The following is a 52,624-nucleotide window of genomic DNA, read 5'->3' on the forward strand; positions in this document are numbered from 1 at the left end:
CCACCACGCCCAATACTAAAAGTGAAGTTATTAAATCTAGAGATTGGCAAAACCATGGGAATGTAAGAAATAAGTTCACATTAAGATGACCAACATTTTCTAGAAGTAAATGTAAACAGATTCGCAGGGTAAACTGGTCCCTGAAAACTAACTGCACATTCGATAGAACCAACTAAATTTAATTTTTTTATCACCATGAAAAACAAACCGGCTGGGCGTTCTGGCGGTGGTGGCACACGCCTTTAATCCCAGCACTCGGGAGGCAGAGACAGGTGGATCTCAGTGAGTTCGAGACCAGCCTGGTCTAAAAGAGGTAGTTCCAGGACAGCCTCCAAAGCCACAGAGAAAACCTGTCTCGAAAAACAAAAAAAAAGCAAAAACAAAAACAAAACCCGAAGTCCACTTCCTATGCTGAATGTATATAATTTTTCTTAAAGTAATTCAAGAGCCGGGAGAAGGGCCACGCCTTTAATCCCAGGACTCAGGAGGCAAGGGCAGGCTGATTTTTCTGAGTTCGAGGCCAGCCTGGTCCACGAGTGAGTTCCAGGACAGCCAGGGCTACACACTGTGTCCCTGTCTCTGAAAGCAAAACAAATAAAACAGCTCCAGGTCTGTAGCGAATCTGCTGCTGCCAATAACGAGTTCCGGTAGAGGTCGGCGTAAGCGATCCCGAGTCGTTGCTGGCAGACGGGCCTTGGGAGCGGCCGGTCTCGTGTCGGCGTGGAAAGAGCCTGGGACTTGCTGAGGTGAGTACAAAAAGCTCGGAGGGAACAGGGTCAACGCGAGGAGGCGGAGAGATTAGGCCAGCGGTCCGTGCGGGGCGCCACGCCCGCGACGCCATGTTGAAGCCTGGCAGAGGAGGAGGCCCGGAGGTGGGAGCGGGACTGAGGGTTGGTGGGAGGTCGGGCCTCGGGGGAGCGGCGGGCGAGCCAGCCTCCGGGGCTCGTCAGGGCCTAGCCGGAGCCTGGGGATCACGGTACCAGATTCCTGCCGGCACTTCCGCCCTGGCTTCTTCAGAGCCACTGCGCATGCCTGGGATGGGTTGATTGACGCCACTGTTGGTTTCGCTTTTCCGCGGGTTTTCTGTGCGGAGCCTTTGCTGGTCCTGAGACCTACCCACCTCCGGTGAGGACACACTTTTTCTTTTTAAAGGTGGAGAGCTCACGTATCCCAGGCTGGTCTCCAACTCAGTAAGTGATAAAGGATGAGCCTGAACCCCAGACGAGTCTCTCTAGGACAGGAATCACTGGCGGGCGCCACCACGCCCCGCCTGCCCGGGCTGCTTTAGCCCTAAACACCAACAAAACCCGCCTTTAATTCCAGTGTTTGAGAGGCAGAGGCAGGCGGGTTTCTCGGAATTCGAGGCCACCCTACTGTATATAGAGATTTCCAGGACACCAGGACTACATAGTGAGACCCTGTCTCAGAAAACAAAACAACATAAAATAACCCCCGAAACTATAATTGGTGTGCTATAACTAATTATAAATAAGAGACTCCGCCCCACAGTTAAGTGAAGGGCTGGGATGTGGCTCCTTTGGTTATCTCACGTGCAAGAAGCCTTGGGTTCTGTCTCCAGCACCCATTAAACTTGATGTGTCTGCAGGAAGATCAGGAGTTGAGGATCCTTAATTATATAGGAATGTCAAAGTTAGCCTGGGCTGTGTGAGGTATTGTCTCCCTTTCGTTTTAAATTCCAGGGTAGTTTTGTTTGAGTTAAATAAGTAAATAAACAAACAAACAGAGCATAAAGCTGAAATTACTGGCAGCTCCTTAAGTAGGAAGAGAAAAAGTGCTGCCTGGTGTAACAAGGCATGCCTTTAACCCCAGCACTTGGGAGGCAGAGGCAGGTGTATCTCTTGAGTTCGAGGCCAGCCTGCATGTTTTCTTTTTGAGATAGTGACTCAGTAGGTAGACCAGGATGACTTGGGTCTCCCTCTGAAACCCAAGGCCGGCCTCATGATCTGAGTGCTGGGACTATATAGATGTGCAGCACCCCACCTCAATACAGCCTTGTATTTTATGAGAGCAACCGAGGGAGCGGTGAAGAGTAGACTCGCAGTCCCTGGTTTGACTTCCCTTCTGGTGTACTTCTTAGTTTTAGGATCAGAGAACCTTTTGGTGTCTGACCCTCCTCATCAGAAGTGACTGTAGTGGCCCTCCATCTCCACTCTGTATTGCTGCCAGGTGAGAGCTAGGAGCTCAGCACAACACATAGTGGTAAAACCGGAGTGCTGGGTACAAGCTTCTGGGTCTCCCACAGTGAGTGCTCTACTAGCTACCCTACAATGGAAGGAGAGCTCAATTCTACCAAGAATTCATGGCTCAGCACAAAGGAATCTCCATAGACTACCAGAGCAGGGAGAGATGGTGGTAACAACATGCTTCTGGTTTTCACCTGAAGAAACTCCCCAAATTAGGGAGGAAAAGATCACAAATGGAAAGAAAGCCAGAACCAGGGAAGCCTAACTGTCACTGTGGTCCTTCTGTTGTCTGGCTGTGTGCCATCCTTTTACTGATAAGGACACCAGGGAGGCAGCTTTGTTGCTTGTGACTGACAAGTTGGTATCATCCTGGTTTTTATAACTCAGTAGAAGGCTGTGCAATGTTCAGCTTTGAACTAGCCCAGGATGGCCTTCATATTTTCTCCTCTGCTCCCTAGGTGTTGGGGATGACAAGTGTGGGCTACCATGCCCAATTTATTATTATTATTATTGTGTGTGGGTATTTTGCCTGCATGTATGTTTATGCATGCCTGGTGTTCAGAGGTCAGAAGAGGGGTTCAGATCCCCTGGAACTGGAATTACAGACAGCTGTGAGCCATCATGTGGGTACTGGGAACCAAACCTGGGTCCTCTGCAAGAGCAGCCAGCCCTTTTAACTGCTGAGCCATCTCTCCAGTCCCTAGCTCTTTGTTTTTTGAGACAGGTAGCCCAGACTGGCCTCCAACTCGTGGTAATCCTCCTGCCTCAGCCTCCTGAGTGCTAGGACTACATGTGCACATTATCATGGCCAGGTATGAATACTGTTTTTTAGGGATGTGGAAAGATGCTGTTAGGAGTTGCCTTCAGTGTTTCTCAGGCTCCCAGTTGTAAGCAGAAGTTTTCAGCTTTGTGTTCAAAGAATTAGTGGGCAGTCACAAACTTTCTAGAGTGTGAGTTAATTTCATGTGTCAGCACAAATGAGCTACAGTGAGGCTCAGTACAGTTATTCTCATGCCCAGCCTGAATAGATCATCAGGTTGGGAGCTGAGAAGAAAGCCCCTAGTCCTGAGCCCACTGTTCTCATGGGCAGTGGAGTTGGTGGCGTGTGCCTGCAATCCCATCACTCAGGAGGGTGAGGCAGGAGGATTACCACGAGTTTAGGGCCAGCTTGGGGCTATAAATAAGCCCCTATATAGTGAAACTCATGCTTCATCAAAGGGGTAGATGACACTGCTTTCCACAGCTGTGGTGAAGGTGGAGAAGATAGCGCTTCACACTGGTTTGCTGTTACTGTTCTAGAACATGAGTGACTGGATGCCCATTGCCAAGGAATATGACCCGCTTAAGGCCGGCAGCATTGATGGGACAGATGAGGATCCACATGACCGGGCTGTGTGGAGGGCCATGTTGGCCCGCTACGTACCCAACAAAGGCGTTACTGGAGACCCCCTCCTTACCCTGTTTGTGGCACGACTGAACTTGCAGACCAAAGAGGAAAAGTTAAAGGAGGTCTTCTCCCGCTATGGTGACATCCGGAGGCTACGGCTGGTTCGGGACCTGGTGACTGGCTTCTCCAAGGGCTACGCCTTCATTGAGTACAAGGAAGAGCGGGCCCTGCTGAAGGCCTACCGTGATGCTGATGGACTGGTCATTGACCAGCATGAGATATTCGTGGACTATGAGCTGGAGCGCACCCTACGTGGCTGGATCCCTCGGCGGCTAGGTGGTGGGCTGGGTGGGAAAAAGGAATCTGGACAACTGAGGTTCGGGGGCCGGGATCGGCCTTTCCGAAAGCCCATCAATTTGCCAGTTGTCAAGAATGAGCCGCACAGAGAAGGGAAAAGAGAGAGGAGGGAGCGCTCTCGATCCCGGGACAGACACTGGGACCCCAGGCCCAGGGAGCGGAACCATGACAGGGGCCTAGAGAAACGCTGGCAAGAGAGGGAGATGGCCAGGGTGTGGCCTGAGAACGATCGGGAAAGAGAGAGGGAGTTCAGGGAGGACAGGGCCAAAGGCAGGGACAAGAGGGACAGAAGTAAGTAAAGCCAAAGGCAGCCAGCTGAGGCTTACCCAGAGGCCCTTGGACGGGCCATCATCAGCCTGGGGCAGTTCCCTTTCCAGTGCAGACCTCAGACAGGTCATCCTTTTGCAGTATTGAGGCTTGAGCTGGAGAGCACAAGAAAGCATGCTAGGCAAGGGCTCCCCTGCAAGATGATGGGAGGGAGAAACAACTGCATAAGAAGTCACCCGGCTCATATGGACATAGAAAATGTTTGTCATCCCAGCGCTTTGGGAGACAGAGGCAGGAGTATCAACAAGAGGGGATAATAAAGAATTTGTCTTTACTTTCTCATACCCTTTGATGTAAGGTTCATTGTGGCAGAGGGGATAGTGGTTTAAAGCCCTTCAATAGCCTGGTGTGGTGGCATACACCCTCATCCCAGCACTGGGGAGGCTGAGGCAGGAGGACTCAGAGTTTGAAGTTTGCCTAGGTTACAAAATAAGACCCTGTTTCAATAACCTACAAAAATTAGACGTAACACTGACATTGACTCGTGGGATGCGTTGTCTTTTCCATCTTCATGTTTGCTGAATTGACATAAAAACAGGCTAGAAAAGTCAAGGCCAAGGAGAATTGTCCAGTCTGTGATAACCAGACAGCAGGTCAAGCATCTGGGTCAGCAGGCAGCTGCTCAAGTCCTGCTCCCTGTAAAAATGCTGACTGCCTGCTTTCCCTTGACTGGCATTTACAATGAAATTAGTATTGCAGGGCTGTGATCTGCGATTTGCAGCCCTTTGGGAGGAAACAGAAGGTGAGATGAAAGAATGGGAGGGATGCGATCCCTGATGACCTGCAGCTGGGCCAAAGGGTTGGCGTTCTCTTTTTCTGATTATCTGGATTCTGGTTTGCTGGGCATCTGGGGTTCAGCGAACCAGTGTTTAGCCGGAAGGCAGGTGCAGGCAGTTTGGTCTGTTTGAAATCCTGTGCACTGTTTTAATCAATAAACATTGCTACTGGGGAGCTAGCAGACAGCTCAGAGCACAGTACATGCTACATGAACTGGAGAGATAGATGGTCAGCATCCAAGATCACTTGCTGTTCTTGCAATGACCTGGGCTTGGTTCCCAGCACCACATATAAATGTCTGTCATTCCAGTTCTAGGGCATCTGATACTCTCTTCTGGCTTTAGGCCTCACATATACACATGGAGGCATTCATATAAACACATAATAAAACAATAAAGTCAACCCCCCCCCTTTTGACAGGGTTTCTCTGTGTAGCTTTGTAGATCATGCTGGCCTCAAACTCACAGAGATGCACCTGCCTCTGCCTCCGGAGTGCAGTGGTGGTGTACGCCTTTAGTTTCAGCACTAGGGGGTAGATAGAGGCAGGTGGATCTCTGTGAGTTTCAGGCCAGCCTAGTCTACAGAGCGAGTTCCTGGATAGGCTCCAAAGCTGCACAGAGAAAGCCTGTCTTAAAAAAAAAAAAAAAGTCTGAGGCCACTTAGGGCCATATAACAAGTCCTAGCTCCCACACTCCCACCCACAAAAAAAAAGTTGCCACTGAATTTTCCATCTCCTTACTGTCAGAAAGTGGCTAGAACTTCTGATGTCACTTACATGGGAGCCACAGTGTGACTATAGGCATGCACCCCCATGCTCAGCTTCACTCAGTTTCTTTCTTTCTTTCTTTTTTTTTTTTTTTTTTTTTCTCAAGACAGGGTTTCTCTGGCTTTAGAGGCTGTCCTGGAACTAGCTCTTGTAGACCAGGCTGGTCTTGAACTCACAGAGATCCACCTGCCTCTGCCTCCCGAGTGCTGGGATTAAAGGTGTGCGCCACCAACGCCCAACTTTCACTCAGTTTCTTAGCAAAAATAAGTACAATACACGATGGTCCAATCCATCATATGATCTTAGGAACTGCTGCCCTCTGAAGCCCTGAATCCCCAGTGCTCTGCATCAACAGCAGTCCATGGGCCAGCCTCCAGTGGCCATGGCAACCATGGGTCAGCTAAGCATGTGGTGCCCAAGGCCCTGCTTACCCGATGCCCTTCCACCCATACATCTGTCTTCCTCATCAGCCATATCACATCACCCAGGCTCCTTTAAGGCATTGTCTTCTTTGCATAGGACCCAGAATTTCACACAAGGAACAAAGATGACAGGAAAAACGCACACAGGAAACACATCGATGTCTCCTAGACAACTTTGTTTGGTTAGTACTGTGTAGCTCACAGCAGAATCAAGGCACACCACCTTGGACAGGCTGTTTGGGCCTCTAGCCTTACCGGGAGCAGCAAGTGACAACCCCAAGGTTGTTTCCATCCTGTGGCTGGAAGGACTGTGATGACTTTCTGTTGTGTACTGTCCAAGTCGGGTGGCTCTTCCTATGACTAGAGGCTCCGCCTGGCTGATCCATACATCTTCTACAACCTGCTACCTCCAGGGCAACTGCATAATATAAAATTCCCATTCCACTGCCTCTCACTAACATGACAAAGGCCATGAGCAAACAAAACAACAACAAAAAACTAAACCTAGGAGTCAAACAGCCATGATAGTGGTAAGTGATGTATTCAGCTTAGGAGGCTTGTTATTAAAATCAACAAGGTCTGGCTTCAGATCCTTGTCTTATTAAATATAGGTCCTAAGGGGTCAGAGGCCTTGAATATAAACTGGATAGCCCTGCAGATAAATAGACACTTCTTTAGATTTTGGCATCAGGTTTTCATCACCCTCAAAGCAGACAGTTCGTTTGAGGGGTCAATGTTGAGGCAGCCACCCAGAGTAGGTGGTAGGCGGTCCAGGAGGGGGGCACAGTCACAGGTGCTGTAGGGCTTCCTGTCCTTGTTCTGTGTACCCATCATCTCGGTGAGTATTTGCCCACTGGCCAAAGGACTCATGGATGTGCGTGGGTCTCTGTGTGTTGGTCAGGCGCTTCTTGTCCCGGGAAAAAAAGCTAAACCTTTTGGAAGGGGAAAAGAAAAACAAAGATGGAAGTAAGTGGTTATCCTCTGCCGCTCCACCTAGTTCAAGGCTAGGACACACAGGCACAAACACCGAGGGAAGCAGATCCACTCTCAGTATGGGAGATGCAGTCAGCAGAATTCTACAAAGCACCGGGGCTTCGGTCAAATCCTGGGCCTTGTGCATGCTAGGCAAGCACTCTACCTATTGAGCCCAGCTCCAGCCTAGAAATTTCTCTAATGAATCTAATGATGCTTTGAAAGAACCTGAAAGTTGTGAGGAAGAGGATTCTGAGACAAACCCACTCTTAATATTCATTCATTCATTCATTCATTCATTCATTCATTCATGTGTATGTATGAGAGTGTGGGCAGTCAAGTGACATGGCTCCTATATAGACGCCAGAGGACAAATAGTAGGAGTTCTCTTCCTACACTATGTGGGTCCCAGAGGTTGAACTCAGGTTCTCAGTCTTGGTGGCAAGTGCCTTAATCTACTGAGCCATCTTGCCAGCCCTCGTAGTCACACATGCTAGGTGTGACTAGTGTTCAACCACGGAACCAACCACAATTACTGTGTGTGTGTGTAGGTCTAAAGTCAACTTGAGGAAAGCAATTCTCTCTCCATCCACTCTATCTTAGGTCCCAGTTATTGAACCTAGGTCCACAGACTTCATTGCATGCATGCTTACTCCATAAGCCATCTCACCAACCCTCAGCCCATTGATATTAATCTTACAAGACTTTGCCAAATTGCCCAGGCTGACTTTTAATTTGTGATCCTCCTATGCCAACCTCAGTGGTCATGCTGGGCAGGAAGCACTTTTGCCTGCAGAGCCATCCTGCAAGCCCCCTAAACTTTGAGACTGGTCTCTTGTTTACCCCCACTCTTGCCATCACCTCTCTCCTCCTGTCCCTCACTAGGAGAGCTGGGGTTCTAGGAACATGCTCTGGGATCTGACTTTACATGGGTCCAGGAGATTTGAACTCAGGTCCTCACATCTGCTGAATCCCCAGTCCCAGGGGTTTTGTTATGATCAAGTCTAATGAAGAGGATGTTGCCCTTCCAGGGCTACTGGAGCTACACTCCCTTTCTAGCAGGGATAGAATGCTCTTTCATCCTCAAGCCAAGTTCACCTGGGGAAATTCTCTAGGGCTTTAAAGGGCAAGTGTGAGCAAGTGGAGGCAGAGGCCTCACATTCATCAGGGGAGGGCTCGTTCTCACACAGCAGGCATTGAGTTAGCTCAACCACCACTGCAGACTCAGCCTGACTCAGGGAAGCCACCTGCAGATACCAGCTCCCTCCCTTCCCCCACTTTTCTGCACCAAACCAAACAGCTGCCAAGACAAAGCTATTTAGAAAGCTGGAGACAGAGAAGCAGTTAGTGTCACACTCGGATCCCCAGGGGGCACTGGTTACTGACCCGTCACCTAAAGGATCTTCTTTACTGGATCATGAACAAGGTGGTTTTTAGAGTGAAAACAGAAGAGACAAAAAGAATTATCGGTGACATTCCTGGCTGCACTTGTGGAGGTCAAGGGCAACAGTGGCAATCACACTCCATACCCACTTGAGATGCCAACAAGCAGGTGACGGCCATGCAACTGAAGTGGTCAGAAGGGACAGGCTGGCAGCAGCCACCACAGCCATTCTAAAGGCACAGCAAAAAAAGAAAAACAAAAAACCCCAAACACAGACAGTGCCTACAAGGGACACGAGTCTTCGCACAGGCTGCAACGTGGGGTCGTCAAGGATCAATCCGGCTGCCACCATGGGCATGACAGCTGTAAAGAGCCTGCTTCCAGAAGCAGATAGACAGAGGAGATAAAAAGAGGGCAGTGATCAAGAAACCCGCCACTCCAGAAGATCCCACTGAGGGCTGCATCTGCTGTCTGTGTGATAGGCAGAGACATGCCCCCCTCACCATGCTCCTCAGCATGTGACCCATGAAGACTCAGAGCCCTATCTTTTGTTTGTTTGTTTTTCGAGACAAGGTTTCTCTGTGTAGCTTTGGAGCCTATCCTGGCACTCGCTCTGGAGACCAGGCTGGCCTCAAACTCACAGATACCCACCTGCCTCTGCCTCCTGAGGGCTGGGATTAAAGGCGTGCACCACCAACGCCTGGCATCAGGGCCCTATCTTAAAAGGACTGGTGACCTTGTATATGGGGAGAAGTGTGGACACAGACTTGTGTACAGTGGCAGAGATGGATGATGTTCCTATAGATAAAAGAAGCACACAGGTCATTAGCCCCCAGAGGACAGGCGACCTGGGACAGTCTCTCCCAAGGAACCAGTCATGCTGTAAATCACCCATCTTACTATTATATATACTGGGGGTGAAATCCAGTGCCCTATGGATTCTGGCTAAACACTCCAACACAGAGATATGGAGATATGTTATTCCTGGCTTTCAATTCCCCATGGGCGGAGACAACACATAGTCAGTCTCATGTATCTTAGGCTGGCTTCAATCTCAATACGTAACCTAAGAATGACTTTGAACTTCTGATATCTGGACTTCCACCTCTCAAGGATTGGGTTTACAGGTTCATGTACTAACTGAACTCAAGGCTTCATGCACACTAGGCAAGCACTCTACCAACTGAACTACAGTCTCAGCCCTTTACAAAATTATTATTATTATTTTGATTTTTCAGAACTGAGTTTCTCTGTGTAGCATCTCTGGCTGTCCTGGAGCTTACTCTATAGACTAGCCTAGCCTCAAACTCAGAGATCCCCCTGCCTCTGCCTCCAGCATGCTGGGATTAAAGGTGTGTGCCACCACTGCACATAGAGATGGCCTCTTTATCCTAAACTGTCCTCAAACTTCCTATGCAACTAAGGTTAGCTTGAACTCCTAATCCTTGTGCCTCTACACCTCTCTGGATGTTGGGTTTACAGGCATAACCATAACCACCACACCAGATCTTATTCGTGATGGGATCCAGGACATTATTCATAAGTGAAACCAACTGTCATCACCAACATACTTTCTCATGGGCTCCACGGAAGTCTTTGAAGTTCCTCCCTGTGTTTACACCATCTTAGAGTCCATCACAGAGGAGCTGGGAGCTGCAGTCCACCCAGAGGGCCACTCATACCAACAATGAGAAGGAAGGCCACTTTTTCTTCCTGATAGCTTCAGGGCACGAGAGGCTTGGGGAACTCCAAGCCACACTACTTTGCACCCACTTTTTCCAGGACACCCATTCAGAGCCCCTGCCCCTCAAACACTGTCATTTCAAAGCAGGAAGCCTCAGACTCCATGTACGCACTCTGTTTGGAGAGGGGTCTGCCCACCTACAAATACAGGGGCCACACTGACGGCAAGAGTCATCTGGAGCATCCAAGACAGATGGTCCCTTTAATTGTTCCTGGGTCACCTGGACACCACACCCTCTAGAGGTGTAACAGGAATGAAGCTATTCTTTTTTTTAATGAGGTGTGATAGAATAGACTTTCATACATATACATACATACATATACATACATACATACATACATACATACATACATACATACATACATACATATATGTTGTTTTTCAAGACAGGGTTTCTCTGTATTGCTTTGGAGGTTGTCCTGGCACTCGCTCTGTAGATCAGGCTGGCCTCAAACTCACAGAGATCCACCTGCCTCTGCCTCCCGAGTGCTAGAACAATTTTTAAAAAGTTTCGACTACATATTTGTCTGCATGAGGGTGTTGGATACCCTGGGACTGGAGTTACAGACAGCTGTGAGCTGCCATGTGGAGGCTGGGAATTGAACCCAGGTCCTCTGGAAGAGCAGTCAGTGCTCTTAACTGCTGATCCATCTCTCCAGCCCCATAATGAAGATATTTTAAAGAGACACTTGTCTTTCTTTTTTCTTTGCTTTGTTTTTTGAGACAGGGGTTTCCTCTGTAGCTTTGGAGGCTGTCCTGGAACTCACTCTGTAGACCAGGCTGGCCTCACATTCACAGAGATCTGCCTGCCTCTGCCTTCTTAGTTCTGGGATTGTAGGGAGCCGTCCCTGCATTCTCCATTACAATGATGGTGCCTGCAGGCACTGAATGTAAATTATTTCGCAGGCGCTGGGTAATTCTCCATTTCTTTGATCTCTGCCTATCCCGTGGCTCATATGGTCTGAGGAGCTGAAGCCATTCATAGGGTGACACGTCCCAGGTGGCCGCTGCCAGCCTTTATTAGGGGATGGGATTCTTGGCTCGGGGTCTCCGCTCTGGTAAGCTTATGCTCTCCCACTCTCAAGATGCATTAAAGCTTTCCTGCAGAAGGATCCGAGTGTCCTGCGTGATTCTTGCCGGCGAGAACATAGCGCGCGGGACATCTGGTGCCGAAACCCGGGAAATTTGTTAACATCACCGGCATGGGACATGGGATTAAAGGCTTATGCCACCACTGCCCAAGAAGACACTTGTCTTTTACTCTGACCATCAGACTCTTAAAACAGGGAATGGGAATTTCCCCAGGAAGCGAATACTTATCTCCAGAGATTTACAAAGTTGACCACCTTACAGTGTGAAACTGAAGTGCAGGATGGGCCAGTACGGGAGGGTCACACCACGGCTAGGACTGCTCAGGTGTGCCTGTCTGTTACCTCCTTTTTTTTTTTTTTAAATTTAAATTAGAAACAAGCTTGTTTTACATGTCAATCCCAGTTCCCTCTTCCTCCCCTCCTCTCCTGCCCCACACCAACCCCCTATCCCATCTCCTTTCTGCTCCCCCTATCTGTCACCTTCTAACCTTCTATTTAAACCTTACCCTGAAGATGTATGTGTGTGTGTATCTGTGGTGTGTGTCTATGTCTATGTCTATGTCTGTGTATGTAATCTCAATATTGCCACAATGAACAAATCTTCCTTTTTCTGCTTTTCTTCTTTTTTTTAAAGATTTATTTATTTATTATGTGAATAGTGTTCTGCCTGTACACCAGAAGAAGGCACCAGATCTTATTATAGATGGTTGTGAGCCACCATGTGGTTCCTGGGAATTGAACTCAGGACCTCTGGAAGAGCAGCCAGTGCTCTTAACCTCTGAGCCATCTCTTCAGCCCCCTTTCCTGCTTTTCATTATTAATTTGGCTCTTGTAAGTGGTTTAGTGGCAGACAGGTGGCTGAACCTAGCTTGTTGGGGCACAGACTATGAACCCCCCCAAGTTTGATAAGAAAGGGCCAAAACTGCGTCTTAAATTATGGTCATGGTTTTAATGCCTCCATCCCTGCTGGGTGTTTTTGGAAGGTTCAAACCAAACGAAGTGCTAACTCGTGGCATTTCATGGGTAGCTTCATAGAAACTATTCTTGGCTAAGGAGGGGTGTAGGGGTAGAAGGCCAGGCACAGAGGTGGAGCATACTCTAAGGTCAGCCTTTCCGGTCCCTAAGGCCAGCTGCTGCTTCCCGTCCCTCTCCAGATACCCCCTTGAGGCTCTGGCCAGCGGAAAGCCATCCTCTGCATGTGTGGGATTGACTCTGAAGTGGGGACCACACAAAAGGGACAATGGTGTTTAGGGTTTGCTGGGGACAAGACTGAAGTCACTTGAGGCTCCCTGTGACCTCCATGGGCTGTGCCAACCTGTCCTCTCAGGCCAGTGGCCTCACAGTCACAAGCTATTCTTGGACCATCTTCAGACTCACTGTTTTGACTGGCAGTGGGAGGTTCTGGTTCCCTTGTTGTGCCCAGCCCAGAAATGTCTGACGTCTTGGACTCGGTGCATTTGAGAGATAAGGGGACCTGGGCAGCCAGCCACTAGCTGGGACATGAGGGTGTGAGAGAGGAAGGGAGAGGTAGGGAAGGGGGTTGTATGGACAAAAGGCCGAGTTCAGAAGCCCAGCTTTGAGTCCTCCCAATTGTACAGATTTGAATGAAGTAGGTGGTATCCTTGGGCCTCAGTTCCTCATCTGAGAAAGGGGGATAAGTGTCCCAGCTCCGAGACTCTTACCACACTCAAGTGTGGATTCCCTTCAACTATACCCAGAGGTTCTCTATCACCTGTTGGGTGACAGAGGTGGGCTGGGATCAAGGGCCCACAGCTGCAGGTCAAACACAGGCCAATGGAGAGGATGAAAGGACAGAAGCAGAAATAATAAGAAGGGCTCTACCAGGGCCTCCCAATGAAAACTGTCACAGGCCACAGATCCTGGTCAGCAGTCGAGGAGGACAAAGATACCAGTGTTGTCCCTGTGCTGGTCAAAAGCCCTTTGTGCTCGATGGCTGCTCCTGTCACCACCCCCAGAAAGCTGGCTGCCATAGAACTGGCCACCTGTGTAGCACAGACAGGAAGTGTGGCCTCCCTCTGTCTTCATTCTTTTTTTTTTTTTCCTGAGACAGGGTTTCTCTGTGTAGCTTTGGAGCCTATCCTGGCACTCGCTCTGGAGACCAGGCTGGCCTCGAACTCACAGAGATCCTCCTGCCTCTGCCTCCCGAGTGCTGGGATTAAAGGTGTGCGCCACCAACGCCTGGCTCTGTCTTCATTCTTATCTTTTGGAGATGATAACACTGTGAGACTCAGAACACCAGGTGTTGCCAAGCAACTGGAGGCAAAGCAAAAGTGGAAGGGGCTTTGGGAATGGGGCCACCTGGGAGAGAGCTGCAGATGCTGTGGCCAGGTTACGTGCTGAAGCAGCATCATTATATTCTGGATTTTACCCAATTTGAGACTGGAAAAGAGTAACTTCACTTATTTGTGCTGGGCAGTGGTGGTGCACACCTTTAATCCCAGCAATCAGGTGGCAGAGGCAGATCTGAGTTTGAGGCCAGCCTGGTCTACAGAGCAAGTTCTAGGGTTACACAGAGAAACCCTGTCTTGGGAGGAAAAAAATTGTGTGTGTGTGTGTGTGTGTGTGTGTGTGTGTGTGTGTGTGTGTGTGATGTGAGCAGTGTGTCTAGAGGTCAGAAAACTGATTTGGAGGAGTCAGTTCTTCTGTCCACTTTTATGTGGGTTCTGGGGAATTGAACTTAGGTCCTTAGGCTTTTTATTTCCTAAACCATCTCTCTGGCATCTGTTTCTTTTCTTTTTCTTTCTTCTTCTTCTTTTTTTTTTTTTTTTTTTTTTTTTTTGAGACAGGGTTTCTCTGTGTAGCTTTGGAGCCTATCCTGGCACTCTCTCTGGAGACCAGGCTGGCGTGGAACTCACAGAGATCCGCCTGCCTCTACTTCCTGAGTGCTGGGATTAAAGGCATGCGCCACCAATATCCGGCTCTTTTTTTTTTTTTTTTTTTTAACACCAAGTTTTACTGGACTCAAATTCACAATGGTCCCACCTTTACCTTGTGAGTGGTCTACCAGCACAACAGGCTCAAAAGTCACCTGCTTTTTCATTTTTTCTAGAGCTACAGAGAGAAGAAAAAGGAATCCTGTTTTGCTGTTTTTTTTGTTTTGTTTTGTTCAAAGACATGGTCCAAATCTGTAATCTAGGTGTCTCTCAAACTAGTGGCAGTCCTGCCTCAGCCTCCCAAATGCTGGAGTTACAGATGTGAGCTACCACACCTAGGGAAAACAGAATCCAAGGCTGATGTGGCTACCCCATCCACACTCAGGGTCTGAGTTTGCAGGAGCATGGTTTGGGACAGAGTCAGGAGACAGTCAAGCCCAATGCTGGACCAGGCTGGAGAGCCTGGACTTAAGACAGTGTCTTCTCTCCACTAAGTGGAGTTTTGATGGCAGATGGAAACAAACCCACGGTCAAAACAGTGCTGAGACTTCAGGGGAAGCTTTTCGGAATCAGAGCCTCAGAAGTATTTATATCTCTCTTAGAAGAACTCCAAAACTCAGCAGGGAGGTAGCGCCAGGTTGGCCAGCTCACAGGGGCACTGCAGTATACAACAGCACTCCAGGGAGCTTCCTCAACGTTGGAGCGCCCAGGGCCCAGTGTGAGTGGGATGCCACCTGCTGAGGGAGTGGGTCCCACCACACAAACCAGCCCACATTCCATCTGCTATGAACTAGCCAACAATTTCCCAGCATGGTCACTGGCGTTTAAAGGACAGAATGTATGGGTAGCACCCACTTCCACCCCCATCCCTATGCTGCCTGCTCTTTCAAAGCTTTCTGGTGGGTCTGGGGAGAGGCCCCAGGCCTCTTCTGTAGGAATATCCAAAAGGTCCAGCTCCAGGGAGCCCCTTTCAGGCTGTGACATCCCAGACACCTGAGGTGGGTCTATAGAAGATTTGAATACAGTACTCTGGGTGGGCTCTGCCTCTTATAGGGGCATGGCCACAGTCAGGTGTCTCAGTTGCCTCAAAGGTTCCATAAAAATGACAGTCTTCCACCTGGTGGTGGTGGCACACACCTTTAATCCCAGCACAAAAGAGGCAGAGGCTGGTGGATCTCTGTGATTATGAAACCAGCCTGATCTACAGTTCCAGGACAGCTAGAGCTACACAGAGAATCCCTGTCTCGAAAAACAAAACAAAACAAAACAAAAAAAAAGAGTCTTCCACATACTAGCACCAGGGTGAGGCCCCCACAAACCCATCTGAGGGACAGGAGCTGGCCCACAGTAGGCTCTTGATGGGCACAAGATGGAACCTGACAAGTCCAAAACTCAGCCCTTCTTCTGTCAGGCTTCAGGGCCCACAGATCTTCTAAATTGGACACCATTCCAATACCCTCTGTTCTTTTCCAAGGAACATGTCTGCAAACTTCCACAAGAACCAAGGAGATCTACAAAGCCAAGCACTCCCAGAGAAGTTAAAGGTCTAGCTGACCACAGGAGCTATGTGCTATCTTTTGCACGGGCCTTATAGCAAACAGGACCTGAGTCTTCGTATACATGACACCAATGTACCAATGTACACACAAAAGCTCAGGGGATTTACCATCATAAAACCCAGAATGGGTTGGACCTAGGCCACTCCGGACTTTCTTTTTTTTTTTTTTTTTTTTAAGATCTTATGTAGTCCAGGCTGGTCTTGGCTACTTACTATGTAGCCAAGGATGACCTTGAACTTCTGATCCTCCCATCTCCACCTCCTGTATGCTGGGATACAAGCATGGGCCCTTACACCTAGCTACTTAAAGCTGATGTCTCAAGCTCTGAAAATGCCTGAGCCTCCAACCGCCCCACCCAGAACCACATCCCATGCACTTGGCACACGCAAGCAAGCTCCTGAGCACCAGCCACAGGCCCCAGCCCCTCCCAGCCTCCCAGGTGCTGCTACCCAAATATCTGCCCAGTGACCCCAAGAACTGGTGTTCCAAGTCCAAGCAGGGAGATAACCAAAACTGGAAGGGCAAGCCACAGTGTTGGAAGAAGCTGGTCTCAGCTGCTGTGGTTAGGGACAATCCTGAAAAGTGCCCAAGACCTCTCAGTGGTGTCAGGAACCCAGATGAGCCACAGGCGGCACAGCCCAGGGGGCAAGCACAACACTTACAGTCGCTTGATTCCAGACTCCGGCTGGGGGGACGTTCTTGGGTGTATGATGGGCGGAGGTTGGGGTATTCGATTCTCCTCTTCTATTTCTTCACTGAAGGCATGCAATACAGGAGTCAAAACAATTCTGTCAGAACTGGAACATCCCCAAAGCGGGTAGAATGGTTTGATATGGTGCAAAACTTCTTGATGGGGAGTAAGGTACCCGGGAAGATGCCAACCAGGGTTTCTGCCGGCACACTCTGCCTGGTGGTCTGGAAGGGTAAGTCTGTGGTCCCTCTGGCCCAGGGGAGGTGTTCAGAACAAGTACTAGGTCCTTCCTCCCTCTGTCCTCTCTTTCTCTTTGTCCCCCTCCTTTTGATGTGCATGGTGTTTAAATGGTATGCATACCTATAAATATGTATTAATTCCTGAATGCACAAGCATGTGTGTGTGTGCACTCCTGTGAGGCCCAGGAGGGGGACCATCTTCTACCCATTCCCACCTTATTCTTTGAGGCAGGGTATCTCAATCAAACCCAGAGCTCTTAGCTAAGGCTCGTCCTGCTAGCCAGCTTGCTCTGGGGATCTGCTGAAACAATAACAGGTGGGTTATACACAATACCAGCATGTACACGGCTTCTGAAGATCCGAGTCCTGAATTCATGCTTGGACCTCCGCCATCTCCAGACCTCCATCTTCTGACCTCCCCATCCTCTAGATCAGTGCTTTTCAACCTTCTTAATGCCACGACCCTCATGCTGTGGTGACCCCAACCATAAAATTATTTCCTTGCTACTTCATAGCTGTGGTTTTGCTACTGTTGTGAGGTATGCCAAGGGTCAAGACCCATGGGTTGAGAACCACTACTCTAGTCTCCACCACCCAAATTCTGGGATTTTAGGTGTGTCCCAACATTCTCTCTCTCTCTCTCTCTCTCTCTCTCTCTCAATACAAGGTTTCTGTGTAGCTTTGGAGCCTGCCCTGGCACTTGCTCTGTACACCAGGCTGGCCTCGAACTCGAACTCCTGTAGATCTGTCTCTGCCTCACAAGTGCTGGGATTAAAGTCCTGCACACAACACAGGGCCCCAACATTCTCAATCCTCTGGGTTTTTTTTTTTTTTTTTTTTTTTTTTTTTTTTTTTTTTTTTTGGTTTTTCGAGACAGGGTTTCTCTGTGTAGCTTTGGAGCCTATCCTGGCACTTGCTCTGGAGACCAGGCTGGCCTCGAACTCACAGAGATCCACCTGCCTCTGCCTCCTGAGGGCTGGGATTAAAGGCATGCGCCACCAACGCCCAGCCTCAATCCTCTGTTTTGAGATTGTGTTTTACTATCCTAGACTGACCTCAGACTCGCCATCCTCCTGCCTCAGTCACTCGAGCACTAGGATGACAGATGTGTGCCACTGCACTCTATTTTCAGCCCAACACAACAGCTCCCATTTCCTGTCTCCACAAAATGCTTCTGATTCCGTGCCTGGACTTCTCCCGTCTGCAGGAAGCAGCTGACCCTCAATGACACCCACACCTGAGCTCTAGAGCACCTGGAAGGAAGGCCTTCTTCCCAGGCCTCCTCCACTAGGAAGCCTTCTAACTCCTCTGTTTCTCCAGAGCTAACGCTCCCCCTCTGAACACTCAGGGGCACTATACCTGCACCAGGCCCACAGAGGGCTGTCACTAGACATGAACACTCAAAAACTCATGGCCCTACTTTCTGTGTATGTCACTGTCCCCAGTGGGGCTGGGGCTGCATCTAGCACACTGTTTATTCTCCCTGCTTCCCTTCACCCAGTGTGTATTTTCTTTATTATTCTTACTCCTTTTAAAGTTTGTTTTTCTAAATAGGGTTTCTCTGTGTAGCCGTGACTGTCCTGTACCTAGTTCTGTAGCTCAAGCTAGCATCAGACTCACAGAGATCTGCCTGTCTCTGCCTCCCAAAGTGCTAGGATTAAAGGCATGCACCCCTACCACCCTGCCTCTGGCTTATTCTTTTTTTTTAAGATTTTATTTATTTATTATGTATACAACATTCTGCTTCCGTGTATATCTGCACATCAGAAGAGGGCACCAGATCTCATTACAGATGGTTGTGAGCCACCATGTGGTTGCTGGGAATTGAACTCCGGACCTCTGGAAGAACAGCCAGTGCTCTTAACCTCTGAGCCATCTCTCCAGCCCCCGCCTCTGGCTTATTCTTGTGTGTGTGTTTGAGTGTGACTGTGAGAGAGACAGAGACAGAGGGAGAGGGAGGAGACGGAGAGGGAAAGAGAGCACGAGCGCAGGTGCTTGAAGCAAAAGGGCAATAGATTTTTCGAGCTGGAGTTACACACAGGTGGTGTGAGCTGCCTGGTACAGATGCCAGGAACTGAACCTGGATCCTCTGTCAGAGCAATCTTTCCCACTGAGCCATCTCTCTATTGTTAGTATTCAGGCTTTCTGTACTGGCCTGTCCTTGGGGTTCTGACAGGATATGCCCTCAGCTGCAGATACTAAGAGCACCACCTGTGCACATTCACCATTTTCCCTTTTAAAAGGGTCCTACCCACCTCCTATCCTTCTCTTCCTTTCTGTCCCTCTTTCTCTCCCTTGGTCTCTGTCTCTCTGCCCCTCTTTCCCCTCTCCTGCTGCTTCTGTCCCCAGAGGCTGGTCTCCCCCCTCCCCTTTCCCCTTTATATCATCCCTTTCCCTAATTAAAAAACAAAACAAAAACAAAAAAAATCCCTCTGCTTGAACCCTGTCTCATGGCATCTTTCTCAAGCCTTTTCTTAAATTACAACATCCACTCCCTCTTTTATTTTTTGAGACAAGGTCTCTCTCACGGATTCTTGAGCTCAGGGATTTGGCTAGGCTGGTTGCTAGCCTATACTAGGGACCCACTTGTCTCTCCCTCCCCAGGGCTGGACTAACAGGCGAGAACCACGGCAAATGTCTGGGGACCTAAATTCAGGTCCTCCTGCTTGCAGTGTAAACTCTTCACTGATGGAGTCATCTATCTCCTCAGGCCCTCTAGCAGACATCTAACGTACTTGGCAAGATGTGCAATGGCCTGCTTGGTGGCTGTATGACTTCTATAGCATCTATAGGAGTGCTTGACTGCTGCACTGATGTGCCTGGGTTTGGGGTGTGGCCACTAAGGTCAGGCAGGGGTTAGTTTGTTCCATGATGCCTGGCCTCGCCTTTTTTTTTTTCCCCCTGGTTTTTGGAGACAGGGTTTCTCTGTCCTGGAACTAGCTCTTGTAGACCAAGCTGGTCTCGAACTCACAGAGATCCACCTGCCTTTGCCTCGAGAGTGCTGGGATAAAAGGCGTGTGCCACCACCACCGCCCGGCACCCTCACCTCTTATAGTAGGCCAGCTCCTCTTGCAGCAGGAATACCTTGGACTTCAGCTCATTCCTCTCGTGCAGCACATCCCGCAGCTCCTGCAGCGTGAACCGAGGGCGGTTGGGGTCCTTGAGATCCAGGGCAGCCTTCTCTGAGTCTGAGAGGCACTCCTCTCCATCTGCCTGCAGCTGTATCTGAAGAAGGCAGAGATGGGCTGTCAAGGGCCTCCTCACCTCCCTATGGTAGGCGGCCTGCTCAGGTCACTATTTTCAGTGTGTGGGCAGCAGCCTCCCCTTATCTTCTATAACGCTTCCCTCTGGAGGTGGAAGGCAGCCACCACCTGTGCAGCAAGCTCCTTTGCTGAGCCAGCCCTGCGCCCTGGACTCCCACTCCACTCAGGGTCCTATCAGGCTCCACTCAGGCGAGCCTCCCACTATGCCTCTGGCTGCCGCCCTCCACCAACTGTTGTTCTTCCTCCTCTGTGATCCCCTCCCATACTGTCACTCAGGACTCTGCTAATTTGGTCAAGGTGTGTGGAAGTACAGCTGAGACTCCTCGGTACCATTTTCACTTAACAAGAAGTCCTGTTGCTTTCTGTGACAGGCCCCCCGATCAAATCCTCAGGGGCTCTTGCCATCTTGCTGGCATTCAGAGCCTGACAGGGGGATAGAGCTGTCTGTATTGCAGGTCACACAGACAGATCGCAGTATCATTCTGCATCACCTGCCCTGCTTCAGATCACAACTTATCCTCCTCTCACCTCCTTCCAGAGCCTGGCAGCCTTTCACACAGAGTTTACTATTTTAAAGTATATTAGCTGCGTGTGGTGGTGCATGACTCTAATCCTGTCACGTGGGTGGCTGAGGCAGGACGGGTGCCGTGCCTGGAGTTCAAGGCCAACCTGAGCTGTGCAGTGAGTTTCAAGTCAATCTGGGCCACACAGTGAGTTTGAGGTCATGTGGATACAGTGTGAGACCTTGTCTCAAAAAAAAAAAAAAAAAAAGAAAGAAAAGAATAATTTCATACAGTAACACAATATTTAATACCGCTAATTCCCAAACATCATCCACAGGAAACATCCCAACTCAGTAAGCAACCATTTGCCACTCCTCCCTCTTTGAGTCTCAGGCCCTGCAGGAAGCCTGCTTTCTTGTCTCTCCCGACCTGGACATTTCCCATAAAGCATCTGCTTCTTCTAGTCAACCTTATGTCTCGTCCATGTTACAGCCTGTGTCAGAGACTCATCCCTTTTAACAGGTGGGTAATAATCCACAGCATGGAAGGTATGCATGGTCCTGTCTGGGATGAAGGACACGTAGGTGGCTTCTTCTCTTTGGGTATAAATCCCAGTGTCCAGTCCTGGTGGGGTAGCTATCATGAGACTGTCTTTAACTTTCTGAGCTCTATTTTCTTTCTTCTTCTTCTTCTTCTTCTTCTTCTTCTTCTTCTTCTTCTTCTTCTTCTTCCTCCTCCTCCTCCTCCTCCTCCTCCTCCTCCTCCTCCTTCTTCTTTTTGGTTTTTCAAGACAGGGTTTCTCTGTGTAACCTTGGATGTCCAGGAAGTCACTCTGTAGACCAGGCTGGTCTAGAACTCACAGAGATCCTCCTCTGCTTCCCTGGGATTGAAGGTCTGTGCCTCCACTGCCCGGCCTGTGTTCTCTTTTCTATACCAAAGTGCTTCTCACAGCAAATGCACTGTTTTATGCTCTCAACAGCCATACTAAGGGCCCCAGTTTTCCATCATCTACACAACACTTGTCTCTTTCTGTTTATTTGTTTACTCATCTATTGTTTGCATTTATGAGTGTTCTACAGAGAGTATATGGTGATCAAAGGGCAACTTTTGGGGAGTCAGTTCTTTCTTTTGACCATGTGGGTCCTGGGTACCAAGCTCCAGTGGTCAGGCTTGGCAGCAAGTACCTTTGCCTTCTGAGACATCATACCAGCTGTCATGGCTAATTTTAGGCCAACTGGACACAAGCTAGAGTCATCTAAAAGAAGGGAACCTCAATTGAGAAAATTCCTCTGTAAAATTCAGCTGTAGGACATTTTCTTAGTGATTGATGAGGAGGGTCCAGTCCATTGTGGGTAGTGCCATCCATGGGCTGGTTGTGCTGGGTTCTGTAAGAAAGCAGGCTGAGCAAGCCATGGGGAGCAAGCCAGTAAGCAGCACCCCTCATGGCCTCTGTATCAGCTCCTGCCTCCAGGTTCCTGCCCTGACTTCCTTCAGTGATGAACGGTGATATGGAAGTGTAAGCCAAATAAACCGTTTCCTCCTGAAGTAGTTTTGGTCACTGTGATCCATCACAGTGATAGTAACCCTAAGTGGTTGGTCCAGGGTTTCTCTGTGGCTTTGGAGGCTGTCCTGGAACTAGATCTTGTAGACCAGGCTGGTCTTGAACTCACAGAGAACCACCTGCCTCTACCTCCAGAGTGCTGGGATTAAAGGCATGCGCCACCACCACTCTGCTGAGGTCAGCTCATTATCTTCTTTTCAGAGACAGGTTCTCATTCTGTAGCCCAGCCTGGCTGGAACCCACATCAATCTTCCTGCCTCAGCCTCTGGAATGCTGGGATAACAGGTGTGTGCCACTGAACACCCCTTTCTCTCCCTCCCCTACCCTTTCCTAACACTTGGGATACTGGGACCTTGCATATGCCAGCACAAGCTCCCCAATCCCCTGCCCCAAGCCAGCATGCCAAATTCCAAGAGGTCCATTTCTTCATTTCAGTGTCTCACACCCAAGAGCCTTCAGTGTCCATATACACCAAAGTCAGGATGCTCTAGAATGAGAAGGCAGAGTTGGACAACACACCCTTGCCCTGCCCCTCAACCCCCACAGGGTGAAGGGGACTCTAGATAGGGCAGTGGAACATGGCCGAGCAGCCAAGGGCTCCAGGAGGCTGAGCTGGACAGGCTGTTCCAGGGAAGGGACATCTGAAAGGAGACACCGTCTGCCGGGCAGGTCAGCTGAGCTCCAGGGAAGGTCAAGATGGGCGGGGAGGGCTCTGCCCACGCCTACAGTTGAAGCCAGAGCCACTGCAGAAGAGGTGGGCAGTAGGAGAAGAAACATGATGCCTGTGTCCCTGCAGGCTACTCAGCATCTGGAGATCTTCTCCTGGTGAGGCTACCCCACAGGGTTTGACTTCTTGGGCCAGCCTGTTACAGCCTGTGTCAAAGCCTCATTCCTTTTGATGGTTGTGTAATATTCTCCTGTGAGGCAAACCTCTAGTATTACCTGTGACCGCTGAGGCCACACCATCAGGGCCAGACACCTCCCCAAACAGCGTCCTCCATTAAAGGACATCCAGCATTTTACTAAGCACTCCATGCCTTACGGTCATTGAATTCAGAACTGGAAACAGACTCGAATTGAACAGCAGGATCAAGAGAGACACACACAAATACACCAGTAAGTGAGGACGGAGGGAGGTGCTCCCTATGCAGTGCTCCCTATGATTGGGGGCTCATGGATGTGTAGGAGTTTTCCACCAACCCTCAGCACCAGAGGCACAGGCCAAAGGTTGCAAACTAGAGCCCCTAGGTTTGCACAGTGTTCCCTACATTTGTTTAGACCCTTGCTGTGCCACGTCTACTGAATTAGCTGTCAACCGTTTTAAGATCTGGAGATTCAAACTCCAAATCCTCCCGCCTCGGCATCACCAGTGCTAGGTTTACAAGTGAATACATACCATCATGCCCCGTGGACTTAGGAATAGTTCTTTTTGTTTGTTTCTGTTTTGTTTTTCAAAACAGGGTTTCTTTGTGTTGCCATGGTTGTCCTGAAACTCACTGTGTAGACCAGGCTGGCCTTGAACTCACAGAGATCCACCTGCCTCTGCCACCCGAGTGCTGGGACTAAAGGAATAGGGTGCACCCCCCTGCAAACCCACCTTGACACACAGGGTCCCCCGCTTCCCAGCAGTGGCTGGAGAGATGGCTCAGAGGTTAAGAGCACTGGTTGTTCTGGAGGTCCTGAGTTCAATTCCCAGCATCCAACATGACAGCCCACGACTGTCTATAACTGTAGCCCCATGGGATCTGATGCCTTCTTCTGATATGTAGAGATACATGAATAAAACAGCCACACACATTAAATAAATATCTTGGGGGGGGGAACCTAGGGAGGGCTGGAGAGATGGCTCAGCGGTTAAGAGCACTGACTGTTCTTCCAGAGATTCTGAGTTCAATTCCCAGCAACCACATGGTGGCTCACAGCCATCTGTAATGTGATCTGGTGCCCTCTTCTGGCACGCAGTGAATGCATGATAAATAAATAAATCTAAAAAAAACCAAAAAAACAAAAAAACAAAGCAGGGTCGGCTCTTTGTGACAATAAGCATTAATCCCCCTAGAGCTTAGGTGAGTCTTAGCCAGGGGTGTGGTAGCTTTGCCTCTGAGTATTCATGCCTAGAGTATGGGGAGAACTGGGGTTCTATCAGCCATGACTATAGCCAGTGAACAGCCTGAGTAAGGTCTGTTCCAGCTGGTAAGTTTGAAGCTGTTCCTTCCAATATGGTCATCAAGCCAATCAGAGGCCCTTCTAGGCTCATTCCACAAGGGACTGTAGGGTGGCTCAGGTTATCTCAGATAAACAGCTCCCAGGAGGCTCTCTGGGCACAGGTGCCAGTAGATGCCTGGAGGCCCCAGGAGACCATTACAGGTCAGAGCTTCTAGCCTGAGGCCTGGCCTCCTGGGAAGGCTCCCCTGTGGGATCACTGGAGCCTGGTGATCATAGTTCAAAGCATCCCAGAACTAGGACCCAGCATCTAAACCCTGGTTCAACCCAGCTACCAGTCTCTCTATGTAGCCCAGACTGGCTAGCCTGGTCTACATAGTGAGTTCCAGGACAGTCCAGACTATGTAGAGAGATCTACTCTCAGGAAACTAGCAAAAATGAAAAAACAAAAAAGGGCTTCCTCTCCAGCTCCAAATTCCTCTATAGCTCCCATCTCCCTCCTCCAGCCCCGCCCCAGGACTGAACTGCGTCCAGCCACATGCTGCATTCCCCAGCCTGGTTCCCGGCTGTTCCCTGCCTGGAATAGCTTGCTCCACATTCCACTGGAAACCTGCCCACCGACCTGTCCCCACCTCCCTCCTCCCCATGCAGGGCAAGCACTCTGCCACTGAGTGCTTCAGAGAACCTTCTAGATGTATGAGGGCCAGCTGGCCATGCTTCCCCACTCCCCTGTCCCCTCTCCTAATGCCCACATTCCTCTACATGGGCTGCACAAGAGCCTGAACCACTGGCTCAGGACTGTCCCCCTCATCTCCCAGAAGCCCTAGGTCTCATGCAATCCTGATGCACTCCTGTTTGATTGACAAGCACCCTGGACTTCACACAACTCTGAGGCCAACCTGGCAGAGTGATCTAGAACATGGACAGCCTTGATTTTACACCCCATTTCTTTCTATTTTTCTATTTGTATGCACACAGAGGCCAGATGTTGACATCAGATGGCTTCCTCCATTGCTCTCCACTTGTTTAGCTCGGCAATTCTGCTAGACTGGCTGGCTGTGGAGGTGCTGAGACACCCCTGTCTCGGCCCCTCCACAGTGCTAGTATTATAGGCATAAGCCCCATCTGGCTTTTGTTTGTTGGTGCTGGGGATCCAAATTCAGGTCTCCAAACTAAAGTCCTTGTGTCTGCAGGGCAAGCACTTTATCGAAAGCCATCTCCCAGCCCTTCTCTTCCTTTCTTCTCAAGTCTTCAGCTGCCAGAAACGGAAGGCAAAACCAGCTCGTGTGACCAGTTGGTGCAAAATGTCCCTATCCTCCTTAAGGGAGGGACCTGGAACAGGGCCGGGAATCACATGGTTCCTAGGGTGATGCCCTTGGGTACCCAGGTTTAGACCAGCCCTATCTTGGCAGAAGGAGAGAGGCCTGAGTTCCTGGGGCAAAAATGTGACATAGGTACCCCCAATTGTGGCCTAGTGGCTCTGTCTTGGGCATGTGCCTTCACCCTGCTGTGGCTCTGGCCCAGACTTTGACTTCAGGCCTGTATTACTGCTAGGTCATTGGTGCCTGCCACACCTCACTTCCCCTTCATACTGTTCTCTGTAAAACCCCAGGCTCATCACACTTGCAGAAGCTGTGTCAAGGGACCCCCATGCATTTCTGCTGCAGCTCAGAGCCTGTGTCGGCTCCAGAGGGGCAGCTGTGACCCTGGCCTACCAGCCCACACCCCTGTACTTTCCCCTAAATCTCCAGAGTTCCGCTTGGTGTCCACCTGGCTTGTGGACCCCTTGACAGCAGCCAGGGACTCTGGAGGGCGCAGTACCTATCTTTAGGCCTCTCCACAGAGGCCTGACTCAGTGACTAGCCAGCCTGAAGACTTCTTCTGGGACTCTTGGGGAGTCATTCAGCAGGTTCCTATCAGGGACCATGTGGTAGCCAGAGCCCACCCGAGAATGGATACCAACTTAGAGGCAACAAAACCAAAAAGGCCCGAGTCAGAATTCCTGCTACCATCCTCTAAACACCTGGAACCAGCTGTACCTGAAGCTTTCCTGACCATCAAGCTTCAGTCAGTCACACAGCCAATGCACCTTTCTCTCTCTCCTTCAACATGTAAGTTGACTTCATGACACCATACACTTTAATCAGGCCCTAACCCTGTCCCTCTAAAGATAGCTTCTTCCTTACTTCTCTCCCCTGATTCTAGCCCTTCAGAAGCAGTTGGCCCAGGTTCATTGGCTTGGCAAAGACTGGAAGTTGGCTGCCTGTAAGTTCACCTGCTTTGCTGGGTGACTAATGAGGCATGTCCATTTTAAACTATTCGTGTACACCCAGGGAAAGAAAATGCAAGCCCTGACTGTTCCTGTGTCCACTGGGGACTCTGTCTCACTTTCAACCTATGGAAGCTCCAGTGTCTCTCCCCTGATCCCATACCCCCACCCCCACCAGCTGCAGAAAAACTGCACCTTGGAAGCTCTGCCAGCTGTTGGCATGACAAGCCCATTTTGGGGGACCCAAGCTCCACCTGGGAATTGTCTGTGTCAGACACACTGCATCTGCCCCCTGGCCCTGGGCCTCCTGACAGCTCTGTCGCACAGACAGGTAGACCTCCAGTGCTCACTGCCTGCCTCTGTCTTCTTGTTCTCATCTTCAGAGCATGTGAGGCTTAAATGGCATGTGGCCTTTAGCCACTCCGGGGTAGGAACTAGTACATAAATGTCCCCAGTGTCACCCCAAGGAAAGGCAGCTCTGAGAGGTCCTGTGTACTTCTGAGCAGCCCCAGCAGGGTTAAGTGTCCTCAGCTTGGGGTGTGGCCTTGTCACCAGGCCTCCTGTTCACCTTTCCCTTTTCTGTCACCCACTGCCTCAAGGGTCACCTCTCAAATGTACGTCTTGCTGGAAGCCCTGGTCACTAGCTCTTCCTGAGAGACATAAGTGAGGACAATGTCTCACTACCTAGACAGTCTCTCCCTCTCCAGGGTGACTATGCTGGGGGCTCAATCCTTCCCTTCTTTTTTTGTTTTGTTTTTGTTTTTCGAGACAGGGTTTCTCTGGGTAGCTTTGGAGCCTGTCCTGGCACTCGCTCTGGAGACCAGACTGGCCTCGAACTCACAGAGATCCACCTGCCTCTGCCTCCCGAGTGCTGGGATTAAAGGCATGCGCCACCATATTCCAGGTAGTCCTTCTTTTCTATATGAGGCCATAAACTCCTGGGATACCCTGCCTCCTGTTGGGAGGCACTCATGTGCACACACACAGCACCTGCCAAACCCTCAGATGCACAAACTCCTCTGCTTTAGGAGCCTGCAGGCCTGGCCCCAAGCTCCACCTGAACAGCACATTTACTCCCCTACACTGCATACCAGCCACCTTCATTCACCTGGGTGCCTTCTTGATGTCCCTGAGGCTCCCCCTGCCACAGGGCCTTTGCACAGATGTTTCTTTCTGCCAGGAACGCATTCCCCCTCCTCCTTTATCCTTAATGATTCTGCCAATCATCTCCTAGAAAAGTCCCCTGGGCCCACCTCACGGCAGAAGGAAGAGAATGTTGTCCCCTGACCTCTACACACTGTGGCACGTTCGAGTGTACGACACAATAAATAAATGTTAACATCATCCATATGTAATTCACAGACCATAACATCTACCCTTCAAAGAATAAAGTCCAGGGATTTTCAGAATATTCTGAGGTATGCAACCACCACCACTGTCTAATTCCAGAAGTTTTCCCTCATCTCCAAAGAAACCCTGTGTGTGCCCGTTAGCCATTCACCACTGCCCTAGCCCGACCCACCCATCTACATTCTGTCCTGGATCTGCCCAATCCGGAAACCTCAGATACATGGGAGCCACACAGTATGTGGCCTTCCATGTCTGGCCTACTCTCACTCATGATGAACACCTATGGGGCAGAGTGAGCGCATGACTCAAGTCTTTTTCAGGGCTGAGTCATGTTCCACACCGTGACCACATTTTCTTGTTCACTTCCTAATCAGGTATCTTTTCCATCTGTCAGAGCTGATGAGTAAGTAATGCTACTGTGAGTATCTGGGTAGTTTTTTGTTTGTGTTTTTTGGTTTTTGTTTTTTTTTGATTTTTTGAGACAGGGTTTCTCCCGAGTGCTGGGATTAAAGGCGTGCGCCACCACCGCCAGGCTCTGGGTAGTTTTTGTTCCTAGGTTTTATTTATTTATTTATTTATTCATTCACTCATTTATTTATTATGTATACAGTATTCTGCCTGCATGTATCCCTGCAGGTCAGAAGAGGGCACCAGATCTCATTATAGATGGTTATGAGCCATCATGTGGTTGCTGGGAATTGAACTCAGGACCTTGGGAAGAACAGTCCGTGCTCTTAACCTTTGAGCCATCTCTCCAGCCCTGTCCCTAGGTTTTATGTTTGCTTTTGACACAGGGTCTCACATAGCTTAGGTTAGTCTAGAATTTGATACATAGTCAAGGATGATCTTAAAGTCCTAATTCTTCATCCTTACCTTCCTGAGCACTAGGACTCCAGGTGTGAGCCACTGAGCCAGCTTGCACAAGTTTTATTTATTTTTTAAATGTGTAGATGTGTGTGTCTGAATGTGGGCATGTGTACACATGGATGCAGGTTCTCACTGAGGCCAGAAGAGGGCAACAGATACCCTGGAGCTGGAGTTACAGGCAGTTGTGCACCTCCAAATGTGGGGGTTTAAGAACCAAACCAGGGTCCTTTGGAAGAGCAGCAAGTGCTCTTAACTGCTGAGCCATCTCTCCAGGCCTCTGTACACATTTTTACATGGACACATGTTCAGTTCTCTTGGGTATCTGTCTAGAACTTCCAGTCCCTATAAACACGCTCCATGGGACAGCAGCCAGGGCTAGGCAATTCTTACCATTCTATTCTCTGTGCCTGCTACATGGTCAACAGTCACATGAATGAATGAATGAATGAATGAATGAATGAATGAAGCTCAGTAGTCATCACTGGATTGCATTGCATGCCCTCTGGAATGCTGGAGACCTGGGCTTCAGGCCCAGCTCTGCCCTTGCCCAGTTGTGTGTCCTCAGGTCAACATCTCTCTCTCTCTCTCTCTCTCTCTCTCTCTCTCTCTCTCTCTCTCTCTCTCTCTCTCTGTGTGTGTGTGTGTGTGTGTGTGTGTGTGTGTGCCTCCTACCTTCTTAGGTACAATGGGAGAAAACAAGGCAATTCTTCCTACTGGCCCACAACTCGGATTCCCACACCACCTCAACCCCAGCCTGCTGCTCACCTCAGCCTCCTCCTCCCCATTCTGGCTGTGCTCGCCCTGCAGCCTCTCTCGAAGCTTCCCGAGTTCTGCCCGCAGGCTGCCCATCTCCTGCTCCTTGGTCTGCAGATCTGCCTCAAGCTCCACCTTCTGCTCAATCAGGGCCTTCCCCTGGGCTTCCACCACTGTGACCCGGTGCCGAAGGTCATGGTTGATCTTCATTAGCCTCGTCTGCTGCTGTTGCAGCTGTAGAGAGAAAGAGACACTGAGTGAGGCAGCCAGTGCTCTTAACTGTGGAGCCATCTCTCCAGCCCCCTCCTATGGTTTGTGAACAGAGGACCCTCCTCTTGCTGCTTCCATGAAGTAGCAGAGTGGACTCAGGTTAGCATTGGTCACTTACAGCCTCAACGTCCTCATTCTTCAGGCCGAGCTCCCTGTCTTTGGCTCGTATCTCATCCCTCTGCTTGTCCACAACTTCCTTCAGCCTCTTCATCACCTGCCGCTCACGCTCTGACATGCCTGGATGAAGGTGAGACTGGCAGGTGAGCCACCTCCCCTTGGCTTAAGCCCCACATAGTGTCACACTGCAAGCGGGCCAGAGCTCTCCCCTAAGTGTCCCACATACCCTCCATACACCCTGGTGCCTGCCCCTGCCTTCAGTCTTGACAAACACATTCCTACCTCACCATCTTTCCCTCTCTCATCCCTCTGCCTAAGGCTCTTCCTTCTGACCTCCTTGGGATCACTGAACAGAAGACTCCTCTTGTTCTTTTCCTCTGTACAATGGCGCCCCTCCCTCACCAGGAAATACTTCCACCTGATAATAACAACACATCATGATAGACACGATCCCACATGGTGACCTGGAGGTTAGCCTTCAAAGTTCACACTGTTACTGAAAGCCACATTTGGCCTATGTGGCTCTGGGCCCTTTCTGCCTTTGTTTCCAAATTCATAAAATGGGACAGTGGAAACTTGGAGAATGGGTAGAGGCAACACACACAATACCATTAGGACACAGCATTTGGTGGGTAGCCAGGACAGCTCCATTCCTGTAAACTGTCAGTGAGGCAGGTGAGGTACTGAGGAGCAGGCCTCCCACCCATAAGGTGCCTTTCAGGCATTTGATGAAGCAGGATGGTGGTGGCTTTGGAGGCAGAGGCAGGCAGATCTCAGTGAGTTCAAGGCTAGCCTGGTCTACAAAGCAAGTTCCAGGACAGCCAGGACTGTTATACAGAGAAACTCTTGTCTTGAAAAGAAAAAATTTAAAGGAAAAAACAAACAAACAAACAAATGACTGTGTGGTCAGCTTTGCTTCATTCCTGGTGACAAAATCACTTCCCAGATACCAAGGGGCCATTGGCAAATCCATACAGGTCCCTCTTCACCCCTTTTGCCCTGTGCTGGACACTCAGTTCACAGCCCTGTGTGCTAACAGCTCTCTAGCTGGGCAGATTCCCAGAGACATTCAGAGGGGATTTCTGTTTTTTGTTTGTTTGTTTGTTTTCATTTTTCTGAGACAGTTTCTCTGTCCTGTGACTCCATCTGTAGACCAGGCTGTCCTCCAACTCATAGAGATCTGCCTGCCTCTGCTTCCCGAGTACTGGGATTAAAGCTGAATGGCAGAGGGGACTTTTTTCAATTATTTATTTTATTTTATGTGCATTGGTGTTTTTCCTGAATGTGTGAGGCTGTCAGATCTTGGAGTTACAGACAGTTGTGAGCTGCCATGTGGGTGCTGGGAATTGAACTCTGATCCTCCTGGAAAAGCAGCCAGTGCTCCCAACCACTGAGCTCCAGCTCCAAGGGGATTTTTTAATCCATAAGGCTTTTGTGGTGAGATAAGAGACCTGAACACAGCACCTGCTGCTACTCAGAAATCCAGTGGCCCAGGTAGGCACAGGCCCTCTGAGCCCTCCTCCCCCTGACTCACCTGCTCATCTGATACCTGCACCAAGTCCTCAGATGGCCCTTGACCCCCACCTCCCACCCCTTTCCTGCTCCATGTTACTCTTGACTGGGACTCAAGGTCACCAGCACCTGCCCTCTTTATTCCAGGGCACTGCCTGCCCCATGCCTGTTCCTCTAGTAGGTGGGGAACAGTGGGTCCCTGCTGTGTTCCCATGGTTTCCCCACAAAATAAAAATAACCTTGAAGGCAGCCTGGAATCTGCCTGCCTCTTCACTCAGGCGGGGGCTGCGGGCATGGAGAACACAGCTAGCTCCCCAGCTGGTCCCATGAAAGCCGAGCACACTCCATGCTCAGTGTATTTCCTGTGCACACCTTACACTGGTCTATGATGGTCAGCAGGGATTGGGAAAACTGCAAGGGCAGAGCCACACTCCCAGAGGGAAGGGGCCACAGGGAAAGCAGCTCAGAGCTGCTTGAGGCCTCTGAGGCTTCAACAGTGGGGCTCCCAGATGACCCCTGAGGCCTCTGGGTACATGGTAGGACTATCATAGGCAAAACCAAGATTTTTCTCCTGAATAAAATGATTCCGGCCTGGCAGTGGTGGCACACACCTTTGATCCCAGCACTGGGGGGAGGGGGGCCGGGGGGCAGAGGCAGGCAGATCTCTGTGAGTTCAAGGCCAGCCTTCTTGTCTACAAAGCTACACAGAGAAATCCTGTCTCAAAAAAAAAAAAAAAAAAAAAGATTCCACAATTCCATTCCTAGACATGACCCCACAGAGCTGAAACCAGGTCTTCCCAGAAACACCCAAAAGATGTTCATAGCAGCCAAAAAGTGGATATAGCCAGAAAGCCCCATCTGTGGATGAATGACAGACATGGTCCATTTATAAACTAAGAAGGCAGACAAACTTATGAGAGAGGTACCGCTACCTCTTTGTCCTTTTCAAACTGGGCAGCAGAGGCCCACAAAGGTCTTGTGAGTCTGTCAAATAACATGGCAAATCAGTGCTGGGGTCAAGAGTCATCTGTGTGGTCTGGCTCCAGAGACCATCTACTCACAGATACACTCTGGTTTTAATCCACCAAACACATCCTACAAAGGACACCCAGGAGAAGAGAATTCCAGACCAGGATTCAACTGTGAATTTTTTGTTTTTCCTTCAGTTCTTATCAGCACCTTATTTCATTTGTTTTGAATTTTATTACATTTATTTGTGCATGTGTGTGTGTGTGTAAGTCATGCTTACTTGTGGGGAATTAGAGTTCAATGCGAAAGAGTCCATTCTCTCCCTCCTTTATTGTGTGGGACCTGGGGGTTAAACCCATGATGTCAGGCTTAGCCAAAAGCACTGTGCCCACTGAGCCATCTCACTGTCCTTGTCTGTTCTTTTTAAACTTTATTTATTATTATTATTATTATTATTATTATTATTATTGTTTGTTCCAGGACAGCCTCCAAAGCCACAGAGGAAACCCTGTCTCGAAAAACCGATAAATAAATAACAAACAAACAAACATAATAATAATAATATAAAAGTTTAAGCCAGGCATAGTAGTGCATGTCTCTCTCTCTCTTTTTTGGGGGGAAGGGGGTTTTGAGACAGGGTTTCTCTGTGGCTTTGGAGGCCGTCCTGGAACTTGCTCTTGTAGACCAGGCTGGTCTCGAACTCACAGAGATCCACCTGCCTCTGCCTCCCGAGTGCTGGGATTAAAGGCGTGTGCTACCACCAGGCTTACTTTTTTTTTTGAGACAAGATTTCTCTGTGCAGTCCAAACTGTCCTGGAACTTGCTGTGTAGTTCAGGCTGGCCTCAAACTCAGAGAGATCTGCCTGCCTCTGCCTCCCGAGTGCTGGGGTTACAGATGTGCATCACCACACCTGGTATATGCAATGCCTGGGATCCAACCCAGTGCCTCATGCACGCTACTGAGCCACATCCCCAGCTCTTACTTTATCCTCTCAAAGTTGTAACCACAAATTCTCCAGGGCCCTCATCCCAATCCACTCTTGTCCATCAAACCAGAGGACAGGGCTTTTTGTAGACAGCCAAGGGTTTGCTTAGGCTGAAGAGCCTGCAGATGGGTGTAGTAGTGCACTCCTTTAATCCCAGCACTCAGGAGGCAGAGCTCTGTGAGTTAGAGGCTAGCCGGGTCTACACAGCATGTTCCAGGAAAGCCAGGTCTACACAATGAGACTCTGCAAAAACAAAACAAGTTGGGTATTGGTGGTGCACACCTTTAGTCCCAGGACTCAGGAGGCAGAGGCAAGTGAATCGCTGGGAATTCCAGGCCAGCCTGGTTTACATAGTGAGTTCCAGGACAGCCAGAGTTGTTACACACAGAAACTCTGTCTCAAAAAACCAAAAGAAACAAACAAATAAAAAAGAGACAAATCTGAGATATGATTCCCTGGTGTCAGCTACAAGAGGCAAGCTCCCATGTCAAGGGAAGGCTGTGGGCTCTACAGAGCAGATGGAGCTCACAAGGGCCCAGACCAAACTCCACTGTCCATTCTTGTTTTCCCAGCCCCAGGAGAGAGTCATGTATGAAGGTCCCAGGTAAGTTTATAGGACAGATGGCAGTTGATGGCCTCCAGTACCAATCAAATCAGAACTGCTGTCCCCAGGTGCCTGCTACTCACCCTGTCCTGTGACCACAGCCTGAAATCTCTTCAAACACAGAGGACAACAACACCCTTGGACCCTTCCAATCTTATCTTCAGCCCCCATCAGCTTGACTATCTTCTCTTACCTTGGCCTTATAGGTTTCCCTCAAACACTCATACCCCAGGGTCTTGGCTTGTGCCACCTGTTCATGGCACTAACGTGACTCAATGTGCCACTTCATCAGGGCTGAACTGCGACCATCCAGATGGGTGGACATAAAGCCACCTCACGTAGTTACCCTTTGCCCCCACCTCACCTCTCATATACTGTCAGTTGCCATAAATTGAAATAAGACCTCTATTTAATATTTACATATTTACTGCCTATCCCACTATGCTAAAACAAAGTTTCAAGTGGCCAGGGTCTGGCTTGTCCAGTGTGTCCCAGGGTCTAGAGGAATCATGTAGGAAGGCAGAAAGCTGTGACAGCTAATTAAGTTCACATTAACATCTCATCTGGACCTAAGTCATTTCTCTCCGAGAGAGTCAAGATAGGAATCCTCCTGCTCACAGGCGCCAAAGGCTCCAGAACAGAGGCAGTGGCCTGTGTGGTCATAGGGATCACTGAGATGGGATGCCTCACCTTCCTGCTTCTGGAACTCCTCCTCAGAGAAGCCCACGTCCTTGTGGTTGAGGTTGGTCATCAGTTGCTTATTCTCCTCTTGCAGCTGGGCAATCTGGGACAGGAGGTCCTGTGCCTCACCCCGCCACACATCCTCCACCAGCTCCAGCTCCTGTAGAAGGGACAGGAAAGGTCACAGTGGGATCAGAGCCACCCACTGTCTCACCTGCCCATCTGGAGAACTACTCTCTTTCTGCGACTTGGAGCCACCACCTCCCCCCAAGAGAAGCAGCACACAGAGCAACATAGAGTCTCTTCAGCTGACGTGTGCACCGATGTCATGAGGACCCAGGCCCTGTGTGGCTTTGTGAAGCATTCCATTATTTAAAAAAAAAAAAAATCTAGCTGGGGCAGTTGTGGTATGTGACTTTAAACTCAGCACTCTGGAGGCAGAGGCAGGCAAAACTTCGAGTTTGAGGCCAGCTTAGTCTACAGAGTGAGTTCCAGGACAGCCAGGGCTACACAGAGAAACCCTGTCTTGGGAAAAAGGAGGAGAAGAGGAAGAAGAAAGAAGCAGCAGCAGCAGCAGCAGCAGCTGAGACTTGGGGTGAGTTAAGAGGCCAGCCTAGGCCACCCCCCCCCCCAAAAAAAAGATACAGAAGAGAAAAGACAGGCCCACACTCATATGATCGCGTATGCATGCAGAGGTCTATAACAGTGGCTCTCAACCCTTCAATACAGTTCCTCATGTTGTGGTGACCCCAACCATAACATTAATATGGTGGCTACTTCATTACTGTAATTTTGCTACTGTTACAAACTCTAATGTAAATATCTGCTTTCCAATGGCCTTAGGCAACCCCCCACCCCCCCACCCCCTTACTCCCAGCATCATGCCCCCACAGGTTAAGAACTGCTGGTCTACAGCAATGTTGCAGAAAAAAGCCAGCCAGAGTTCACCAGCTCAGGAAGGCATAAACAAAACCAACTTATCCCCGAAACGGGTTATTGTCTGTACATAAAAAGAATGAAATGTTGCTAAGGCTAACCCCAGCTAAGAAGAGAAGCCAGGTAAAAAAGGTCACACAGTCCGCAATGCCATTTCTATGAAATGTCCCAACCAGCAAATCCACAGAGACAGAGGTAACCTGGGGCTTCTGGCCAGAGTTTGGAGTGCTGGTTAGTGTGCATAGGTTCCTCTCCAAAGGCTATGCAAACATTCTAAAGTTTACAATGGTGCAGTCTATACAACTGTGAACTCAGAAGCAACCACTCAGAGGCATGATTGAGGCTGGGGAGCACCAAGGCTGTGGCTTTGGATACAAGCCAAGCTCAAGGACAGCAATTTGCATCCTGTCAACATAAGCTTGCTTGTTGGAGGAGCTGGGAATGGAACTGAGGGCCTTGCACACACTATGTAAGCATTCTCCCTCTGAACCACACGCCCAGCTCCTCACTGGGGGATTCTAGGCAGGGACTCTACCACTGAGCCACATATGCAGACCTCTTTTCAGATAGGGTCTCATTAAGTTGTCCAAGCTAACTCACTCTGTAGCATACAGGCAGGCCTTGTTTTGATTCACCTGCCTCAGCCTCCCAAGTAGATGGGATTATAGGCTTGTACCACCAGGCTTGGATACACCAACTCAGGCTTGAACTCTGCTTCTACTACAAATAGCTGATTTGGAGCAAGTTCTTTAAACCTTGGGTGCTCGAGAAACGATAACAGGATGTCCCTTTGGGGACTGTTGGGGCCATAAGGCAGTCAGGTGGATGGAAAGGGTTTAAACTGGTGCTGGGCACACAGAAAGTGCCTGTACAGTCAGTCAGGATGGGGCCAGCCCTCCTCTCCTACAATCTGTCAAAGGCTGGCTAGGAGGCTGAACCTCCAGCATCACCCTCCCTCTCTCACCTCCTAGAGAAGTTCTCCCATCCCATCTTCTCTGTCAGGAAACTGTGGCCGTGGGAAAATGAGAGGCCGTGACTATGTACACCTACAGGTGGTTCCAGGTCACAAGTGTCCGGCCAGGCAGAGAAGTGACTGGATAATGGTCAGGGACCTTCTGCACACAGTGGTGGCCTGGAAACCAGGCCAGACCTTTCCTCTGCCCCCAAGCTGGGACAGGCTGAACACAGAGTGGCCCAAGTGGCTATTAGGAGTAACCAGCTAAACAAGTGAAACCATGACCCCACAAAGACATCCTCATGCTAGTCCCCAGAACCTAACAATATGTCACCTTCTACAGCAAAAGGGACTTTGACCTCAAGAAGATCTGGTGGGTATATGTGATCATAGAGTCCTTGTAAAAGGTCAGCATGGGTCAGAGTGAGAGAGGATGTGGTATAGGTTAGCACCTGGAAGATGTTGTGTGTTGGTTTTTCGAGACAGGATTTCTCTGTACTGTTTTGGAGGCTGTCCTGGCACTCGCTCTGGAGACCAGGCTGGCCTGGAACTCACAGAGATCCGCCTGCCTCTGCCCCTCCCGAGAGCTGGGATTAAAGGCGTGTGCCACCAATGCCTGCCTTTGATTTTATTTTATTTTTTTTTAAAGATTTTATTTATTTATTATGCATACAACATTCTGCTTCTATGTATATCTGCACACCAGAAGAGGGCACCAGATCTTATAATGGATGGTTGTGAGCTACCATGTGGTTGCTGGGAATTGAACTCAGGACCTCTGGAAGAGCAGTCGGTGCTCTTAACCTCTGAGCCATCTCTCCAGCCCCTGATTTTATTTTTTTAATACCATAGTTTTTGGTTCTGGGACAATGCCCAGGACCTTGTATACCTCAAGCAACCTTCCCCCATCCCAGCCCTTTGTGTATTTTTGAGATGGAGCATCACTAAGCTACCCAGGTTGGCCTAAAGCTTGCCATCCTCCTGCCTCAGCCTGCCAAACGCACCACCAGGTCCAGCTGTTGAGTGTAATCCATTTCCGACTCCTGGCTTCCAGAACATTACTCAGTCTTATCCACATCAGTGTTTTCTGGTATGACCCATTGTTCCTTGCTCCACTGTACCTTAGTGCTCAACTACACACACAACCCAGTAAAGCAACACATTTCCCCTTCTTGGAGCCATTAATGCTATAATGTTGTAACAGCCACAGGTGAGGAATATAGATTTTAGTCACAGTTTTGTTATCCTCTCAGGTTGGCCTCACACTCCCTTCGTAGATGAGGCTGGCCTTGACATCCTGATTCTCTTGCCTCCACTTCCCTAGTGTTACCGTTGTAGACATGTCTGGTTTCTACAGTGCTGGGAATCGAACCCAGGCCCTCATGAATGCTAAGCAAGCACTCTATCAACTGAGTTACAGCCCAGCCCTTTTTTTTCTTTTTAATTATGCATAGGTGTGTGTGTATGTGTATGTGTGTGTGTGTGTGTGTGTGCCTCCCCACAAGACCCCTCCGTGGCTGGCTCCTCACTTGGACCAGCTCTCAGCTCAGGCAGTGTCTCATGAGGAATTTCCCCGACAGCCTGCCACCTAGACACCCTCCATCAGAGCTCCCTGCTCACCTCCTTCATGGCACTTAATCACAAGCTGACATCCCTGTTGGTTTTTAAATATATGCATTCACACTAGTACTGGTGAAATACGTGCTGGATTTCAAACATGAGGTTACGAGAAGGATGGGGCCCTGGCAAGCTGTCTCACCAGGTCTGACTTGACCAGGGACCCACATGGTAGAGGGACACAAGTGACTCCTGGGGCTTATCCTCTGACTTCCTGGCTGTAAATAAACAAACAAATGTTTTTGACTAAAAAACGGTGCCTGAGGCTGCAGCTCAGTCAATAGAGTGCTTGCCCAGCATGCCCCAGTGGTCCACACCAGTACTTCCAGCACCAGGGAGGATGAGAGGTTCAAGGTCATCCTCTGATGTATAACAAGTCCTATGCTGACCGGGATACATCAGACTCTGCCTCAAAAATAAAAAATAATGAAAAAAAAATTGTATGCAGGCTAGGCATGGTGGTGATGCCTTTAATCCTAGGGAGGCAGAGGCAGGTGGATCTCTGTGAGTTCAAGTCCAGCCTGGTCTACAGAAGAGTTCCAGGCTAGCCAGAACTTCAGAGAGACCATGTTTCAAGCAAAACAAACAAACAAAAAGTTAAAGAATATTAATGAGTCTGGAGAGATGGCTCAGTGGTCAAGAGTAGTGCTCTGCCAGAGGACCTGGGTTCAATTCCCAGCACCTACATGGCAGCTCCCAACTGTCTGTAACATCAGGCACCCTCTTCTGGCCTCCGTGGGCAAGGAGCATGTGGTGCACAGATGTACATGCAGGCAAAACACTTATACACATAAACTAAAATTAAATAATAAACACTCAATAATTTTAATACTAGGGGATGGTGGAGGAGCATCTGTCTAGCACACTTGAGGCCCTGAATTTGACCTGCAGTAGCACAGAAAAACTTGAAAATAGCAATTTTTATGCTGAATTCAGCATAAAACACAGTGAATGAAAAGTGTCATGGATATACTGGTTTCCATTCTCTGTGTTAAAATGAACATCACATGTTTCCTCTTAGCATGTACTTTCTGTTGCTATGAAATGGCAAGGCCCTAGAACTGCAGGCCCACAGAGGCCAGACCTTCACCTGCGTCCCCATGTCCCCAGAATGGTGCCTGGAACATGAAAGTACATATGGGATTTGGAGGTGAGGAGTGTAGAGGGCCTGCTTAGCATAAATAAGGCCTTGGGTTGGCTCTCCAGCTTTAAAACTATATCCACATAACAGCTGAGTGAACGACACAGACTGTGTTCTGTACAGACATACCCACACAGCCCCTGCTCTCTGTATTCTGTCACCCCCCTGCTGCTGCCTGACTGGAGGACCTGTCTTGGCTTCCCTCTGCTTGCTACTGCCCACATCACCCAGGAGAGCACTTTGAACACCATGGCATGTCCACAGGGTTGCGCACTGCATAATCAGACAGAACCATGGGTCCATGGCCTGGGGCTGGGTGATGGGCCCAGTGGAGTAAGTCCATGTGTCTGTGGAAGGCTAGGACACAGCCATTCTGAAGCCATGTTTACAGAGAGAGAAGGAAAGAGGAGAGAAAGCCGGGAGACAATTAAGGGCAGCTGAGGTTTTTGTGGGGAAAAAAAAAAGGTAGCTTGAAGCACCTCTGGTTGTAGAAGAGATCTTATGGACTTGTTCTGACCATATATGCAAGCCACACCGAGAGGCCTGGGCTGGAGAGGAGGGATTCAGTCCCAGCTGTTTATAAACAAGTGCTGGTGCTGACTTCCTGGCTGTAGCCAGTGACATTCTGAAGTAACAAGTGCAGCTAAGAATTCCAGCTGATGAATTTGGTGACCTGTGATGGCCCAGCCCAGGCACAGCAGAAATAAAACACTGACTGGGATGGGACATGAAAAAAGTGCCAGCAGGATTTCTGGCAGACACTGGGCCTGAGCCATCCATAGTCAGGGTTCTGCCTGATGGCAGGGACCTCCACCCGGAACCACTCCAGGAGAGGTGGAATATCTGGGAGGTGGGAGTAGAAATGCCTAGTTGGGGGGCACCAATAACCCCTGGGGTTATCTCAGTGTTAACCAGAATTAACACCTCTGAGCCTTGGGCCTCTAGTGACAAACTTCTTTACCCACTGGACCATCTTGCTTGCTGGCCCCAGGCTCTGGCCTGGGCCCCCAACCCAGTGTTCATCACTGTCCTCCAGGGTGGGGACTGAGATTACCCCGTGATAGCAGAGGACACCATGACACAGAGAGGATAGCAATCTGTCCCAAAGCCCACAGCCTGCCAACTTGTGGGGTTTGAAACCAGGCTGTCTGGCTCCAATGTCCCAGTGATGCTGAGATTCTGGAAATGAATTACAGGACCGAGGGGGGCACTTTCCGGCTCCAAGTGTGACCCTGGAAGTGCAGTTGACTCTGAGGAGCTCAGTTTCCTTCCTGACCCCAGGGCACAGGATGGGGTGGGGGGACGGATAAACACAGCCAGGCCTGACACATGCACACCCATGGTCTGTCCTCAGGGTGAGACCGAACACCTATTTTTGACTATTGTCTAGACAACTTAAGACCCATCCCAAGAGTACACAATAGAGGATGGCCTGCCAGGAAGTTTCAGAGAGGACAACCAAACTTCCTGAGGCCACACAGCATGCCAGAACAGGTTCCAGTATCCAGAGGAAAGGAGTTTCCTCCCATCCCTGGTCAGAGTTGTCCGACAAGCGGCTCACGGCTCACGCTGAGGTTTGGGCAGGAAACCACACATCTCCCACTTCCCTACCCCAGGCACTTAGTCTTGTCTGATCTGGTCTTCCAAAGGCAGACAACTGTTCTTGGGGCAGAGGTGGGCCTGAGAGGCACTTGCAGCTATTCAGTGCTCCTATTCAAGCAGACTGGAGAAGAGACCCGGGAAGTAACTCTCTCCCAAGGGCTTCTGTAACCTGGTGTTAATCCCTCTGCATTTGGGCCCTCCAATTCCTCATCCGGAAAAAAAAAAAAGTCAAGGAAATCCTCACTATGCAGTTGTAAAAGAATTTAAAGACAACATCAAGGCCGGGAAGGCACCTCGAGGTGTAGGAGAATAAAATAGGGGAACCCTGGGAAGAAAGTTGCAACTATGAAGCCCGGGGTGGGGACTCAGGACTGGCTCACTCTGAGGGCTCTGAAGGGACTTAAGATAGGATGAAAACAGAGGGCTGGACATCTGGTGTCATACCTTGGTCACAAAGGTGGGTGGGGACTGACTTCCTTCCTGGAATAAAATAATGCTAAGTACTGTGCCCACTGCATCCCATTTGATCCTCGTAGGTGGGTTCTACTGTAAACACCACTGGACAGACTCGGAGACAAAGCACAGAGAGCCTCTGCAAGTTACCCAAGGTCACACAGTTACTCAGTCCTCCCAGCTGGGCCAAGAGGACCGTGGCCTCCCTCTCTCTCTCCTTCACCCCGAGCATTCTCTTCTACTCTAGTCACTGTGTACACTCATCCACACGGAAACTAGCGGCTGCCCAGAGCCGAATGGCACCCACGGAGTTGGATGGAGCCCCTTGCCCGGACCGGCAAACTAAGGCCTCCGCCCACCTTCTGATGCTTGCGCTCCTTCTCAATGCGGTCCATCCTCTCCACGCGCAGCCGGTCCAGCTCCAGGCGCAGCTCGTCCAGCTCGGGAGCGACGTGGTGGCGGCTCACCAGAACCTCGAGAATCTCCAGGACCCTCACGACCTTGGGCATGAGGCGCGCGATGGCCTCGCAGCCGTGTTGGTCGATGACCCTCTCGAACTCGTGGCCCACGAGCGACGCGATGTCGTACACGTCCATGACGGTCAGCTCCGCCACGTTCTTCTCCAGCGCCGACAGGGCGGCGGGAGGCGACCCTAGCGGCTCCTCCATGGCCCCGCGCGGGCCCGCGCCGTCCGTCCACTCGCGTAACTCGTGAACTTGGGGGCGGCGAGGGGGGGGGCTGGCAGCACCGCGGGGAGGATGGCGAGGGCGGCGGCGCCTGCGCAGGCCCGCGGCGCCTCCCGACTTGCAGCTCCGACAAGCAGCGATGGAGACGCGGGTCCGGCCTGGGTGGCAAGTGGCGCCCGGTGCCCGAAGGGACCGCGGCCCCGAGACTCCTCCCGGGGAGGAGAATCAAACTTTGGCGACGCCGAGTGACTCCGACTGGTCGGCTCCTCCCCGCGGGGACGCTACGAGGCGACGTGGGCTTGGAGAGGGGCGCGCGTCTCCGTCCCCGGGGGTCCCGGTGCGCAGCCCAGCCGGTCCCAAAGCTCCTCCCCCGGCTCCGGTCCCTCCTCCCGGGCTTGGGTCCCCGCGACCCCGGCCCTGCTACGCCTCATCCAGCCGCGCTCCGCCTCCCGGGCAGCGGGGGCCACTGCTCACGGCCATTGGCTGCTGCAGGAGGGGGCGGAGTCTGTCTGCAGAGGGACTGGGTCAGGAGGTGGGCTCACCCTGAGATCCAGCTAGTGCAGAGGGCCCCAGACACCTAGAAGCCCGCTGCTCCTCCCCTGGTCACTCCAACTCCCCTGGCTCTCCACCCTGCCCTTCAGCGGGCGCCTTGGGGACAGCAGTTTACAGTGCACAAGGGTCCTCGGTCCCCAAAAACCACCCAGTGCACTGCCCGGATTCCAGCTCATCCTGGGGAACCTCTGATCCCCTCAGGTCTACCCTCGGCTCCACTGTCTACCCCGACTCCGTGGCACACCACCCTGTGCTCAAGCAGAATCTCAGGCGACTGCAGCCAGCAACGCAAAGTGTCCTCGGTCTCCAAAGCCGCTGGCTACCCCGCTTGCCCAATCACTAATGCTAGAAGCTCTTTAAAGTCAAAACATCAAAACATCAGTTCGCTGTGGAAGAAGACACGCTAAAGATTTGGGTCTCAGTCCCAAGACTGGTCCTGAGCTCTCTTCGTCCTTTGGCATGGCGAAATCCACTTGTCCATCAGACTCCATCCCACGCCTGGAGAGATTATCCTGAATCTGCCCCTACTATTCTGTTCCCACGTATGGAGGAGGAACCCCCCGAATTCCCACCATCATAAACTGTCCTCCACATACATAGCATTAGGTTCTGCTCGCAGAGAGGCCTCCATTGTCAGACTGAGAGGTCCCTGGTCCTCCAGGACAGAAATTTTGTTTTTGTTTTGGGTTGTAACTCGCTATTGATACCAGACTTCTGGTTTTCAAACTCATATAGATCCTCCTGCCTCCTGTCTCCTGAGTTTTAGGATTAAAAGCATGTGCCACATTTAATCCCATTTACCAAAAAAATAAAATGAAATAAAATAAAATAAACCAAAAACATTGAGGAAGCCCAGAGGTTACAGTTACCCACCCATCTCAATCTGTTGTTCTCTCTGTCTCTGTGTATCTGTTTCTCTCTCTCTTGTCTCAGTTACAAACATCAACCATTGTCTGGAAACATTAAATGAGAATAGCAGAAAGAAACAATTTATAAGTTGTCCTGTCCCTTCTTGTCCCCCCACCTCCACACACACACACACACACACACACACACACACACACACACACACGCACGCACGCACAGGTTTCTCAGTTTAACAGCCCTAGAACTCACTCTGTAGATCAGGCTGCCCTCTTAACTCACAGAGACACACCTGACCTCTGCCTCTCTAGCACTGGTATTAAAGGGGTGCACTACCATCGCCTGATCTACAATTTATAAGTTTTAAGTAATTCTTAATACAGTATATTATTATAACAGTCATACATTATTGTTAAAATTCCTTACTCCTGAGCTGGGCAGTGGTGGCGCATGCCTTTAATTCCAGCACTCAGGAGGCAGAGTCAGGTGAATCTCTGAATTGGAAGCCAACCAGGTCTACAGAGTAAGTTCCAGGACAGTCAGGGATACACAGAGAAACCCTGTCTCTACAAAACAAACTCAGTAGCTGGGTTTTTGTCTGACCCTAAGCTGCTGCACTGGGGGTGATTGCACTGGGGGCTGCTGCACTGGTGGTTGTTGCACTGGGGGTGGCTGCACTGGTGGTTGTTGCACTTGGGGTGGCTGCACTGGAGGCTGCTGCACTGGGGGCTGTTGCACTGGGGCGGCTGCACTGGGGGCAGCTGCACTGGGGGCGGCTGCACTGGTGGTTGTTGCACTGGGGGTGGCTGCACTGGAGGCTGCTGCACTGGGGGCTGTTGCACTGGGGGTGACTGCACTGGAGGCTGCTGCACTGGGGGCTGTTGCACTGGGGGTGGCTGCACTGGAGGCTGCTGCACTGGGGGTTGCTGCACTGGGGGCAGCTGCACTGGGGGAGGCTGCACTGGTGGTTGTTGCACTGGGGGCGGCTGCACTGGAGAGAAACTGTTACTCTGGGGGATGCACTTTCCTGTGGAATCTGCTGAACATGGAAGCAGCTGTCCAACATAGCTCAGCTCAGCTCAGCACTGGGAGAGCGCTATCTCAGGCTCTGCTCAAAGCACATTGTACATTTTAGATTATTTAATGTGTCTGTAAACCTTGTGTCACTCCAAAACCGTGTCTTCATGTATGTGTCAGGGTTTCTCTGTGTATCCCTGGCTTTCCTGGAACTTGCTGTGTCCTGGAACTCCCGGCTGGCCTCAAACTCACAGAGATCTGTCTCTTTCTGCCACCACCACCCAACTGCAGATATGTTTTTGGTTTTGATTTTTAAGAAAAAAAAATCATATTTTACATAACAATCCCAGTTCCCTCTCCCTCCTGTCTTCCCACTGCCCCTACCATCTCCCCATCCCCCACCCACTCCTCAAAGAGGGTGAGGCCTCCCATGGGGAACCATCAAAGTCTGTCACATTGTTTGGGGAAGGACTGAGGCCCTCCCCCTCTGTATTCAGGCTGAGCAAAGTATCCCTCCATAGGGAATTATATGCATTTTTTGACTAATGTAGAACAAGGGAAAAATACATGTTTTTAAAACAAGTTAATATAGACCTATTAAAGATATGCAAGGAAGAATTCCCAAGAGAAAGAAGGACTACAAGAGAGTACAGGACAACTACCCTTATTTTGTTTATAAACTGAGCAATCTTGTTGATCCTATTTAACTTAATTTAATTAATTAACCAACCAATCAATTTTTTAGGATTTCTCTGTAATCTTGGCTGTCCCAGAACTCGGCCTGTAAACCAGGCTGGCCTTAAAACTCAGTGATCTGCATACCTCTTCCCATGAAGTGCTAGGATAAAAGGCATGCACCACTACTGCCTGGTTTATCAATCAGTTTTGAAACAGGGCCTCACTATGTAGGGCTGGTTGGCCTGGAACTCACTATAAAGACCAAGACCATGCTGGCCTTGAACACGCAAAGATCTTCCTGTCTGTGCTTCCAGAGAGCTGGCTTTACAGGTATGTACTGTGGTGCTCAGCTGTCTTTAGAATTTTATTAAGGTAAACCATGCACCTGTTCAGAAAGGTAAATGTATTCTCCCAGCCTTGAGGAGGGATATATCAACAGTGACCCAACATGGCATCAACAGCATATCCACTCTTACACCTAGCTGGGTCAGGGAGGAAGGCCTCAGGTGCAGAATAAAAGGCAGAGGTCACAAAACACCTGTGAAGTTTGTGTAAAGGCTCTGTTGTGTGTTCATCAGTCAGCTTAGGTGGAACCAGGGCAGGCTAGCAACAGAGGGAAATGATCAGAGGGAGTCAGGTAGTTACCGTGGTAACCAACAGACTATAAGCTACTCATCAAGCAGTGTGAGCTGGGTGTGGTAGCACACACCTGCAATGCCAGCACCATGGTTATGGAGGCAGAAGGACAGTGAGGTGTCAGGGGAGAGAAGCAAGGAAAGGTCTTGATTAGTGACCTAGCAAGGTCAGAGGGTAAAGGCAGTTGCCAACAACTCTTGTGACTGGGGTTCCATCCCCAGAACCACAGAACTATGAAAGAATTGACTCTGGAAATTGACTCTGACCGTGTATACTAGGATGCAGGTGGTCACATATGTGTTTACAAACAAAAATTAACAATTTGAAATCTGGGTGAGGTCTGTGCTTAGAACACAAGAGGCAGGCAGATCTCTGTGTGAGTTTCAGGCCAGCAAGGACTACATAGTAGGACCCTAGCTCGACAGGCAGTAGTGGTGGCACACACCCTTAATCTCAGCACTAAGGCAGAGGCAGGAAGGGTCTGTGTGTCTGTGTGTCTGTGTGTGTGTGTGTGTGTGTGTGTGTGTGTGTGTGTGTGTGTGTGTGTGTGTTTCTCTGTGTAGCCCTGGGCAGCTGCACAGAGAAACCCTGTTTCAAAAAAGAAACAGTTTGAGGCCAGCCTGGTCTATATAGTGAGTGACAGCCTGGGCTACACAGAGAAACCCTGTCTCAAAAAAGAAACAGTAGCAGCAGCAGCAACAACAAAAACAAATTTAAAAAAAAAAGCCTAGCTAAGGAAAGGGGGAAGGAGTGCTGGAGAGGTGTCAGCAGTTAAGAGAGCTCACTATTTATTCTTCCAGAGAGTTCGGGGTTTGATTCCCTCTGCCTATATGACCGCTCACAATTCTCTGTAACTCCGGTTCCAGGGGATCCAACGTACTCTTGGAGCCTTAGTGGGCACCCGGCATACACATGGTATACAGACATAGATGTAAGCCAAACACTCAACACATAAAACTTGATTTTTTTTTATTTACAATAAATGTTTGAGCGGTGGTGACACCTTTTTTTTTTTTTTTTTTTTTTTTTTTTTTTTTTGGTTTTCAAGACAGGTTTCTCTGTGGCTTTGGAGGCTGTCCTGGAACTAGTTCTTGTAGACCAGGCTGGTCTTGAACTCACAGAGATCCACCTGCCTCTGCCTCTGGAGTGCTGGGATTAAAGGCATGCGCCACCAACGCCTGGCTCCGTGGTGACACACTTAATCCCAGCACTTGGGAGGCAGAGGCAGGCAGATCTCTGTGAGTTTAGATTCGTTTTTTGACACAATCACTCTATTAACACAACCCATTTATGTTCATTTCTTAAAAGTTCTGTTTTTATTTGTGCATGGTGAGGTAAGGGGTGGGTGCTTAAAGATGCAAGAAGAGGGCATCAGATGCCCCTGCAAATGGAGTTAAAATAAGTTGTGAGCTGCCATGTGGGTGCTGGGACCTGGGTCTGAGTCCTCTGCAAATCCAGCCAGTTCTTCTAACCACTGACCCATTTCTCCAGCCCCATTTCAATTCTTGTTTGAGCTCAGGTCTTGGTTGTAGCTCAGGCCGGCTCTGAACTCCTGGTGATCCTCCTGCCTCCACTTCCTAGGTGCTGGGATGACAGATGTGGGTCACACTGCAGGGTTTCAAACATGGATTCTCAAGACCTGGTCTGCCTCTATTTCTCATGCTCATCTGAATCTTTCTCCTGTTTCTAGGCAGCATCCAGGTCTCTCTCAGGTCCGACATGAACCTGTAAATCTGCTCACACATGTAAAATCCCATCCCTCCTGAGGCCTCCGAGGGGCTGAGCTGGGATCTCTCAGAGATATGGTAAGATCACAACATCCCAGCCTCTGCAGAATCGCCAAAGAATACTGCTTTGATGAGACTCACAGTAATGGACCACCCAGCCCAGAAGGAAGCTCTAATCTCAAGCACAGAATAGAACTGAATGAATGTCGATTTGAGAGTGGCATGTAAGTGTGGACTGGGGATGGAGTGTCAGATAACAGAGATAGCAAAAAGAGGCCTGCAGCCCAGTGCTTAGGAGGCTCAGGGCCAGGAGTTCAAAGCCAACCTGACTAAACAGTGAAACCATGCCACTTCTCAAAAAATAAAATAAAATAAGTAGGTAAATAGGATGAAAGCAAACAAAACAGTCCAAGCCACTGAAGGACCCATTCATTCCAAATGGAACTGAACCTCATATAAAATATGCACAGAGGCTGGAGAGTGGCTCCGCAGCTACTCTGAAATTCCAGTTCCTGGGGGTGGGGGGCAGGCACACACACACACACACACACACACACACACACACACACACACACACACAAAAATAAATTGTTAAAAGCAAGCACACACGCACACACATAAATAAAATTGTTAAAACACAGACAGACTATCCTGGTATGCTGCCAAACAGTTGCAAACTCGGCAGCTGGGAGATGCTGACAGAGGGACCAGAGTTTGAGCATCTTGTGGATCATATGCTGAGTTCAAGGCCATGCTTGGCAATATAGGAGCCTGTCTCTGTAGGCCAGGCTGGCCTTGAACTCACAGAGATCTGCCTGCCTCTGCCTCCCAAGTGCTGGGATTGAAGGCATGTGCCACCACCACCTGGCCCCCATTTTTTTTAATTAAATAAAAAATAGAGGCTGAAGAGATAGCTCAGCTGTTAAGTGTACATACTTTTATTGCAGAGAATACAATGGCTGTTTCTCAGCAGCCATCAGGTGGCTCTCAGATACCTGTAACTACTTCCAGGCCATTCTGTACTTTCTTTTGGTCCCCCAAATCATCTGCAGATACACACTCATACATAAAAATAAACTGTACGGCCTTTGCCAGTCTTGGTGGTTTGTGCTTATAAACCTCATTCTTGGGAGATAAAGACAGGAGGTTCAAGAGCTAAAAGCTGGGGCTGGAGGGCTAGCTCAGTAAAGGAATCTGCTGATAACCTGAGTTTTATCTCCAGGGCCCACATGGTGGAAGGAGAGATCCCATCCCTGCAAGTTGTTCTCTGACCACAACACAGGCACATGTGGCTACTCTCTCACACACTACACACACACACACACACACACACACACACACACACACACACACACCCGATAGTGACAGCACACCTTTAATCCCAGTACTTGGGTGTCAGAGGTGTGGTGGTACACACCTTTAACCCCAGCATTCAGGAGGCAGAGTTAAAGGGATCTCTGTGTGTTTGAGGCTAGCTTGGTTTGCATAGTGGGTTCCAGCCTAGCCAGTGTAAGCAGTCTTTCTTTGGAGCACCGACTCCAGAATAATAACACAGAGACTTCTTATTAATTATGAAAGCTTGGCCTTAGCTTAGGCTCATTCCCAACTAGTTTCTAAAACTTAAAGTAACATATTAATCTATGTTCTGCCACTTGGCTCTTTAACGTCAGTACTGTGCATCTGACTTCCTCTGAGTCTGGTTGGCCAATCTCCTGTGCCTCAGATTCTTTCCCAGAGTTCCTACGTCTCCCATGAAGTACCACCTATCTTCTCCTGCCTAGCTATTGGCCACTCAGCTCTTTATTAAACCAATCAGAAGGTGCCTTATGCAGAAGAGGAAGGACAGAGACACAACTTCACACAATATACAAATAAATATTCCAACAAGCCAGGGATTCATAACAAGACCCTGATTTAAAAAGGCCCTCCCTTGAGTTGTTAGATGGCTCAAGTGGAGAGACGTTTGCCACCAAGCTTGAGTACCCGAATTCTAGCCCCAGGACTTTCATGGTAGGAGAGAATCAACTCCCCAGTATTGCCTACTGCCTGTCACAAGCTCGGTGCACATCTCTCCCTGTCAAATAAATAAATAGATTACAAACTCCTCCCTGCAAAGGCTTTCTTCTTTGGTTTTTGGCCTTTTAAATACAGACTAGGCCTTAAAAGAATAACCCACCTCCATGGAGTCTTTACAAACATCAATTCAGCTGTGGGGGAAAGACGTTAGCAGCAGGAGTGGGGTTGCAAAGAAGAAAACTCCCCAGAGGGTGTGGGAAGAAGACTCCAGTCCAGTGTAGGACTCCTCCCCCCAGTCACAGCTATGGGAAAGAGCCACTGGCAGGTGACACACCACAAGATACCCTGCGAGCAGGCCAGTCAAAGGGGAGCAGTGATTCCGTGTAAGGAGAAGTCACTGCTTCCTGGAAACTCTGGCCACAGGACTCTGACTGAAGCAGGGCTGGCCATAGTCGACTGTGGAGCCTGACTATGGCGGGTGGGCTGCAGCCATGGCGCTTTTCCAGCATGGAAGGCTCTCAACCAGCAGCCGCAGCGGAAGGACCAGGAATAGGCTCAAGCTTAAATAATCTCCCACTCCCACTCACCTCACGACGCCCTCTTCACAGCCCATGGCAACGGCTGCAGCTCCGCATCCCTTCTCTTTTCTCCCCGCTCCTTCCCGTGCCTTGCTCTTCTCTACCTCCTCCATGTCTTCTGCCACCTGCCTTGCCCAGCTCCTCTGACTCTTCCCTCCCACACCTACTTACTGATGATCCTCCTCCAACTCTTCCTCCCTCTTCTTCCGGCTGGAAGAGCAGAAATTCCACGCAACTTCAATGCTGCGGTGTCTGGCCAATATGCCCAGGCTTTCCGTTGCTCTTCAGGGACTGCCTAGAAAGTTGGGCTCACCATCCCTCTTCCGTCTCCTTCATCACACCCTTGCGTTTCACAACCAAGATCCAGTTGTTAAGTTCCAGAACGTCAAGGTCAGAGCCCCACTCTGCATTGCTGAGTGCAATGGGGAATGCTGACCAGTCTAGATACTGAGTTCCTCTGGGACCAAAAATTCAACTCATATGTTGCAACTTAATGGGAGTGAGCAAAGAATGACACTAGCAGCTTTATTCAAAATAGTGCAAAGCTGGACATACATGGAATTTCCATCGTCAGTAGAAGGGATTGATAAATTCATCCAATGAAGTACTATGCAGCAGTGAAAAATACCACGATTCTGCCAAGCAATAATATGGTGACTCTCACAAGCACAATGTTGAGAAATGCATTCATTAAACACAAAGGAGAGGCCTAGCATAGTAGCACACAGCTTTAATCTGGCATTCAGGAGGCAGGGGTAAGAACATCTCTGTGAGTTCTAGGCCAGACTGATCTAGAGTTTCATACAAACTAAGAACTACCACGAATCAAGGGCTAAGAGTGGCAACAGGAGGCGCCAGCCTGGGCTGCCACAGTCCTTCTCATTACCTAAGTCAAATTGTCTTATCTCTGAAGACATTTGAATTTGAACACCTGCCTTATAAAATAAAATCACAGCCTACACTTTGTTGTGTTTTCCCGAGACATTAAATTTTCCCATTTAAAATTCTGGATGGGTTGCATTAGAATAGCATTTAATCTCTTCCAAATTAAAAATTAGCATTGAAAAAAATTAACATTGAATTTCTACATGAAAACAAATTTGTGTGCTTTTCTAAAGAGTTGAGCTGCCAGGGAAAGGAGGGCCTGTGCTGGGCTGGAAGGTGGAGGAAGGAGCATTGCTTGCCCAAGTGACAGTCACAGGAGCTCTACCTCACACCTCTCTCTTGTCGTCTAAAGTGGGAAGCTACTGCCACCTATTGCTTTCTCTCTCTCTCTCTCTCTCTCTCTCTCTCTCTCTCTCCTCTCTCTCTCCCCCTCTCTCTCTCCTCTCTCCCTCTCTCTCCTGTCTCTCTCTCTCCTCTGTCTCTCTCCTCTCTCTCTCCTCTCTCTTTCCTCTCTCTCTTTCTCTCTCCTCTCTCTGTCTCTCTCCTCTCTCTCTCCTCTCTGTGTCTCTCTCCTCTCTCTCTCCTCTCTCTCTCCTCTCTCTCTCCTCTCTGTCTCTCTCCTCTCTCTCTCCTCTCTCCCTCTCTCTCTCTCCTCTCTCTGTCTCTCTCCTCTCTTTCTCTCTCCCCTCTCTCTTTCCTCTTTCTCCTCTCTCTTCCCTCTCTCTCTCTCTCTCTCTCTCTCTCTCTCTCTCTCTTCTGTCAAAAATAAAATCCATGAGATTTGCAAGACTTGCTGTGCTGTCCCATTTTGCAGACCAGAAAACTGGGGCTGAGAGCACTGGCAGAAACTAGTCACAGTCACGGAGCTGTGTGCAAAAGTGGAACTGCATGCCAGACTCACAATTCCCAGGTATGTCCAATGAGCTCACACAACATGTGACAAGGAAAAGTCTTCAGGTCTTAGGTGGCCCTGAGAGGGAAGCATACATAAGGCTAGGCCTTCTCAAGGCAAGCAAGTAGTTGTGTTTTCAGTGAGAACAAATGTTTACTGCAAACAGAGGGCTGGAGGCTGAAGAATATCCAGTAGCCAGAGCTGGAGAGATGGTTCAGTGCTTAAGGATGCTGACTGCTCTTCCAGAAGACCTGGGTTCAATTCCCAGCACTCACATGGCAGTGTACAACAGTCTGTAACTGGGTTCCAGGGATCTGATACGCTCACACAGACATACGTGTAGGTACAATAATTAAATAAATTATTTTTAAAAATTCAGTATCAGCAGGGCAGTGATGGTGCACATACCTTTAATCCCATCACTTGGGAGGCAGAGGCAGACAGATCTCTTTGAGTTGGAAGCCAGCCTGGTCTACAGAGTGAGTTCGAGGACAGCCAGACACAGAGATACCCTGTCTCAAAAACAAAACAAAACAAGTCAGTAATGAAGAGATGGAATCTAAATCAAGTTTTGAGGGATGAGCAGTCTGTCAGTAGTCAAATGGAAAATACCAAGTGGGGGTTAGGGCAGGCAGCAATCTTGGGACAATACTGGGAGGAGTGTAATTTTGAGGAATCTGAACAAAATCTGAAAATTTTATTTTGCA

At 49.7% G+C, this 52,624-nt stretch overlaps 2 protein-coding genes across 6 annotated transcripts; one reads left to right on the plus strand and one right to left on the minus strand.

Annotated features, from left to right (window-relative positions):
- Positions 1–339: 339 nt before the first annotated feature.
- Positions 340–4,559, plus strand: Snrnp35 (small nuclear ribonucleoprotein U11/U12 subunit 35). Of its 4 annotated transcripts, none has more exons than XM_027413908.2 (2): positions 340–746; positions 3,504–4,559. In XM_027413908.2, exon 2 carries the CDS (start codon positions 3,507–3,509, stop codon positions 4,245–4,247), a length of 741 nt encoding a protein of 246 aa, XP_027269709.1. In that variant the 5' UTR covers positions 340–746; positions 3,504–3,506; the 3' UTR covers positions 4,248–4,559. The 4 variants fall into 4 exon arrangements, with proteins under 4 accessions (XP_027269709.1, XP_027269710.1, XP_027269711.1 ...); XM_027413909.2 differs by lacking the exon at positions 340–746 and adding an exon at positions 969–1,125; XM_027413910.2 differs by lacking the exon at positions 340–746 and adding an exon at positions 1,040–1,190.
- Positions 4,560–6,397: 1,838 nt separating this feature from the next.
- Rilpl1 (Rab interacting lysosomal protein like 1) lies at positions 6,398–42,083 on the minus strand. Of its 2 annotated transcripts, none has more exons than XM_027413905.2 (7): positions 41,746–42,083; positions 34,692–34,842; positions 29,932–30,050; positions 29,556–29,777; positions 19,861–20,039; positions 16,547–16,639; positions 6,398–7,172 (listed from the first exon to the last, which is right to left on the minus strand). In XM_027413905.2, exons 1-7 carry the CDS (start codon positions 42,052–42,054, stop codon positions 7,028–7,030), a joined length of 1,218 nt encoding a protein of 405 aa, XP_027269706.1. In that variant the 5' UTR covers positions 42,055–42,083; the 3' UTR covers positions 6,398–7,027. The 2 variants fall into 2 exon arrangements, with proteins under 2 accessions (XP_027269706.1, XP_027269708.1); XM_027413907.2 differs by lacking the exon at positions 6,398–7,172 and adding an exon at positions 9,249–9,394.
- Positions 42,084–52,624: the final 10,541 nt, after the last annotated feature.

This window comes from Cricetulus griseus, chromosome 4 (assembly GCF_003668045.3).
Source record: "Cricetulus griseus strain 17A/GY chromosome 4, alternate assembly CriGri-PICRH-1.0, whole genome shotgun sequence".
Classification (NCBI taxonomy): Eukaryota; Metazoa; Chordata; class Mammalia; order Rodentia; family Cricetidae; genus Cricetulus; species Cricetulus griseus.

What these genes read in the sequence shown, in the direction of transcription:
- Snrnp35 (XM_027413908.2), top strand. Translation starts at nt 3,507, where the DNA reads ATGAGTGACTGGATGCCCATTGCCAAGGAATATGACCCGCTTAAGGCC.
- Rilpl1 (XM_027413905.2), bottom strand. Translation starts at nt 42,054, where the DNA reads ATGGAGGAGCCGCTAGGGTCGCCTCCCGCCGCCCTGTCGGCGCTGGAG. An exon ending in GGAGTTCCAGAAGCAGGAAG is followed by an intron (nt 30,051 to 34,691) that starts GTGAGGCATCCC and finishes ACCTTCATCCAG; the next exon opens with GCATGTCAGAGCGTGAGCGG. An exon ending in GAGTCTGGAATCAAGCGACT is followed by an intron (nt 7,173 to 16,546) that starts GTAAGTGTTGTG and finishes CCCTTCCAAAAG; the next exon opens with GTTTAGCTTTTTTTCCCGGG.